The sequence below is a fragment of the Mercurialis annua genome, linkage group LG6, assembly GCF_937616625.2.
Source record: "Mercurialis annua linkage group LG6, ddMerAnnu1.2, whole genome shotgun sequence".
Classification (NCBI taxonomy): Eukaryota; Viridiplantae; Streptophyta; class Magnoliopsida; order Malpighiales; family Euphorbiaceae; genus Mercurialis; species Mercurialis annua.
Window position 1 is genome coordinate 24,516,396 of NC_065575.1, and position 72,089 is coordinate 24,588,484.

Here is a 72,089-nt window from a genome sequence, read left to right on the forward strand (position 1 = left end):
GAAACTGCAAACGATCTCTGTCATTAAAGAACAGTTCAAAATCAAGAAACCAACCCACTGTAGTTGATGGTATTCCATGCCCAACGGCATACGCACGCGCGTAAGCAAAACTCAACAGGTTTTCCCTCAAAACAACTCCAAAACCACCAATTGTATAACTGAACAATCTCCGATGATCACTAAAGCATCGACACTAACTTCTACTAGGCATAAACGATAACGCAACTCTAAGTGAGATCAACTAAGATAAAACAAACTCTATTACACAATACTCAGCTGATATACTCAGGATAATAAATAACGAATCTCGAATCTCAAAACTGACACTGGTTCGCAATATAAGAGATCACAACACACATATGTACTAAATTCTATTTCTATCAATTAGATGCTCCAACTAATAATAACCCAATTATTCAAGTGATAGACACAATTCCTCTATACCGGAGTGGCTTATAAAGCCAGTTCGAAACTCAACTATTTTAAAAAAATCCTCAATATCAAATACAAGATCGAGCACTAAGCTCGACTATAGTTCTTATAATTCCAAACTCTTTTACCTCAAACAAAACAAGGATACTGCAAACATAGCTGATAAAATCTATCGTTCTAAAACGATTTCTTACTTCTGCTTATAACATCTCGACATTAAAATAATCGATAACAAAACCTAATAAACTTCAGATAGTATTTCGGTTCCAAAACAAACATTATAATAACCATCTAGTCCTAACGATTAGTACCAACTCGATAATACCATTAACTTGTGAATCATTAAACACAAAAACTCATATCACAATCCAAAGAAAAGCGAACCTCTCTCATGATAACAAAAATTTATATATCAATGATAAACAATATCCATCAAAATGATTTCTCCAATCACTCAGAAACATAATGCCACGACTACACTGAACATTGACTGCATCTCACTTAAATACACAACCTAAAAATTTTGTCGTTCACACCAAGGGTTTAACCACTGACCCAAACATTAAAATAATATCAGTAATCAATAAAATCGATCAACCAATCATGGTTGTCGAAACCTATTAGTCGCGATTCCCGATTCTCAAATTAACTATCTCATATAACCAAATCGAACTCAAATTCTCAAAATTATTCAATCAATTGACTAATACCTCGTATACAACGAGAGATCACCGCGACTAGTTTACTACGACCGGATTGTTAGTTATGCCCAAAATCAACCTCTGTGGGTATAAAATCTTTTAATACAAAATATTTTATATATAAAATTTATATACAAAATCTTACACCCTGTTTAAAAGACTCTACGTCTTACACCTCCTTTTCATTCAAAATCAAAATACCTCTGCCGTTGAAAAACCCTAGGTTTTGCAAACCCCTAAAATTTTCCAAAACATACACATTCTGGATTTGAAATTTTTCCCGTACTTTTCAATACGTTTGAAAATTTATAAAATAGTTCAACTGTCAAAATTCATATTCTCTTAAAATCAGACTTGTTTAAACATCTTTTTTAAGTTTATACTTTAAAAATTAATTGTGGCAAAATCTTCCGTATTCAAAATACACATTGATGTTTCAAACATCCCAAAATTTTAAGTCGCTTCTAAATTCTCAAACAAAAACACAATTTGAAAAAATCGCTCAAGCGAAAAATTTATTATTTCTTTTGAATCAATTTTTGACAAAATTTTCTCCTTCCTCAGAAAGGTAAAACCAACAATGTAAATCTCTTGTTTATAAACATACCTCTATATCAATACATTAAAATACTTTGGACAATTTCAACTCTGGAAAGGTAAAGTTTCGTTTAAAACAAAAATATAGTGTATATACACACATGAGCATAGCCAATATCCTTAATTCACAAATCCTAAAATCACGAATCGGAAATTATCATGAACTCTTCCTAATCTGACTCTAACCATAAACCGCATTTGGCACAACTACGTCTCGAGCGCAACCTCAAAATCATTCTTACTCATAACCACAAGATTCTGATTCTACCGACCATTAACTCACAACATAAACATCCAAAACCATCATCATCATCACAGAGTGTTTGTCTAGCTACCTTTCGGTAACAGTTTCAAAGTCATTTGAAAATCCACAACTTCATAAATACATTTACCCCAAAGGAACTGGCGAGTTTGTTTCAAAACATCTTTCTCAAAACACTTTATCGATAAAAATCCATTTTACATAATTGTGCGCCAGGGTGATGACATCTCTCATCCCCAAAGAGTTGCATCCAACCGTAATAATTTCTATGCACGTGATGCATGTACTGTTATGCATGTATCAATTATTAATTTATCTTATATTTAATGAACATACTCTGTGTTCAATGCCAACCTATTCGTGACATTCAAAATGCATGTTCATGATATGTCTGGGCACAATTACGAGTTGAAAATATTTCAAATATTTCATCAATTCAATTTTTGAAATCTATTTCTCAATAAAACATTTGCTAGACGTTACACTCTGTGAGATGTGCACTCGATATCCTCAAAATATTTCTCAAAATTCCTTACTTGTAACCTAGCAACATTCGATGCTATAAAACAACTCATCCTAAAATTTCGTTACAACTCTTCCGCATAAATATCAAACTACCCTAAACCCTAGTTGAAACTTATTCCCAAAGAATTAACACATCAAAAAGTTCCTACCAATCTACCGCCAGCTCCCGCATCGCATCATCAGACTTGATGGAAACACCAGTGCATTAATACACCGATCTATCTTCTCGGTTCAGCATTTTCAATATCCGATGTAGGATGATCAGATATCATCAGCCAATCCGAGGGAATGCTTCCCTCGTATTCCTCGATATCAAAACCCAAAGGTTTCGATCCACGAAACAGAAACAGCAAAACTCCGCGCAACCCTAAACCGAACAAAGGAAATAAGGTCTAAAGGAAGGTCTTACTCAAAGGTCAAACTATAAATCGAGGTAAACCAATCATAACCACGTAATTAAGTCATCTCACGTGCTACTCCGCACGAAGAGACAAAACAAAAACAATTAACTGTATTATCCCGTATTTTCATTTGAGTTTCCGTCGCCGTATTGATCGTTTTTGTTGTTCGTTAGCCCCGTGCAAGTGCATGTTTGAGTTTGGAAGCGGGTCCGTGAGTTCGGGGCCCTGTTTCAGGCCCAATCCGGGCCATAGAGTGAAGGCGCAACGGAAGGCGCGACGAGGCCGGCGCGCCTCGCATCGCGCCTTCTGTTTTCCCTTAGGCGTGTTGGAGGGCGCGGTGAGGCTAGCGCGCCTCGCATCGCGCCCTCCCTTTAAAAACGTTTTCTTAGGGCGCGATGGCCCGTCGCGCCTCGCGACGCGCCCGCCATCACGCCCTACCTGTCGGTTTCGGCGGGGGAACTATAAATTGACCCCTTATCTGTTTTAAACGCTCTCATTCATTTTTACAAACCCTAGCCGAACCCTAATCACAAGAATACTCTGAGATTGATCCTTGGTTTCCTTTCCTCTCAATTTTAACGCTTGGTAAGTAATTCTCACACTCCTTTCGTGGTTCATTCATGTTCCTTTCTTTTTAATCGATTCCTTACTTGTTTATCTCTGATTTCCAGCGAATTGGGTAATTGAAAATCACCTCTAATCTGATCTCTTTTGTTCTTTGATTCATTCCATTGTTTCACATCGGGTATGTACCATTCTTGCACCATACTATATTTGTCGCGTTCTAGATTCGTTGGTGTGTTGTTATTATGAATTACCTACTGTTTTCATTATGTTAAATCTGAATTGTATGTTAGGATGACTCTAGTGTGTGTTGCGATTGAGTTATACCCTAGACTTATAATGTAAATTGTTAGGATTGCATGCTAGGTCTTTGGGTTGATCTTGGCATGATTAATTACTGTTTTTGGGTGATGTTATATTGCTGGAAATCCATACTTAGGGTTGTTGTAGGTTAATGGATTCAACTTGATGTTGTTTGGCTTGTTTGATTTATTTAAGGTTGGGTATTGGATTCGTAATGCATGTAATCAATTTGTTTTGACTTGATTGTTGTTCAAAACCTAAGTGGCTGCCCATAAGTGATTCTAAGGTGCTTTGAAAGTGTATAACATGTTTACTATGCTTAAGAATCGTTGGTTTCATCATTTGACAATTACGCGTAAAAATGGCGAAGTTGTGCCACGAAAAGGGTTGACATGAATTGCCTATTTCAGATCTGAATTAATTGATGTAAATGCATAATAGAATTCTTTTAAAACTCAATATTGTGATCTTGACACATTGGTGTCTACTTTGGGTGGTATGGCCATTTGTGGCTAGTTTCGAGATTGATTTATAAATGAATCGTTGTTGTTAAGCTATGATTGAGTTCCATGTTTTCAAATGAGCAATGTTTTGATTTAAAGGTTCCGGATTCATACTTTGGTTTACTTTGGTATCTTTGGGTCGGGATTGACTTGGGTCATCCGACATGTGAGATTAAGCTTGAAGGCTAATTCACTACTTTGGGATTTCACTTGATTTTAAGATCTTCAAGTTATTTAAGCTTCCGGATTATGTTTTCAAAGGGGAACTCAATTATGCTTAACTTGTTGTTATACTTTGGAATTACTTTGGAAATGGGATTGTATATGTATGAATGTTATGTTGTGGCAATTGCTTTGACTTGTACCTTGGTTGTTGTTTGAGATACTAGTCCTATGTGGTGTCTAGTATTCTTAGAGTTAGGGGCTGATGTGATTTTAACTTATACCTTGTTTTAGACCCGTCGACTGCTCGTGCTTCGGAGTCTACGCAGGTTTAGCTGTTTGCCAAGATTATCACGTGGATAAGCAAGCAGTGAGTTTGTAGTGTTATTTACCGCTTTATTAAGTACCGCACATTATTTTAGTATATCAAATGTTTGTGAACTGTTTTAAGGATTATGGATCTGGATTGAAACGAGCTACTCGATAGGCTTGTAGCGAGACTGTGCGCACCGGTAAGTACTTTGGGATTGGCTGACTAATGTCTGGCCTACTTTGGGAATCGATGAGGATTTGTTCCCATCTACTTTGGGTTAAATACTTTGGGATTTCATTTCAATACTGTTTTTCCATAATCAAATATATATTAGTATAAAAGGATTTGTTTTAAGGGTTTTAAACTTAATAAATATAAATAGCATTATGAACTCATCTCAGTATATCTGACCCCCTTGTTTTCCAAATTTTTTTCAGGCTAATGATTTGAGAGAGTTGGTCGATCTCCGATTTCTTGATTCCTTCGGAGGTTCTTTTGTTTAATAAGCTAGTCAACTGTTTTATATTCTTAGACCGCAGTAGAACTAGTATGTCATTATGATTATCTTATACCTTGGTTTGTCGGAGTGGTCAGACTATTTATTATCGTTGTTGGCATGTTATACATTGGATTTGATTTATATAAGGCATGCTTTGAGTCTCGGATTCTAGCCGAGCATTTCAGATATTTAAGTTATTATTTAAGTATTATATAAACTCCTAAACTTAGGTTGGAGTCTCGGTTGCCCCCGAGCAGTGGTTTTCTTGCAGGTTTAATTGTATTTAAGGTTATCCGCGAGGCTTGCTACGGGTTTTGGTACGACCATACCCATACCCTAGCGCCGGTCGCGATCCATGAAATTGGGTCGTGACATTAACTTAGCCCAACCGACGAGTGAGTCAAACAACGTAAATTTTTTTTTCACATGAAACTATCTGAAAATCGTAAACTACGTAAACGTACCATTGAACACAATTAACTCAAACATATTTAAAACAAATCGGGATATGTCACAACATATCCTTGAAATCTCATTACAAATTCACCCTGTAATTATATCATCTTTTAATAGTACGCTTCAAAATTCGTTTTAAAATTTAAAGTCAAATACGAAAAACTTCCAAATTTTGTTGAGCCCCACGGTTAAAAGAAAATCACAATTTGTAAAAATCTCTTCTTATTAATCTGTTGTTTTAAAACGGATACCCAAGTATTTTAAATCATAAAATCCCGAGTCATTACAACTACCAAACTCAACTCCTAAATTTGGATGACCCAAGTCGAACCCAAAACAATCGTTTATAAAACGTATTCAAAATATTTGTAAAACTGGAAAAAAAAATTTAATAAAATTTCCATCTTTTTCAAGTTGAGAGCTCAACTTAACCCAACTACTAAACGGCAATCTAAAATCTCAAGTGAGAAATCTTTAATCTCAAACATCTATTCCGTAAATTTTAAAAAAATTAACATGTTGATATACCTCAACATGGTAAAATAAATTCAACGTTAAAATTCTCAACCAACGAATTATCACATAAGAATATTATTTTGAAATCATCGCTTGTTAACACCAAACCTTACATAATATTTCAAAATATCAGAATTTCTTTTTTCTGGTAACTTAACCAAAAATCAATTTTTTTAAATTGTTTAAACCAACTTCTCTTATGATTCTGTGTCTACACACAAATTAGATAAACATTTATTCTAAATGAAAATTTTAAAATGACATGTGGTCAAAGTAATGTATAACCACCAAAAGACGTTTTAAAATTTAACCCTAAATTTCTTTTATAGAAAACAAGGCAAACGCTCAGCATACGATCACATTTAAAATCAACAATCGAGGCCAAAGCCAAAATGTACTTTATTAACAAGGCAAAAGCAGTTCAACGCATTACCTAAAATAACCGTAACCATTCCATATATTCTAAATTGTATCAGGCATAGTCGCCAAATATATCACACAACACCATACCCAAGTATGAGTTTAGAAAAAATTATCCAACCTATGATTTCCCGAGAAAACGAAAGCAATTATAATCACCCAAGTGAAATAATCTCAACATGATAAAACACAGCAATTAACATCCAAGTGAAATAAATTGTCAATCAAAACATCAGTACCAAATAAGGACTGACAGACATCACCTATAGGATGTAGGCTGAAGGTTTGAAAACAAATGATGACGTTTTAAAAGACAAGACAGGAATCCTAATTCCGCAGTAGTTCCTAAGACACGACATCAACTTATTATGCCAAAAACACATAACAATTAACATGCATAAGGCCTTGGTTTGAAACCAAAGCTCTGATAGCAAATTTGTCATGACCCAATTTCATGAATCGTGACCGGCGCTAGGGTATGGGTATGGTCGTACCAAAACCCGTAGCAAGCCTCGTGGAAATCGAAAAAACATTTAAACCTGCAAAAAACTGCTCGGGGCAACCGAGACTCCAACCTAAGTCGAACAATTATATTATAGTTTTCATAAATAACTTAAATATCTGAAATGTTCAATAGCAAGCCTTAAATATAATTATCAAATAATCTAGAGTGAACATGCCAACAATAAATAATTGAGCAAACCGATGATCTCAAAGTGTAATAACAATTGTGATACATAAACTAGTTCTACTGCGGTCTAAGAGTTTCGAAAACAGTAACTAGTTTAAATAACATAAAAACCTCCGAAGAATAAAAGAATCGGAGTGGACCAGCTTTCAAATCATAAACCTGGAAAATTTGGGAAAACAATGGGGTCAGATATACTGAGATGAGTTCGCAATACTATTTACATTTATTAAGTTTAAAACCCTTAAATCAAAACAGTTTATACTAATATAATATGATTATGGAAAACAGTATTGAAAAGATCCCAGCGTAAGTATGACATAGCATACTGAAAAATAAACCCAGAGTGGACGGGAACAAATCCTCGTCAAATTACCAGCGTAAGCAAGACCATAGTCTGCCGATCCCAGAGTATATACTGGTGCACACATTCTCGATACAAGCCTATCGAGTAGCTCGTTTCAATCCAGATCAAAAATCGCTTAAAACAGTTCAAAAGCATTTATAATACTAAAATAAATTGCGGTACTTAATAAAGCGGTAAATAGCACTACAAACTCACTGCTTGCTAATCCACGTGAATCTTGGCAACCCCTAACTCTAAGAATACTATACACCACATAGACTAACACAATACCGAGTCAAGCATAAACGTAGCCAGAATAGAATGAACAATTAATCACGTAATGACCCGAGTCAAAAAATGAACCACAACGAGTAACACAATACTCAAATAAATAAATAAGCCAAGTCTATTGGGTTTCCGCTTTAAAATCCGTTCCGAAAAGTATCACTTAAATATTAAATAAATAATAACTTAAATCAATTTCCTTAAATATTGCGTTAGCTGAGTTACCAATAACTACCACGCTACCTCACATGTCGGGTGATCCAAGTCTAACCCGACCCAAAATATTTTATCAAAATATAAACCAGAGTTTATAATTCCCAAAATCACTTTGATAAAATAAGTATAATCATACCCAATTATAAACCATAGTTTATAATTATAAAATCAATTTTGATAAAAAAAATAAATCAATATTTAAAACGGAACCCAATATCTTTAACTTCAAGTAACCCGAGTTACAATAAAAAAAATTAATCATTTTCAGTTTATAAAAGTTTAGGGACTAAACTATATTAGCCAATTAGGGACTAAGCTGTACTTTAGCCACATAGGGACTAAACTGTACTTTAGCCACTTAAGGACTAAACTGTACTTTAGCCAATTTGATATTTAAAATCAAATTAATTACTTTTATCTATAATTAAAACAAAATATAAAGTTACTAACCAAAAACTTAGTTAAATAAATTATAAAAACTTTCAGGGGCTAAATTGTAATTTAGCCATTTTGACATTTCAATTAAAACTAAATATAAATACTCGAGTAATTATATTAATATACGTTTATAAACATATTTAGCTTATTCATATTAAATCAAACGAGTTCAAATTGTTATGAAAACAAAAATCAATAGGTAAAACAACTTAAGGATTTCACTTTATTTAGACAAACAATTTTAGTGATTAGAAGCCACTATTAACCATCTCTTACAATTCAAATAGCAATTCAATGTTACAGCAACCCCGCCTATACTATTTGATTGAATGAATCACAATAGCAACAAATAGAATCTCAATTTTCTAACCAAAAACCACAAGCAATCCTCCAAATCATGAGCTTAACATTATAACCTCAAGAATGAAAATCAAACATAACAATCTAAAAGTCTAAGAACAATGGCAGTAACTTGCAAGCCAAAACCGAATACAATATAAAGAACACATAAAACCGTAACGGTGACAATCGAAGCCTAAGCAAAGTTTAAATCTATTAACAACTAATGAATCATGGTTTAATGATCATTTAAGACATATATAACACAATCATGAACAACATAGGAGACGGCAGCATCTTAAAATAAAAACAGAACAATACCACGCGAAATTACGACGAAACGGCGGCGACTATATCGTATTAAATTACGTACCGTTTTGGCAAAAATAGAGATGAGAGTTGAAGAGGCATGTGTTTACAATCTCAGCGACGAAACAGAACTGGATTCGATCAAGAAACGAAGGAGAACGAATCAAATTATGGAAGTGCTGTTTAAAGTTAAAGCTGAAAATAATGAAGTTATGGAAGCTTACCGGACATCGACCTTTGGATGATGATTGCAGCTTCGTTTTTCAGAGAATGAGCAAGGGAATGGGGGCTAGGGTTTGTTTGAAGTGTGGAGAGTAGATTAGGTTTAAGAGTTACGTATTTAAGGGGTCGGGATAGAGAGAAAACAATGTCCGAAATGCCCTCCTCGCAAGGGTCCTGCTGGTCTCGAACGAGACCAGCAAAACTGGTGCATTCTCGTTCGAGAATGCTGATTCTCGAATGAGACTCAGCTTAAAATGCTGAGGTCTCGTTCGAGAATCACAATTCTCAAACGAGAATCCTCCTCTTGGGTCAGGTCTCTTTCGAGACCTGATTCACATGTGGTGGTTCAACCAATATTGTTGAACCACCAAAAATAAAAAGGACCACTCAAATTTCTGAAATTGAACCGAACCAAAAATTAAACTACGAATCGAACCGCCCCTCGAAAAATTTAATTTATTACCAAAATTATATTTAGAGAATTTTAATAATTTTCCGGGATATTACACGTAACGTTTGTAAACGTTTGGCTTAATTTGCTAAAAAGGCGAAACGTTTGGATTTGTTTCGTAACGTTTTAAACGCTTGGATTAGTTTCGTAACGTTTTAAACGTTTGGCTTATATCGCTAAAAATGTGAAACGTCTAGATTTGTTTCGTAACGTTTTAAATGTTTGGATTGGTTTTTTAACATTTGTAAACGTTTGGCTTAAATAGCTATAAGGGTGAAACGTTTGAATTTGTTTCGTAAGGTTTGTTAACGTTTGGCTTAAATCGCTATAAAGGTGAAACATTTGGATTTGTTTTGTTACGTTTTAAACGTTTGGATTGGTTTTGTAAGGTTTTAAACGTTCGACTACATTTGGATTTGTTTTGTAACGTTTGTAAACGTTTGGATTGGTTTCATAACGATTTAAACGTTTGACTTACATCGCTAAAAAGGTGTAACATTTGGATTTGTGTCGTAACGTTTTAAACGTTTGGATTGTTTTATAACGTTGTAAATGTTTGGCTTAAATTTCTAAAAAGATGCAATGTTTGATTTTGTTTCGTAATGTTTGTATATGTTTGGCTTAAATCGCTAAAAATGTGTAACGTTTGGATTTGTTTCCTAACGTTTTAAACGTTTGGATTAGTTTCGAAACATTATAAATTTTCGCTTAAATCGCTAAAATGGTGAAACGATTGGATTTGTTTCGTAATGTTTGTAAATATTTGGCTTAAATCGCTAAAAAGGTGAAACGTTTGGATTTGTTTCGTAACGTTATAAACGTTCAGATTGGTTTTCTAAATTTTTAAACTTTCGGCTTAAATCGGTAAAAATGCAAAACGTTAGGATTTATTTCGTAACGTTTGTAAACGTTTTCTTTAAATTGATAAAAAGATGAAATATTTGGATTGGTTTCGTAAAATTTTAAACGTTTGGCTTAAATCGCGAAAAAGGTGAAACATTTAGTTTGGATTTGTTTCGTAACGTTTGGCTTAAATCGCTAAAAAGGTAAATCGTTTGAATTTGTTTCGTAACGTTTGTAAACGCTTGGCTTAAATCGCTAGAAATGTGAAACGTTTGGATTTATTTCGTAACTTTTCTAAATGTTTGGCTTAAATCACTAAAAAAGGTGAAACGTTTGGTTTTGTTTCGTAACGTTTTAAACGTTTCGTTTGGTTTCTTAACGTTTTAAATAGGGTTGTTTGCAAATTAATTCACCAACTTTGACCCAATTTGCAATTACAACATAAACTTTCAATTTTGGCAATGTTATTCACGAACTTAATTAATTTGGCTAATCGATACACCGACAAATGTCCGGCGGTTTTTTGGTGATCTGGAAGCCGGAGAAGCCATGTCACATGCCACGTATGAAACGCACCGTTTGAAGCAAAACGAACCGTTTTATTTATCTGAGTACAACGGCGTCGTTTCCTTCACCTAAAAATCAAACCTAACTCAAACCCCTTCATTTCCATCGTTGCCTTATTTTCCCTCCTTTCTCTACTCTCTCTGAAATGAACCCTAATCCCTTTTTTCTGTCTGTCAACTCTTCGCCCCCATTTCCCATTTCATATTTCTGCAACTCTTCGACCCGTTTATGAAGAAAGCTCCGTCTAATTTTTGAATTTAAAATCTGAAGAAAGTTCTGTAAAGGTGAGTTCATCTGTTTTATTCATCTTTTGTTCTTGCTGGTACCGAAAGTTTTGTTTATATTTTCTATTTTAGGGTTTACTGTTAGTTTGTTTTCTTTAGGGTTTTCTGCTATGTGGTTTTAGTGTTTAGTTGTTAATTTTTTAGGGTTTTCTGGTATGGGGTTTATTGCTAGGGTTTTCTAGTATGTTGTTTTATTGCTAGGGTTTTCTGGTATGTGGTTTTATTGCTAGGTTGTTAATTTTTCAGGGTTTTATAGTGTGGGGTTTATTGGTACGTTGTTAATTTTAGGGTTTTCGGGTATGGGGTTTATTGCTAGGGTTTTCTTGTATGTGGTTTTACTGTTTAGGTGTTAATTTTTTTAAGGTTTACTATTATTTTAAGTATGTTTGTATTGCTGGTTGCTTGCATTTGGTTTATTGTTACTTTAATTATGTTTGTATTGCATTTGCTTGCATCTGGTTTTCTGGTGCCTGGTTAGTTGCATTTGCTTTAGGAAATGTTTCATTTGTGTTATTCATTTTGTAGGGACTGTTAACATGAACAGTATACTATAATTATGGTGGGCATTTTGCATAGTCTGGTGAGGATATGGATTACATTGGTGGTAGGATAATGCATAATTTTGGATATGATGCTTCAAGGGTAGGGTTTGAAATCATTGAAGAGGATTTGGAGAAATTGGGATGCACCCATCCCTACAAATTGTTTTATCTAGTTCCTGGTATGAAGATATCAACTGGGTTAAGAAAATTACAGAACACTCATCAGCTGATGGAGATGTTACTGTGCATTGGCACAAATGGTTGGCAAGGATTCTTCCAGCTTTTTGTTGAAGGGGAAGAACACAGTTATGAAGATCAACCTACGGAACAAAGACCAAATGAGGGTGATGACAATTTGAGTTTTGAAGATCAACCTACTGAACAACAACCTACTGAACAACAACCAACTGAGCATGATGAGAATCTGAGTTATGTACCTGTAATGAATGCTCCTGAGATGAATGCTCCTGAGATGCAACACGAGGAAAGCGATATAGACTAAGACTACTGCCCAGTAGGTGAAAGTGAGACTGATGATGGACTTGAAGTGTAATACCCCAAAATATTTTAAGATAATTACGTCGTGCCACGTGTCGTGATTTCCGATAAATTAAATTAAGAAGAATTTAATTTAATTATATCGAAAATTTAAGAATAAAATTTAATGGGTCAATTAGCGGGATTAAAGGAACGAATTTTGAAAATTTGGATGTGGTTACATTTTGGGGCTAAATTGTAAATTTTGAAAAGTTTCGGGGCTAAAGTGCAAATTAGCCAATTAAGCCCGAAAATAGAAATTGGAGGATTTTCGATGAAAATCTATATTTTAAGTTAGTATTATTTATTCGGAGATAAATAATACGTATTTGAATTAATAGAAAGATTAATTGAATAGGATTTGGATTAAATTGCAAGCTTTGAAAAGTTTCAAAGACCAAAACGCAATTTAGCCAGGTTATATATAAGATAACCTTCATAATGAAGGAATCAGATCCTTCATTTCCAGAATTCTTCTTTTTTTTTCCTTATCACCGTTGCTTTCGTACGGTTCGTCGCGCGGTTTTCGTTTCTTGTCCGTTTCTGACTTTTTATAACTCCAAACGATCGTATTTCAACGGGTAATCACAGTAAGCTTGACGTTTTACCGTTTCGTTGATTATATTTTAAGTTATATCGATTCAAAGCTTTAGGCCACGAGACGATTTTATCGTTTTATCGAGTTTAAGATTGATATATAGTGTTTTGAGCTTAGAATACGCGTTTTGGTTGAGTTTGGAGCGTTTTTACGTATATAGCAGGTCGGAAACCCCGGAAATCGATTCCGGGGGATCGTGCACGACAGTACACGATCGTGTACTTGTGGTACACGAACGTGTACCATCAATGGTACACGAACGTGTACCATCAAGGTACACGAACGTGTACCTCCCTGCACGAGCGTGCACCCTTCGATTCTCGCACCATCCCGAATCTTCGTACCTCGATTGAATTAATGGAATTTACATATTGAATCGGAAATCGAATAGTAGTTAACCTAATGAGGTTATAAGAAGATTGAATTGGAAGTAATTTACGATCCGTAAACGAGTTTGATATCGTTTAATGGGATATGCGTGAGAAGCACGACGATTAATGAAAGTAAAATGTGTCGAATCTTGAGTCTAGAGTCAATCTTAGAATAGGATTCTGATATGAGTCAAATGTTTTGAAATTGTTTTAGATCCAGCGAGGCAAGAAGGAGCTGGACCAGGAGTTCGGGAAGCTTGACGTTTCTAAAGCCCCGACGTATTTTTGGATAAGCGTTTTCAGTGAGTTTATATGATTTGCTTTTAAAGTATTTATTTAAGCAATTATTTTATATTGCTTATTAATTGAACCGCATGTTTTATATGTGAAACTTTTATACGAATTGCATATGCTTGATTTGAAACCAGTATTGATCCGATGGAACGTGCTACCTATTAGGCGACAATAGGACTGTGTGATCACCAGTTTTTGATATAACTCAGCTGGGAGCTGATGATGAATATGAAACTTACGATTGGGTTATGATTTCGATACGAGAGTGAACTCGGCTACGGTGTAGCCTGGAAGTCCCCGTATCTAGTGGCTGGGCCACCAGCGAGTTGGACTCGCAATTGATATTTATGATTGGGTTGATCGATTGATTATTAGTATGTTTGAGGATTAAGGTTTCAATCGGATCCTGTACTTGGCTGCATATGATTGATTACGATTTTATGTTTTATTTGAATACTTATTAGTAAAATGTATGAACTCACTCAGTATATCCCAATATACTGACCCCTCACAGATTTCCTTTCAGGATAAAGACGCTTTGAAGCAACAGACTTCTATCCTACTCCCAGAAGTCTGTATTTTTGAGTATGTAAAGAAACATTACTTTACTCTTAGAGCTGCAGTAGATAAGTATTTTGTCAGTCAGCTTGTATATAAAGTTTTCTGTAAATATTACTTTAACGTTTTAAAGTTTTAAACGTTTTACGCTTGCTTCGTTATATATATTGTGACTGCCAGAGGATATGTGTGCCTGGCATGTGTGCTTCTGCATGACACGTGTTTACTTATGTCATGCATGACGTTTATGTTTCGCGAAAAATTATTTTTACGTTTTTAGGCTTGCTACGGGTTTCGGAGCAACCACTCCCATTCCCTAGCGCCGGTCTCGGCCCTGAGATTGGGTCGTGACAATGTTGGTATCAGAGCATGGTCCAGTTACCATTGCTTATGTCAGAAGAGTGATTGATTTTTCCTAGGAATCTATTGCAGCACATAGGACTCGAGTCTTGTCTTTGTTACGTATTCATTTGATTTTCAAACTTTCAGCTTTCCCTCTAGGATGTGAGTCTGTCTTACGTGTGTGTTCGTTTGTGATGAGATGCGCGTTCAATACGATATGCATTTGCGATAATATACGATTATGTGGCTAAGTGACGATGTTTGTCTCGGTCATGATGTCTGACCAACGACAAGAAGTAGAGCGAGCTGCCGCTGCAGCACGAAATGTTATAGAAGGGGCGCATGACGTCCATCCAGAAGCTCAAGATGAGTCTTCTGTTCAGGGAGGAGGTGGTGGCCAAGAGGCCCAGGCGCAGGCACCTGGAGTGCAAGCGCAAGCCCAGCAACCTAATGTTGTGGGTTTTGATCTGAATCAGTTCCTTACGGGAATTGCAGCCATGCAAGCTAATCAGGCAGAGGTGTAGAATATGCATCGTGAACAACTACAGCAGCAACAATTGCGTAACGTGGCTTTCACTGATCGAGATATCGTTTTGGCTTATATGCGCCTCAAGCCAACTAAGTTTGACAGTACAGGCGATGCTCTCGATTTCCTCGAAGAAGTAGAACGTAATGCTCGACGCCTGCAAGCTAATGAGAGACAGACCATCATTATGGTGGAAATGTCATTGAAAGGACCTGCGAAAGATTGGTTTCAGCAGCATATTCAGCCAACCATGGATACTATGACCTGGGCTGAATTTGCAAACCACTTTAGGGAATACTTTTTACCATATGCGGTGACGGAGAGTTATCGTAGTCAGTGGTTGACCCTGAGTAGAGGCAATCGATCTGTGCAAGAGTATGTAACGGAGTTTACCAGAGTGAGTAGGTTTGCACCAGACCTGACTACAGACCCTGTTAGAGTGAACTCGAGGTTTGTAGAGGGTCTAGGAGCTGAATTTGTGAGTCTGACGTCTGATATCGGAAGAACCCTAGTGCAACTGATTGATAGTGCTAGGCAAATGGAAGTTTCTCTGATCCGTTTTGGAAGAATTCCTGACCCTTCCAATGTTGCACCTGTGAGAGATAATACATTTCGCAGCGTACAGAGAGCACCTACCCGATCATATGCTGGGAGTTATTCTCGACCTCCATCACGTCAACAGAGAAATAAGAGAGCTCGGTATGGAACTAGAGTTAGTACTTCAGGCACCGGATTTAGTGCCAGATCGATGAGTGACATGGGAGGCGGAGTTCCTTTATGTGTGAACTGTAATAGGAGGCACTACGGCGCGTGTTACACTGCTAATGGAGCATGTTTTAATTGTGGTCAACGGGGCCATTTCGCTAGAGACTGTCCGAGGCAGATGCCCCAAGGCTCAATGACTACTGTAGTACAGCCTTCTTATCAGCAGCAGAGAACCGCGCAGCAGATAGCGTCAGGATATGATCAGACAGGAAGTACCTTTACTGGCCAGAGAGGCCGTGGCTATGGAAATCGTGGAGGAAGAAATGGCGGAGGACGCGGTACTGGCCAGACTTCGCAGGCTGGCGGAAGTCAGGCTAGGGTCTTTGCACTGAATCCGCAGGAGGCTCAGGCTTCCAATGCAGTGGTGCAAGGTACCTTTCCTATCGCTTCTTAAGACGCATTAATTTTATTTGATCCGGGCGCTACGCATTCGTTTGTTTCGCCTAGTTTTGCTAGTAAGTTAGAAGTGCAACCAGCGTATCTTAGGAATCCCTTATCCGTAGCTACTCCCGTTGGAGGAAGTGTGGAAGTTAGTATCGTTTACCCGTCTTGTCCTGTGAAAGTTCAAGGACGGGATTTGTTAGTTGACTTGATTTTACTTGAGGTTTTAGCTTTTGACGTCATACTAGGAATGGATTGGCTAGCTCAGCACTACGCTAATGTGGATTGCCGGAAGAAGACGATGACGTTTAACACGCCTGGAATTGAAGCGGTTTCAATTCAGGGTGATAAGATGGAATCTTCTACGAGTATAATTTCAGCTATTAAAGCTTGTAGTATGTTGAAGAAGGGATGTCAAGGATTCTTAGCAGTAGTACGAGACGTGGAGAAGAAAAGTGTAAATTTAAGTGACGTGCCAGTTGTGTCGGAATATCCAGACGTTTTTCCAGAGGAATTACCTGGATTACCCCCAAATCGCGAGATTGAATTTTGTATCGAATTGGCTCCTGGCACGAAGCCGATATCGATACCTCCTTATCGAATGGCGCCAGCAGAGCTCAAAGAACTTAAGGATCAGTTAGAAGAATTGTTTGATCGTGGTTTTATCAGGCCGAGTGTATCCCCGTGGGGTGCACCAGTGCTGTTAGTGAAAAAGAAGGATGGATCGCTTCGACTATGTATCGATTATCGACAGCTGAATAAGGTGACAATTAAGAATAAGTATCCGTTACCCAGAATCGACGATTTGTTCGATCAGTTACAAGGAGCGAAGTTTTTCTCCAAGATTGATCTGAGATCAGGCTATCATCAATTGAAGATTCGTAACGATGACATACAAAAGACTGCTTTCCGAACTTGATATGGACATTATGAGTTCCTCGTTATGTCATTCGGATTGACGAACGCCCCAGCAGCCTTCATGGATTTGATGAATAGGATATTCAAACCGTACTTGGATCAGTTCGTGATCGTATTTATCGACGATATTTTAATCTATTCGAGTACAGAAGAAAAGCACGCTCAACATTTGCGAATAGTACTACAGACACTAAGAGATCATCAGCTTTACGCCAAATTCTCTAAATGTGAATTTTGGCTAACGGAAGTGGCTTTCTTATGTCATGTGGTTTCACAAAGTGGAATTAAGGTTGACCCAAAGAAGATCAAAGCTGTGATAGAATGGAAGCGGCCTGAATCGGTTACGGAAGTTAGAAGTTTCCTTGGTTTAGCAGGGTACTACAGACGATTTGTACAGGATTTTTCAAAGATCGTTGTACCTTTGACGAAGCTAACTCAAAAGAACGCGAAATTCAACTGGACGAACCAATGTGAACTCAGTTTTCTGAAACTGAAAGAGTGCCTAACGACGGCACCAGTCTTAGCACTACCAGAAGGAACGGAAGGATTCACAGTTTACTGTGACGCGTCAAGAATCGGACTAGGATGTGTTCTTATGCAACACGGTAGAGTAATAGCGTACGCTTCGCGACAGCTCAAGAAGAACGAAACGAACTATCCGACGCATGATCTAGAGTTAGCAGCGGTGATTTTTGCGCTAAAGATTTGGAGACATTATTTATACGGCGCTACGTGTGAGATCTTTACAGATCATAAAAGCTTGAAGTACATTTTTGATCAACGAGAGTTAAACCTCAGACAGCGGAGATGGATGGAGCTACTAAAAGATTACGACTGCACAATACAATACAATCCAGGCAAGGCCAACGTAGTGGCGGATGCATTAAGCAGAAAGTCGGCAGGAAGTCTCGCGCACGTTACAATGACGTGGCGGAGACCATTAATCAACGAGATTCATACGATATTTAGCCAAGGGGTTGAGTTTGAGATCTCATCTCTCGGAAACCTAATGGCTCAGTTAACGATACGATCGACGTTGATAGATCAGATCAAAGAGTTGCAAGCAGACGACCCTCAATTGAAGCATTTAATTGAGGAAGCTCAACAAAGAAAGAGTCAAGATTTCAGTATCGTCAACGGAATCTTGAAATACGGCAATCGAATGTGCGTTCCAGATATGGAAGATCTAAGACAAAAGATCATGGAGGAGACTCATGGAACGATCTATAGCGTTCATCCTGGTTCCACGAAGATGTACCACGACATCAAATCAACGTATTGGTGGAGCGGAATGAAGAAAGACATCGCAGAGTTTATGGCGAAATGCCCGACTTGTCAGCAAGTCAAATTGGAGCATCAGCGACCTTACGGATTTCTTCAGCCGTTACCCATCCCGGAGTGGAAGTGGGAGCAGATCACGATGGATTTCGTAATCGGATTACCCAAGACGCAGAAAGGGTTTGACTCTATTTGGGTAATCGTGGATCGTTTGACGAAGTCAGCACACTTCATACCTATCAAGACGACGTATTCTGCAGCAAAGTTGGCAGAGATCTACATCGATAAAATCGTGAGCCTACACGGAGTTCCCGTGTCAATCGTTTCAGATAGAGGTTCCGTATTTACCTCTCATTTCTGGAAAAGCTTACAAGACGCGTTAGGAACGCGATTAAATTTCAGCACTGCGTTTCACCCTCAGACGGATGGACAGTCTGAGCGAACGATTCAAACGTTAGAAGATATGCCTCGACTTTGCGTATTAGACTTCGGAGGTAGTTGGGATACGTACCTACCTCTAGTCGAGTTTGCCTACAACAACAGCTATCATTCAAGCATCGAGATGGCTCCTTACGAAGCATTATACGGTCGCAAGTGTCGATCCCCTATCTGTTGGGATGAAGTCGGTGAACGAAAGCTTACTGGAGCAGAGATCATCCAGATTACGTCAGAAAAAGTACCGTTGATAAAGCAACGTTTGAATACTGCTTCCAGTCGACAGAAGAGTTACGCGGACCCCAAGAGGAAGGATATCGAATTTCAGCTCGGAGACTACGTGTTTCTCAAAGTATCACCGATGAAGGGAGTAATTCGTTTCGGAAAGAAGGGTAAATTGGCTCCGAGATATGTCGGACCATATCAGATCGTGGAGCGTATAGGCTCAGTTGCCTATAAGCTAGACTTGCCACAGGAGATGTCGCAAGTTCATCCGGTCTTCCATATTTCCATGCTTCGGAAGTATGTACCAGACCCTTCTCGAATAATTCAACCACAAGTGGTGGACGTGAGCGAGGAACTAACTTACGAAGAACGACCAGTGCAGATTGTCGATACGCAGATACGACAATTGCGAACGAAAAGAATTCCAATGGTGAAAGTTCTTTGGAGAAGTCAATCTGTAGAAGAGTGCACGTGGGAGACAGAAGAGGATATGAGGCAGAAATATCCATATCTGTTTACTCAAGGTACGTGGCTAATTTTAAATTCGAGGACGAATTTATTTTAAGGGGGGGTGAATGTAATACCCCAAAATATTTTAAGATAATTACGTCGTGCCACGTGTCGTGATTTCCGATAAATTAAATTAAGGAGAATTTAATTTAATTATATCGAAAATTTAAGAATAAAATTTAATGGGTCAATTAGCGGGATTAAAGGAACTAATTTTGAAAATTTGGATGTGGTTACATTTTGGGGCTAAATTGTAAATTTTGAAAAGTTTAGGGGCTAAAGTGCAAATTAGCCAATTAAGCCCGAAAATAGAAATTGGAGGATTTTCGATGAAAATCTATATTTTAAGTTAGTATTATTTATTCGGAGATAAATAATACGTATTTGAATTAATAGAAAGATTAATTGAATATGATTTGGATTAAATTGCAAGCTTTGAAAAGTTTCAAGGACCAAAACGCAATTTAGCCAGGTTATATATAAGATAAACTTCATAATGAAGGAATCAGATCCTTCATTTCCAGAATTCTTCTTTTTTTTTTCCTTATCACCGTTGCTTTCGTACGGTTCGTCGCGCGGTTTTCGTTTCTCGTCCGTTTCTGACGTTTTATAACTCCAAACGATCGTATTTCGACGGGTAATCACAGTAAGCTTGACGTTTTACCGTTTTGTTGATTATATTTTAAGTTATATCGATTCAAAGTTTTAGGCCACGAAACGATTTTATCGTTTTATCGAGTTTAAGATTGATATATAGTGTTTTGAGCTTAGAATACGCGTTTTGGTCGAGTTTGGAGCGTTTTTACGTATATAGCAGGTCGGAAACCCCGGAAATCGATTCCGGGGGATCGTGCACGATAGTACACGATCGTGTACTTGTGGTACACGAACGTGTACCATCAATGGTACACGAACGTGTACCAAGGTACACGAACGTGTACCAACATGTGGTACACGACCGTGTACCAACATGTGGTACACGACCGTGTACCATCAAGGTACACGAACGTGTACCTCCCTGCACGAGCGTGCACCCTTCGATTCTCGCACCACCCCGAATCTTCGTACCTCGATTGAATTAATGGAATTTACGTATTGAATCAGAAATCGAATAGTAGTTAACCTAATGAGGTTATAAGAAGATTGAATTGGAAGTAATTTACGATCCGTAAACGAGTTTGATATCGTTTAATGGGATATGCGTGAGAAGCACGACGATTAATGAAAGTAAAATGTGTCAAATCTTGAGTCTAGAGTCAATCTTAGAATAGGATTCTGATATGAGTCAAATGTTTTGAAATTGTTTTAGATCCAGCGAGGCAAGAAGGAGCTGGACCAGGAGTTCGGGAAGCTTGACGTTTCTAAAGCCCCGACGTATTTTTGGATAAGCGTTTTCAGTGAGTTTATATGATTTGCTTTTAAAGTATTTATTTAAGCAATTATTTTATATTGCTTATTAATTGAACCGCATGTTTTATATGTGAAACTTTTATACGAATTGCATATGCTTGATTTGAAACCAGTATTGATCCGATGGAACGTGCTACCTATTGGGCGACAATAGGACTGTGTGATCACCAGTTTTTGATATAACTCAGCTGGGAGCTGATGATGAATATGAAACTTACGATTGGGTTATGATTTCGATACGAGAGTGAACTCGGCTACGGTGTAGCCTGGAAGTCCCCGTATCTAGTGGCTGGGCCACCAGCGAGTTGGACTCGCAATTGATATTTATGATTGGGTTGATCGATTGATTATTAGTATGTTTGAGGATTAAGGTTTTTCAATCGGATCCTGTACTTGGCTGCATATGATTGATTACGATTTTATGTTTTATTTGAATACTTATTAGTAAATGTATGAACTCACTCAGTATATCCCAATATACTGACCCCTCACGGATTTCCTTTCAGGATAAAGACGCTTTGAAGCAACAGACTTCTATCCTACTCCCAGAAGTCTGTATTTTTGAGTATGTAAAGAAACATTACTTTACTCTTAGAGCTGCAGTAGATAAGTATTTTGTCAGTCAGCTTGTATATAAAGTTTTCTGTAAATATTACTTTAACGTTTTAAAGTTTTAAACGTTTTACGCTTGCTGCGTTATATATATTGTGACTGCCAGAGGATATGTGTGCCTGGCATGTGTGCTTCTGCATGACACGTGTTTACTTATGTCATGCATGACGTTTATGTTTCGCGAAAAATTATTTTTACGTTTTTAGGCTTGCTACGGGTTTCGGAGCAACCACTCCCATTCCCTAGCGCCGGTCTCGGACCTGAGATTGGGTTGTGACATGAAGATAATGAACTTTCAGATGATGAAGAATACATTCAGGCTAGGAATGACAGAGTGAAGTTCAAAAATTTTAAACCTCAGCCAGAGCCCATGATGAATGCTATAGGTAGGATGCCAAGCTTGGAAAGCAGTTTACCCCAAGATACAAATGAAGCATATGAAGATACAATTGAAGGATACTGCAGTGACTATGATGATTCAGAAGGTGATGTGCACTCTATTACTAGCAGTCATGAGGACTTTGATGTTTTTGATGAGGGAAGAAGTGATTGGAAGAAGAAAAAGAATACCTTTTATGATCCTTTGTGCGATGCTAAAGACTTACAGTTGCGATTGGGTATGCAATTTGAACATGCTCACCAATGTCGAGATGCAATTGTGAGATGGGCTATATTAAATGGCCATAATATCAAAACTGTCAGAAGTTGGAAGTGGCAACTTGAAATGAAATGTGTAGCTGAGTGCCCCTGGAATTTGTATGGGAGCATCATACAGGAAGAGCAGAATTTTGTCATCAAAAGATACAATGGCCAGCATTTGTGCTCTCGAACCATGGAGAATAGACAAGCCACTTGTACTTGGATAGCAAAAGAGTACAAAGACAGATTCAGAAGAGATCCTAACTGGGCACCAAAACATTTGGAGCTAGATTTGCTTGAAAAATTCTGCCTTAAAGTTAGTAAATGGAAATGTTACAGAGCTAAGTGGGGAGCTTTAGACATGTTGAGAGGTTCAGTTTTTGAACATTATGCTTGTTTAAGAAGTTATAAAGCAGAGTTGATGAGGGTTGACAGAGAAGGAAGATTCGACTTTCTGGTTGGCGATAACTTTGCATTCAAAGGATTTTTTATAGGATTCAGTGGAGTAATAAAAGGGTTTCGAGATGGATGTCGACCGGTGATTGGATTTGACGGGTGCTTCTTGAAGACCTTTTTGGGTGGGGCTCTATTGTGTGCTGTTGCAAAAGATGGAAACAATCAAATGTTTCCAATCTGTTGGGCAGTAGTGGAAAGTGAAAATGAGTACTACTGGACATGGTTTTTGCAGATATTATTTGAGGAATTAGGAATTGTGGATGGCGTTGGATGGAGTTTCATGAGCGATCAACAAAAGGTAATTCCTTTATATGCTATTTTACTTTATATAATAGGCTTTGTACTTTACTTTTGGATATTTTGCTTTCATATAATGTTATCATATTTTTGATTCAGGGATTGATCAACGCGATAGCTAATCTGACTCCACATGCCGAGCACAGGAATTGTGCTAGGCATGTGTATTGCAATTGGAAGAAGGAATTCAAGGGACAGACCTTGAAGAACATGTTTTGGAGGGTAGCTAGGAGCACATACGAAGCAGCTGCAAAAATTAATTTGGATGCAATGATGGAAGAAAACGGGGCTGCTCATGCAGACATCATTCGCCGGGATCTAAAAAAATTTTGTAAGTTATACATGAGCACCCGTCCTAAAAGTGACATGATTGACAATAATGTCTGCGAGACGTTCAATGGATATATTGTGAAAGCTAGGGCAATGCATATCATTGAGATGCTAGAGGAGATTAGGTGTGCATTGATGCGAAGATTTCACACTAAGTTGACTGCAATGAGTGGGGTTACAGATTCAATTTGCCCTAGGATTAGACAGCGGCTTGAGGTTATTAGGTATACCAGCAGATTGTGTACTAGTACGCCTTCAAAGGGAGATAAGTTTCAGGTTGCAATTGGTGAGGACCAATTTATAGTGGACTTGAATAATGGGTCATGTACTTGTAATCTTTGGCAACTGAGTGGAATTCCTTGCATCCATGCTTGCTCAAGAATTCATTGGCTGAAAAAGGATCCGGCTGATTATGTCGACGAATATTTCTCAGTGCAGAGATATATTGAGGCATACAAGTATGGGATTGAGCCAATTAATGGGAAAAAAATGTGGCATGTGGCTGAGGGAAACTCTATATTACCCCCTGAGTATAAGAAGATGCCAGGGAGGCCGAAACAGAAGCGAAAAGAGGAGCCGATGAAGAAGCTAGTCATCAAAATAAACTTTTAAAGTGTGGGGTGAAAATGAGATGTACAATTTGTGGTTCGGTTGGTCACAACAAAAGAAGTTGCAAGGAGAAAAATAATCCGGCCTTTCAAAAACGTGGTACCAATGTAAGTTTGTTGATTGTGCACTCATTTCCTCATTAATTCATTTCCTAATTTTTATTGATTGTGCACTCATTTGCTTGATGTGTTGTATGTGTAACTGGAATTGCTAGGCAAAAAGAGGGAGGCCTAGGAATGTACCTGTCACTGTTGGCGAAGCTGGAGGCGCTAGTTCGAACACAACGGTATGTATCTTAACGTGTTAGGCATTGGGTTTATTCGTCTTTAATTACATGAATTATTTGCTGGTATAGGTGCCACCTCGACGAGGGAGGCCTAGGAAGGTTCCTGGAAATGATGGTGTACGTGAATCAAGCTCGAACACAACGGTATAAAAATCAGTCCACTGTGTTCAAATACACAATTTATATGATGATTTTGAGTAGTATTATATTGTAATTGGCTTTTTATTTGTTATACCAGGTACCGCCCCGACGAGGGAGGCCTAGAAAGGCACGTGCAACACCTGATGTCCCTGGCCCTAGTTCGGTTACAGCAAATGACAAACGAGCAAAACAAAAAGAACTGCGACTGGTTAGACAAGGATTCGGTTGTCGAAGTTTTGACGGCGAGGGAAGGAACATATACATGAGAGTAAGTAAATCATCAAACCTGATTATATTAGCTTGAATTTTTGATATCCATTATTAAGTTCATTACTTTGGTTTTTGTAGGACCCCGGTACAAACCGTTCTAAGTTTATTCATGGCAATAAAGCTATTGCTAAAGCTGCACGCGAAACACGCCAGACTTCTGCATCCTGTACCACAGATGTCCCAGGTTATGCAAGACCAACAGCCTCCAGTATTGGCTCTGCAGTTGGTGGTCGCGGTGGTCGATCAGGTGGTCGAGGAGGAAGGGCAGGTGGCCGAGGAGGCACGGCAGGTGGCCGAGGAGGTGGTCGAGGTGGTGGTCGAGGTGTTGTGCCTTTGCAAGAGAGTGTTGCAAATGGATGAAGCAACGACTGCAACTTTGTCTTTTTGAAATGTAACTAATTAGTGAATTATACACTATAACTTAGCAGTTACATATGTTGGTTAGTTTTTGAAATGTAGCTGATTAGGGTATGGTTACGTGCTTTACAAAAGCATGTATCAGTTACATATTTTGGTAAGTTTTGAAATGTGCAGATTAGGGAATGGTCTGAACATGTTATTTTGGAGGGTTAGGAAATGTGCAGATTAGGGAATGGTCTGAAATGTTCAGATTAGGAAATGTGCAGATTAGGGAAGCATGTATCCAGTATATATTTTGGCTAGTTTGTAATTAGCAGTGAAATCTAGGATTATGGCCTGAACATGTTATTTTGTTTACAAACTTTGGTATATGGTAATATGAAACTATTTGAACATTTATATTGATTACAGGCTATTTGTTGTAGTATTAGGCAATTCAGTAAGTGTTTGTGTGATTACAGGCTGATTGCAATCTTTGACAATTCAGGAAGATACATAAACTGCTTGTTTAAAAAACAGCTTTTGTAAACTTGTGCGAGTCAGACATAAAATTAACATACCATTACAAGTCTGATACATAATCTGCTTATTGAAAAATAAACTTAAACATAAACATAAACTAACATAACATTCAAAGATAAACATAAACTATCAGTTACATAACATACCATTACAAGTCTGACTCATAAACTACTTGTTCAAAATAAACATAACATAACATATAATAACATTCAAATCCACATTACACAACAAAACATACTAAATGACCAACATCGCTACGAAAAATCACAAACAGAGCCAACATTATGGCAAGCAACCCACAGACTTGTCTCATACGTTTCAATTTCGCCTTCAGCTTCTTCCTATCCATAACCAGTTTGGCATTAACTTCAGTTAAATTATCAACCTTCTTATCAATCATTGCATTCATTTCTACAAGCTCAGCTATTTATCTTTGATAACCCTCTCTCGCCATCTCAAAATCCTTCAACTGAATAGACATGGTGCTTACAAAATCCTTAGCTGCACCTGCTTCGGCTTTACTAACCAAATCCCTCTCAGCTTGCTTCTTGCTTGAAAGCTCCTCTTCCAAGCTCTGTTTTTTGTCCATTAACTTCACAAGGAGACTCCTCAGGTGATTTGGAGTTTCTGCATCAACCCACTCCATGTAGGAGCAATCATCAAACTGAAAAAAGAGAATAAATTTTCAACAAAGTCTACCAAACTGAAAAAAATAAACTATATCAAAATTACAAATCAAATAGCAATGAACAAATAGACCAACCCTTAGAGCATACCAGACATTCACATTTTAGGGTTAACAAAAAGCTTTTAAGGGTTTCCAATCAAAATGACCAGAAATTCACATTTTAGGGTTGCCAAAGCGCATTTCAGGGTTTCAAATCAAAATGACAAGCCAAATCGCAACTACTATCTCAAACATCTCAAACATTCAAAGGTTTAATAGCTAAAGGTTCTCCAAGAAACTTACCCATCTGTAAGGACATCTCCAAAATCGTCTTCCTGGATCCTTATCTGTATAAGAAACATAACACGCAGCTGTCCCAGAATGATTACATAGTTTCTGCGCCACTGAGCTTGAAGAAGATGCGTATGAATAAGTTTCATTTGTGCCCGTCGCTCCAGGTAATTTGAACTTCCTCGGTGTACCAAACAACCTTGTACGTTCATCAGCCATTAAAGAGGGGAGTGAAGAGAAATGATAAACAAACAGTCGAGTTGCAGAGAATGGAAACAAAGAAATTAGGGGTTGGGGTTCATCAGAGGAAAGGGAGGCACGAACAAAATAGAGTTCAACAATTAGGGTTGATTTGAGTTAGGTTTGATTTTTAGGTGAAGGAAACGACGTCGTTGTATTCGGATAAACAAAACGGTTCATTTTGCTTCAAACGGTGCGTTTTGCTTCAAACGGTGCGTTTCATACGTGGCATGTGACATGGCTTCTCCGGCTTCCAGATCACCAAAAAAACCACCGGACATTTGTCGGTGTATCGATTAGCCAAATTAATTAAGTTCGTGAATGACATTGCCAAAATTGAAAGTTTATGTTGTAATTGCAAATTGGGTCAAAGTTGGTGAATTAATTTGCAAATAACCCTTTTAAATATTTGGCTTAAATTGATAAAAAGGGGAAACGTTTGGATTTGTTTCTTAACGTTTGTAAACGTTTGGCTTATATCGCTAAAAAGGTGAAACTCTTGGATTTGTTTGGTATCGTTTGTAAACGTTTGGCTTAAATCATTAAAAAGGGGAGACGTTTGGATTTGTTTCGTAATGTTTGTAAACGTTTGGACCTTTTTAGCGATTTAAGCCAAACATTTAAAACGTTACGAAACCAATCCAAACGTTTTGATTTGTTTAGTAAACGATTGGCTTAAATCGCTAAAAAGATGAAATTTTTGGATTTATTTCGTAACATTTGTAAACGTTTGGATTAAATTGCTAAAAAGGTGAAACGTTTGGTTTTTTTCGTAGAGTTTGTAAACGTTTGGCGTAAATCGCTAAAAATGCGAAATGTTTGGATTTGTTTTGTTTGTAAACCATTGGTTTCGATCGCTAAAAAGGTGAAACGTTTGGATTTATTTCGTAACATATATAAAGGTTTGCCTCAAATCGCTAAAAAAGTGAAATTTGGCTTTGTTTCGTGAAGTTTGAAACGTTTGGATTGGTTTAGAGATTTAAGCCAAACGTTTAAAACATTATAAAACCAATCCAAAACGTTTGGATGTTCTTCGTAACGTTTATAGACGTTTGGCTTAAATCGCTAAAAAGGGGAAACACTTGGATTTATTTCATAACGTTTGTAAACGGTTGGCTCAAATTGCTAAAAAGATGAAACGCTTGGATTTGTATTGTAATGTTTGTAAACGTTAGGCTTTAATTGCTAAAATGGTGAAACGCTTGGTTTTATTTCATAAAGTTTGTAAATATTTGGCTTAAATTGCGAAAAAGGTGAAACGTTTGGTTTTGTTTCGTAACGTTTGTAAACGTTTGGCTTAAATCGCTAAAAATGTGAAAGGTTTGGATTTGTTCGTAACGTTTGTAAACTTTTGGCTTAAATCTCTAAAAAGGTGAAACGTTTGGATTTTCTTCGTAACGTTTGTAAACGTTTGGCTTAAATGGATAAAAAGGTGAATCGTTTGAATTTGTTTCGTAACGTTTCAAACGTTTGGTTTTGTTTCGTAAGATATGTAAACGTTTGGCTTAATTCTCTAAAATGGGGAAACGTTTAGATTTGTTTCCTAACGTTTGTAAACGGTCGGCTTAAATCACTAAAAATGTGAAACGTTTGGTTTTGTTTCGTAACGTTTGTAAATGTTTGGCTTAAATCCCTAATAAGGTGAAACGTTTGGTTTTGTTTCATAACGTTTGTAAACGTTTGGCTTATATCGCTAAAAAGGGGAAACGTTTTGTTTTGTTTCGTAAAGTTTGTAAACGTTTGGCTTATACCGCTAAAAAGGTGAAACATTTGGATTTGTTTCTTAAAGTGTGTAAACGTTTGGCTTAAATCGCTAATAAGTTGAAACGTATGGTTTTGTTTTGTAACATTTGTAAACGTTTGGCTGAAATTGCTAAAAATGGGAAACGTTTGTTTTTGTTACGTAACGTTTGTAAACGTGTGGTTTAAATTGCCAAAAAAGTGAAACGTTTGGATTTGTTTCGTAACATTTTAAACGTTTGGTTTTGTTTCGTAACGTTTGTAAACGTTTAGCTTAAATCGCTAAAATGGAGAAACGTTTGGATTTATTTCGAAACATTTTAAACGTTTGGTTTTGTTTCGTAACGTTTGTAAACGTTCGGCTTAAATTGCTAAAAGGTGAAACGTTTGTTTCATAACTTTTGTAAACGTTTGGATTAATTCGCTTAAAAGGCGAAACGTTTTGTTTTGTTTCGTAACATTTGTAAACGTTTGGCTTAAATCGCTAAAAAGATGAAACGCTTGGATTTGTTTCGTAACATTTGTAAACATTTGGCTTAAATTGCTAAAAAGGTTAAACGCTTGGATTTGTTTCTTAACCTTTGCAAACGTTTGGCTTAAATTGCTAAAAGGGTGAAACGCTTGGTTTTGTTTCGTAACGTTTGTAAACGTTTGGCTTAAATTGCTAAAAAGGTGAAACGCTTAGTATTGTTTCGTACCGTTTGCAAACGTTTGGCTTAAATTGTTAAAAATGTGAAACGTTTGGATATTTTTCGTAACGTTTTAAAGTTTGGTTTTGTTTCATTAAGTTTATTAACGTTTGGCTTAAATCGCTAAAAAGGTGAAACGTTTGGATTTGTTTTGTAACGTTTTAAACGTTTTGGTTAAATTGCTAAAATGGGGAAACGTTTGGATTTGTTTCGTAACGTTTGTAATCGTTTGGCTTAAATCGCTAAAAAGGTGAAACATTTGGATTTGTTTCTTAACGTTTGTAAACGTTTGGCTTAAATTGCTAAAAAGGTGAAACGTTTGAATTTGTTTCGTAGCGTCTGTAAACTTTTTGTTTTGTTTCGTAACATTTGTAAACATTTGGCTTAAATTGCTAAAAAGGTGAAACATTTGGATTTGTTTCGTAACGGTTGTAAATGTTTGGCTTAAATCGTTAAAAAGGGAAAACGTTTGGATTTGTTTAGTAACATTTGTAAACGTTTCGCTTAAATCGCTAAAAAGGTGATTTGTTTCGTAATTGTGTTTCATAACGTTTGTAAACATTTGGCTTAAATTGCTAAAATGGTGAAGCGTTTGGATTTGTTTAGTAACGTTTGTAAACGTTTGGCGTAAATCGCTACAAATGTGAAACTTTTGGATTTGTTTCGTAATATTTGTAAACATTTTGCTTAAATGGATAAAAAGGTGAATCATTTGAATTTGTTTCGTAACGTTTGTAAACGTTTAGCTTAAATGGCTAAAAAGGTGAAACGCTTGGATTTTTTTCGTAACGTTTGTAAACGTTTGGCTTAAATCGCCAAAAAGGTGAAAAGTTTGATTAGTTTTGTAACGTTACGTTTGTAAACGTTTGGCTTAAATCGCTAAAAAGGTGAAACGTTTAGTTTTGTTTCCTAACGTTTTAAACGTTTGGATTTGTTTTGTAACGTTTGCATACGTTTGGCTTAAATTGCTAAAAAGGTGAAACGTTTGGATTTGTTTCATAACATTTGTAAATGTTTGTCTTAAATCGCTAAAATGGGGAAACATTTGGATTTGTTTCGTAACGTTTGTAAACGTTTGGCTGAAATCGCTAAAAAGGCGAAACGTTTGATTTTGTTTCGTAACGTTTGTAAACGTTCGGCTTAAGTCGCTTAAAAGGTGAAACGTTTGTAGTTGTTTCATAACGTTTGGATTTGTTTCGTAACGTTTGTAAACGCTTGGCTTAAATCGCTAAAATAGTGAAACGTTTGGATTTCTTTCGTAACGTTTGTAAACGTTATATAAACATTTGGCTTAAATCGCTAAAAAGGTGAAACATTTGGATTTGTTTTGTAATGTTTGTAAACGTTTGGATTAAATCGCTTTAAAGGTGAAATGTTTGGATTTGTATCGTAACGCTTGTATACGTTTGGTTTAAATTGCTAAAAAAGTGAAGCGCTTGGATTTGTTTTGTAACGTTCACTAAAAAGGTTAAAGGTTTGGTTTTGTTTCGTAACGTTTGTAAACGTTAGGATTAAATTGCTAAAAAGGTGAAACGTTTGGTTCTGTTTCGTAACGTTTACAAATGTTACCAAACAAATCCAAACGTTTCTCATTTTTAGCGATTTAAGCCAAACATTTATAAACTTTACGAAACCAATCCAAACATTTAAAACATTACGAAACAAATCCAAACGTTTTTACTTTCTAACGATTTAGGCCAAACGTTTATAAACGTTACAAAAAATAACCAAACGTTTCACATTTTAAGCGATTGAAGCCAAACGTTTACAAACGTTACGAAAACAAATCCAAACGTTTGGCTTAAATTGCTAAAAAGGTGAAACGCTTGGATTTGTTTCGTAACGTTTTAAACATATGGTTTTGTTTCGTAACGTTTATAAATGTTTGGCTTAAATGCCTAAAAAGGGGAAATGTTTGGATTTGTTTCGTAACGTCTGTAAACGTTTGGCTTAAATTGCTAAAAAGGGGAAATGTTTGGATTTGTTTCGTAACGTCTGTAAACGTTTGGTTAAATCGCTAAAAAGGTGAAACGTTTGGATTTGTTTCGTAACGTTTTTAAACGTTTTTAAATAACTAGTTTCGTAACGTTTGAAAACGTTTTACTTAAATTACTAAAAAGGTGAAATATTTGGTTTTGTTTAAGCTAATATGGGGAAACGTTTGGATTTGTTTTGTAACGTTATAAACGCTAGAATTTGTTTCGTAACGTTTGTAAACGTTTGGCTTTGTTTCGAAACGTTTGGATTTGTTTTGTAACGTTTCCAAACGTTTGGCTAATTGTTAAAAAACGTTTCGATTTACGAAACAAATCCAAGCATTTCACTTTTTAGCGATTCAAGCCAAACGTTTACAAACGTTACGAAACAAATCCAAATGTTTCACTTTTTTTATCAATTAAAGCCAAACGTTTACAAACGCTACGAAATAAATCCAAACATTTCCCCTCTTTAGTATTTAAGTTAAACGTTTAAAAACGTTACGAAACAAATCCAAACGTTTGTAAATATTTGGATTTGTTTCGTAACGTTCGCTAAAAAGGTGAAACGTTTGGTTTTGGTTCGTAACGTTTGTAAACGTTTGGCTTAAATTGCTAAAAAGGTGAAACACTTGGATTTGTTTCATAACATTTGTAAACGTTTGGCTTAAATAGTTAAAAAGATGAAGTATTTAGATTTGTTTCGTAACGTTTGTAAATGTTTGGCTTAAATAGCTAAAAAGGGGAAACAATTGGATTTGTATCTAACGTTTTAAACGTTTGGTTTTGTTTCGTAACGTTTGTAAAAGTTTGGCATAAATCGCAAAAATGGGAAACGTTTGGATTTGTTTTGTAAAGTTTTAAACATTTTGTTTTGTTTCATAACCTTTGTAAACGTTTGGCTTAAATTCCTAAAAAAGGTGAAATTTTCGGTTTTGTTTCGTAATGTTTGTAAACGTTCAGCTTAAATCGCCAAAATGGGGAAACGTTTGAATTTATTTCGAAACGTTTGTATACGTTTGGCTTATCGCTAAAAAGGTGAAAAGTTTGGTTTTGTTTCGTAACGTTTGTAAACGTTTGGTTTAAATTTCTAAAAAGTGAAACGCTTGGATTTATTTCGTAACATTTGTAAGCATTTGGCTTAAACCGTTAAAAAGGTGAAACGTTTGGTTTTGTTTTGTATCGTTTAAAACATTTTGCTTAAATCGCTAAAAAGGTGAAACGTTTAGATTTGGTTCGTAACGTTTGTTAACATTTGCCTTAAATCGCTAAAAAGGGGAAATGTTTGGATTTTTTTCGTAACGTTTGTAAACGTTTGGCTTAATCGCTAAAAATGTGAAACATTTGGATTTGTTTCATAGCATTTTAAACGTTTGGTTTAAATCGCTAAAAAGGTGAAACGCTTGGATTTGTTTACAAACGTTACAAAACAAAACTAAACATTTCACCTTTTTAGCGATTTAAGCCAAACGTTTGGATTTGTTTTGTAACGTTTTAAAAGGTAAAATGCTTGGATTTGTTTCGTAACGTTTGTAAACGTTTGGTTTTGTTTCGTGACGTTTGTAAACGTTTGGTTTTGTTTCGTAGCGTTTGTTAACAAAACGGCTTTGTTTCGTAACGTTTATAAACTTTCGGCTTAAATCGCTAAAAATGTGAAGCGTTTGGATTTGTTTAGTCTTTTTTGCGATTCAAGCCAAACGTTTACAAAGGTTATGAAACAAAACCAAACGTTTCCCCTTTTTAGCGATTTAAGTCGAACGTTTACAAACGAAACGAAATAATACCAAATGTTTAACCATTTTAAAATGTTTGGCTTAATTCGCTAAAAAGATGAAACGCTTGGATTTTTTTCATAACGTTTGGTTTTATATTGTTTAAAAATCGCTAAAAAGGTGAAACGTTTGGATTTATTTCGTAATGTTTGTAAACGTTTGGTTTTTTTTCGTAAATTTGTTAACGTTTGGCTTAAATCGCTAAAAAGGGGAACCGTTTAGATTTGTTCTGTAATGTTTGTAAACGTTTGACTTAAATTGCTAAAAAGGTGAAACACTTAAATCGTTAAAAAGGGGAAACGTTTGGATTTGTTTCGTAACGTTTGTAAACGTTTGGTTTCAATCGCTAAAAAAGGTGGAACGTTTAGATTTGTTTACAAATGTTTGATTTTTTTTCGTAATGTTTGTATCGTAACGTTGGTGAACTTTAAGAAACAAATCTATATGTTTCCCCATTTTGTTTTGTAATGTTTGTAAACGTTTGGCTTCAATCGTTAAAAAGGCGAAACGTTTGGTTTTGTTTCGTAACGTTTGTAAACGTTTGAATTTGTTTTGCTAAAAATGTGAAATGTGATTTAAACGTTTGTTCTTGTTTTCTAACGTTTGTAAACGTTCGGCTTAAATTGCTAAAAAGATGAAATATTTGAATTTGTTTCGTAACGCTTGGATTTGTTTCGTTACGTTTGTAAACGTTTGGCTTAAATCGCTAAAATGGGGCAAAGTTTTGATTTGTTTCGTAACATTTGTAAACATTTGGCTTAAATCGCTAAAGAGGTGAAACGTTCGGTTTTGTTTCGTACCGTTTGTAATAGTTTAGCTTAAATCGGTAAAATGGTGAAACGTTTGGATTTGTTTCGTAACGTTTTAAAAGTTTAATTTTGTTTCGTAACATTTGTAAACGTTTAGCTTAAATTGCTAAAAAGGTGACACGTTTGGATTTGTTTCTTAACGTTTGTAACCGTTTGGATTAAATCGTTGAAATGTTTTAAACGTTTGGATTTGTTTCGTAAATTTTTTTTGTAAACGTTTGGTTTAAATCGCTAAAAAGGGGAAACGTTTGGATTTGTTTCGTAACCTTTTAAACGCTTAGTTTTATTTCGTAACATTTGTAAACGTTTGGTTTAAATCGCTTAAATGGGGAAATGTTTGGTTTTCTTTATAACCTTTGTAAACGTTTGGTTTAAATCGCTAAAAAGGTGAAACGTGTGCCTTTGTTTCTTAATCCAAACATTTGGATTTGTTTTGTAACTTTGTAAACGTTTGGCTTCAATCGCTAAAAGGTGAAACGTTTGGATTTGTTTCGTAACGTTTGTAAACGTTTGGATTATATTGCTAAAACGGTGAAACATTTGGATTTGTTTCATAACCTTTGTAAACGTTTTGCTTAAATCGCTAAAATGGGGAAACATTTGGTTTTTTTTCGTACCGTTTGCAAACGTTACGAATCTAAACGTTTCACCTTTTTCACAATATAAGCCAAACATTTACAAACGTTACTAAACAAATAAAAACGTTTCTCCTATTTAGCGGTTTAAGCCGAACGTTAACAAATGTTTCGAAACAAATCCTAATATTCCACCTTTTTAGCAATTTAAGCCAAAACGTTTACAAACGTAATGAAACAAATCCAAACGTTTCCCCTTTTTAGCGATTTAAGCCAAACGTTTACAAACGTTACAAATCAAATCAAACGTTTAAAACGTTAGGAAACAAATCCAAACATTTCAAGTTTTTAGCGATTTAAGGCAAACGTTTACAAACGTTACGAAACAAATCCAAACTTTCCCCTTTTTAGCTATTTAAGCCAAACGCTTACACACGTTACAAAACAAATCAAAACGTTTCCCCATTTTAGCGATTTAAGCCAAACGTTACGTTACGAAAGAAAAGTAAGAGTTTCACCTTTTTAGCAAACGTTACGAAACAAATCCAAGCGTTTCACCTTTTTAGCGATTTAAGCCAAGCGTTTAAAAACGTTACGAAACAAAACCAATCGTTTCTCCATTTTAGCGATTTAAGCCAAACGATTAAAACGCTACAAATAAATCCAAGCACTTCACCTTTTTAGCAATTTAAACCAAACGTTTACAAACGTTACGAAATAAATCCAAACGTTTCCCCTTTTTAGCGATTTAAGCCAAACATTTACAAAAGTTATGAAACAAATCCAAACGTTTCAACTTTTTCACGATTTAAGCCAAACGTTTACAAACGTTACGAAACAAATCCAGGCGTTTCACCTTTTTAGCAATTTAAGCCAAACGTTTGCAAACGTTTCAAAACAAATCCAAATGTTTCCCCATTTTAGCGATTTAAGCCAAACGTTTACTAACGATACGAAACAAATCCAAACGTTTCAACTTTTTAGCGGTTTAAGCCAAACGTTTACAAACGTTACGAAACAAATCCAAACGTTTCCCCTTTTTAGCGATTTAAGCCAAACGTTTACAAAGGTTATGAAACAAAACCAAGCGTTTCTCCTTTTTAGTGATTTAAGCCAAACATTTACTAACGCTACGAAACAAATCCAAATGTTTCCCCTTTTTAGCCAAACGTTAACAAACGCTACGAAACAAAACCAAACGTTTCACCTATTTAGCGATTTAAGCCAAACGTTTACAAACGTTACGAAACAAATCCAAGCGTTTCATCTTTTTAACAATTTAAGCCAAACATTTACAAACATAATGATACAAATCCAAACGTTTTCCAATTTTAGCTATTTAAGCCAAACATTTACAACTGTTACGAAACAAATCCAAACTTTCAACTTTTTAGCGATTTTAGCCAAACGTTTACAAACGTTACGAAACAAATCCAAACTTTTACCTTTTTAGCGAATTAATCCAAACGTTTACAATGGTTATGAAACAAAACCAAGTGTTTCACCTTTTTAGCATTTTAAGCCAAACGTTTACAAACGTTACAAAACAAATCCAAGCGTTTCATCTTTTTAGCGATTTAAGGCAAACGTTTACAAAGGTTATGGAACAAAACAAAACATTTCCCCTTTTTAGCGATTTAAGCCAAACGTTTATAAACTTTATGAAACAAAACGAAACGCTTCAACTTTTTAGCGATTTAAGCCAAATGTTTGAAAACGTTACGAAACAAATCCAAACGTTTCACCGTTTTAGCGATTTAAGCCAAACGTTTACAAACGTCACGAAACAAATCCTAACGTTTCCCCATTTTAGCGATTTATTCCAAACGATTACAAATGTTACGAAACAAATCCAAAAGTTTTACCTTTTTAGCGATTTAAGCCAAACGTTTACAAACTTTACGAACAAATCCAAACATTTCACCTTTTTTGCGATTTAAGCCAAACGTTTACAAATTTTACGAAACAAATCCAAACGTTTCACCTTTTTAGCGATTTAAGCCAAACGTTTATAAACCATACGAAACAAAACCAAACATTTAAAAAGTTACAAAACAAATCCCAACGTTTCACCTTTTTAGCGATTTAAGTCAAACATTTAAAACGTTACGAAATAAATCCAAACGTTTCGCCTTTTTAGCAATTTAAGCCAATCGTTTACAAACGTTACGAAAAAATTCAGACGTTTCACCTTTATAGCGATTTAAACCAAACATATACAAACGTTTTACAACAAATCAAAACGTTTAAAACGTTACAAAACAAATCCAAACATTTCGCCTTTTTAGCAATTTAAGCAAAATGTTTACAAACATTACGAAACAAATCCAAACGTTTCATATTTTTAGCGATTTAAGCCAAACATTTACAAATGTTAAAAAACAAATCCAAATGTTTCCCCATTTTAGCGATTTAAGCAAAACTTTTAAAACTTTACGAAAGAAAACCAAGCGTTTCACCTTTTTAGCGATTTAAACCAAACGTTTACAAACGCAACGAAACAAATCCAAGCGTTTCACCTATTTAAAAATTTAAGCCAAACGCTTACAAACTTTACGAAACAAATCCAAACGTTTAACCTTTTTAGCTATTTAAGCCAAACATTTACAAAGGTTATGAAACAAATCCAAACGTTTCATCTTTTTAGCGATTTAAGCCAAACGTCTACAAAAGTTACGAAACAAATCCAAGCATTTCACCTTTTTAGCAATTTAAGCTAAACGTTTACAAATATTACGAAACAAATGCAAACGTTATCCCATTTTAGCAATTTAAGCCAAATGTTTACAAATGTTACGAAACAAATCACAACGTTTCAACTTTTTAGCTATATAAGCCAAAAGTTTACAAATGTTACGAAACAATTCCAAACGTTTCACCTTTTTAGCGATTTAATCCAAACGTTTACAAATGTTATGAAATAAAACCAAGCGTTTCACCTTTTAGCAATTTAAGCCAAACGTTTACAAACGTTATGAAGCAAATTCAAATGTTTCACCTTTTTAGCGATTTAAGCCAAACATTTAAGACGTTACGAAACAAATCCAAACGATTCTCCTTTTTACCGATTTAAGCCAAACGTTTACAAACATTACGAAACAAATCCAAACGATTCACCTTTTTAGCTATTTAAGCCAAACATTTACAAACGTTACGAAACAAAACCAAATGTTTTCAAACGTTACGAAACAAATCCAAACGTTTCACCTTTTTAGCAATTTAAGGTAATGTTTACAAACGTTACGAAACAAAACAAAATGTTTCCCCATGTTATCCATTTAAGCCTAACGTTTAAAACATTACGAAGCAAATCCAAACGTTTCACCTTTTTAGCGATTTAAGCCAAACGTTTACAAACGTTACGAAACAAATCCAAACGTTTCACTTTTTTAGCAATTTAAGCCAAACGTTTAAAACGTTACGAAACAAATCCAAACGTTTCCACATTTTAGCGATTTAAGCCAAATGTTACAAACGTGACGAAACATTTATAAGCATTACGAAACAAATCCAAACATTTAAACGTTACGAAACAAAACCAAACGTTTCACATTTTTAACAATTTAAGCCAAACGTTTACAAACGTTACGAAACAAATCCAAGCGTTTCACCTTGTTAGAAACGTTTAAAACGTTACGAAACAAATCCAATCGTTTCACCTTTTTAGCAATGTTTCGTAATGTTTTTAGCGATTTGTTTTGTTACGTTTGTAAACGTTTGGCTTTATTACTAAAAAGGTGAAACCTTTTGTTTTGTTTCGTAACGTTTTAAACGTTTAGCTTAAATCGCTAAAAAGGTGAAATGCTTGGATTTATTTCTTAACATTTGTAAACGTTTGGCTTAAATTACTAAAAATGCGAAACGTTTTCTTTTGTTTCGCAACGTTTGTAAACGTTTGGCTTAAAATCGCTAAAAAGGTGAGACGTTTAGATTATTTTTGTAACGTTTTAAACGTTTGCTTTTGTTTCGTAACGTTTGTAAACGTTTGGCTTCAATCGCTAAAAAGGTGAAACGTTTGGATTTATTTCGTAACGTTTGAAAATGTTTGGCTTCAATGGCTAAAAAGGTGAAAATTTGGATTTGTTTCGTAACCTTTTTAGCGATTTAGGCCAAACGTTTACAATCATTACGAAACAAATCCAAACGTTTCGCCTTTTTAGCGATTTAAGCCAAATGTTTACAAATGTTACGAAACAAATCCAAACGTTTCACCTTTTTAGTGATTTAAGCTAAACGTGTATAAATGTTACGAAACAAATCTAAATGTATCACCTTTTTAGCAATTTAAACAAAACGTCTACAAACGTTACAAAACAATTCCAAACGTTTCACCTTTTAAGCGATTTAAGCTAAACGTTTATAAACGTTACGAAACAAAACCAAACGTTTCACCTTTTTAGCGATTTAAGCCAAACGTTTATAAACGTTATGAAACAAATCCAAACGTTTCACCTTTTTAGCGATTTAAGCCAAACGTTTACAAACATTACGAAACAAATCCAAATGTTTCGCCTTATAAGCAATTGAAGTCAAATGTTTACAAACGTTACGGACAAAACCAAATATTTGGATTTTTTAGCGATTTGTTTCGTAACGTTTGTTAACGTTTGGCTTAAATCGCTAAAAAGGTGAAACGTTTGGTTTTGTAAACGTTTGAATTAAATCGCTAAAAAGGTGAAACATTTGGATTTGTTTCGTAACGTTTGTAAACGTTTCGCTTAAATCACTAAAAAGGGGAAACGCTTGGATTTGTTTTATAATGTTTGTAAACGTTTGGCTTAAATCGCTAAAAATGTGGCATATTTGGATTTGTTTCGTAATGTTTGTAAACATTTGACTTAAATCACTAAAAAGGTGAAACGTTTGGTTTGTTTCGTAACGTTCGTAAACGTTTGGTTTAAATGGCTAAAAAGGTGAAACATTTGAATTTATTTTGTATCATTTGTAAACGTTTGGCTTAAATCGCAAAAAAGGTGAAATGTTTGGTTTTGTTTTGTAACGTTTGTGCACGTTTGGCTTAAATAGCTAAAAATGTGAAATGTTTGGATTCGTTTCCTAACGTTTCTAAACGTTTGGCTTAAATTACTAAAAAAAGCCAAAAGTTTGGATCTGATTTGTATTGTTTTAAACGTTTGGCTTAAATCGGTAAAAAGGTGAAACGTTTGGATTTGCTTTTAACGTTTGTTTTGTAACATTTTAAACGTTTGGTTTTGTTTCGTAACAATTGTAAACACTTGGATTTGTTTCGTAACATTTGTAAACGTTTGGCTTAAATCGCTTAAAAGGTGAAACGTTTGCATTTGTTTTGTAACGTTTGTAAACGTTTGGTTTAAATTACTAAAAGGGTGAAACGTTTGGATTTGTGTCGCAATGTTTGTAAACCTTCGCTTGGATTTATTTCGTAAACGTTTGGCTTAAATATTTTGCTTAAACAGCTTAAATGGGGAAACGTTTGGATTTGTTTCGTAACATTTGTAAACGTTTGGCATAAATCGCTAATATAGTGAAACATTTGGATTTGTTTCGTAATGTTTGTAAACGTTTGGCTTAAATCGCTAAAAAGGTGAAACGTTTGGATTTGTTTCGTAACGTTTGTCAACGTTCGGCTTAAATCGCTTAATAGGTGAAACGTGTGGCTTTGTTTAATAACGTTTGTAAACGATTGGCTTAAATAGCTAATAATGTGAAACGTTTTGATTTATTTCGTAAGGTTTTAAACATTTGGATTTGTTTTCACACGTTTGTAAACGTTTGGCTTAAATTATTAATAAGGTGACACTTTTGTTTTTGTTCTGTAACGATTGTAAACGTTCGGCTTGATTTGTTAAAAAGGTGAAACGTTTGGTTTTGTCTCGTAACGTTTAAAACATTTCGCTTAAATCGCTAAAAAGGTGAAACGCTTGGATTTGTTTTGTAACGTTTGTAAACGTTTGGCTTAAATCGCTTAAAAGGCGAACCGTTTGGATTTGTTTCGATCCGTTTGTAAACGTTTAGCCTAAATCGCTGAAAATGTGAAACGTTTTGATTTGTTTCGTAACGTTTTAAACGTTTGTTTTAAATCGGTAAAAAGGTGAAACGCTTGGATTTGTTTCGTAACGTTTGTCTTAAATTGCTAAAAAGGTCAAACTTTTGATTAGTTTCGTAACATTTGTAAACGTGTGGCTTAAATCGCTAAAAAGGCGAAACGCTTGGATTTGTTTCCTAACGTTTATAAACGTTTGGCTTAAATCACTAAAATGGGGAAACGTTTGTAAACGTTTTGCTTAAATCGCTAAAATGGGGAAACGTTTGGATTTGATTCCTAACGTTTGTAAATGTTTGGCTTAAATCGCTAAAAAGGGGAAACGTCTGGATTTGTTTCTTATTATTTGTAAACGTTTGGCTTAAATCGCTAAAATGGAGAACTGTTTTGATTTGTTTCGTAACATTTGTAAGCATTTGGATTAAATCGCTAAAAATGTTAAACGTTTGGCTTAACTCGCTATAAATGTGAAACGTTTGGATTTTTTTGTAACGTTTTAAACGTTTGGTTTTGTTTTGAAACATTTGTAAACGAAACGTTTAAAACGTTACGGAAGAAAATGGTTACAAACGTTTGGTTTGGTTCATAATGTTTGTAAACGTTTGGCTTAAATCGCTAAAAAGGTGAAATATTTGGTTTTGTTTGTAACGTTTGTAAACGTTTGGCTTAAATCTCTAAAAAGGTAAAATGTTTAGATTTATTTCCTAACGTTTTAAAACATTTGGCTTAAATCGTTAAAAAGGGAAACGCTTTGATTTGTTTCTCAACGTTTGTAAACGTTCGTCTTAAATAGCTAAAAATTTGAAACGTTTGTTTCTGTTCCGTAACGTTTGTAAACGTTTAGCTTAAATCGCCAAAAAGGTAAAACGTTTGTATTTGTTTCGTAATGTTTGTAAACGTTTGACTTAAATCCCTAAAACGGTGAAACGTTTGGATTTGTTTCGTAACGTTTGTAACCATTTGGATTAAATCTCTAAAAATGTTAAACGTTTGGCTTAACTCGCTATAAATGTGAAACATTTGGATTTTTTTGTAACGTTTTAAACGTTTGGTTTTGTTTTGTAACATTTGTAAACGAAACGTTTAAAACGTTACGGAAGAAAATGGTTACAAACGTTTGGTTTGGTTTCATAATGTTTGTAAACGTTTGGCTTAAATCGCTAAAAAGGTGAAATATTTGGTTTTGTTTGTAACGTTTGTAAACGTTTGGCTTAAATCTCTAAAAGGGTAAAATGTTTGGATTTGTTTCGTAACGCTTTATAACATTTGTCTTAAATCGTTAAAAAGGGAAACGCTTTGATTTGTTTCTTAACGTTTGTAAACGTTCGGCTTAAATAGCTAAAAATTTGAAACGTTTGTTTCTGTTCCGTAACGTTTGTAAACGTTTAGCTTAAATCGCCAAAAAGGTAAAACGTTTGGATTTGTTTCGTAATGTTTGTAAACGTTCGACTTAAATCCCTAAAACGGTGAAACGTTTGGATTTTTTCGTAACGTTTGTAAACGTTTGGCTTAAATTTCTTTAAAGGTGAAACGCTTGGATTTGTTTCGTAACGTTTGTAAACGTTTGGTTTAAATCGCTAAAAAGGTGAAACTTTTGGATTTGTTTCGTAACGTTTGTAAATATTTGGCTTAAATCGCTTAGACGGTGAACCGTTTAGATTTGTTTCGAAACGTTTGTAAACGTTTGGCTTAAATTGCTAAAAAGGCGAAACGTTTGGTTTTGTTTCGCAATATTTGTAAATGTTTGGCTTAAATCGCTAAAAAGGTTAAACCGTTTTATTTGTTTCGTAACGTTTGTAAATGTTTGGTTTAAATCGCAAAAAAGGGGAAATGTTTGGTTTTATTTTGTAATGTTTGTAAACGTTTAGCTTAAATCGCTAAAAAGGTGAAACGTTTGGATATGTTTCATAACGTTTGTAAACGTTTGGCTTAAATTGCTAAAAAGGTTAAATGTTTGGATTTGTTTCGTAACGTTTGAAAATGTTTGGCTTAAATCGCTAAAAAGGTGAAACATTTGGATTTGTTAAACGTTTGGCTTAAATTGCTAAAAACGTTTGGTTTTGTTTCGTAACGTTTGTAAACGTTTGGCTTAAATCGCTAAAAAGGCGAAACGTTTGGATTTGTTTTGTAGAGTTTGTAAACGTTTGGCTTACATCGCTAAAAAGGTGAAACGTTTGGATTTGTTTCGTAATATTTGTATACGTTTGGCTTAAATCGCTAAAATGGGGAACCGTTTTGATTTGTTTCGTAACGTTTGTAAGCATTTGGATTAAATCGCTAAAAATGTTAAACGTTTGGCTTAACTCGCTATAAATGTGAAACGTTTGGATTTTTTTGTAACGTTTTAAACGTTTGGTTTTGTTTTGTAACATTTGTAAACGAAACGCTTAAAACGTTACGGAAGAAAATGGTTACAAACGTTTGGTTTGGTTTCATAATGTTTGTAAACGTATGGCTTAAATCGCTAAAAAGGTGAAATATTTGGTTTTGTTTGTAACGTTTGTAAACGTTTGGCTTAAATCTCTAAAAAGGTAAAATGTTTGGATTTGTTTCGTAACGTTTTAAAACATTTGGCTTAAATCGTTAAAAAGGGAAACGCTTTGATTTGTTTCTTAACGTTTGTAAACGTTCGGCTTAAATAGCTAAAAATTTGAAACGTTTGTTTCTGTTCCGTAACGTTTGTAAACGTTTAGCTTAAATCGCCAAAAAGGTAAAACGTTTGGATTTGTTTCGTAATGTTTGTAAACGTTTGACTTAAATCCCTAAAACGGTGAAACGTTTGGATTTTTTCGTAACGTTTGTAAACGTTTGGCTTAAATTTCTTTAAAGGTGAAACGCTTGGATTTGTTTCGTAACGTTTGTAAACGTTTGGTTTAAATCGCTAAAAAGGTGAAACTTTTGGATTTGTTTCGTAACGTTTGTAAATATTTGGCTTAAATCGCTTAGACGGTGAACCGTTTGGATTTGTTTTGAAACGTTTGTAAACGTTTGGCTTAAATCGCTAAAAAGGCGAAACGTTTGGTTTTGTTTCGTAATATTTGTAAATGTTTGGCTTAAATCGCTAAAAAGGTTAAACTGTTTTATTTGTTTCGTAACGTTTGTAAATGTTTGGTTTAAATCGCAAAAAAGGGGAAATGTTTGGTTTTATTTTGTAACGTTTGTAAACGTTTAGCTTAAATCGCTAAAAAGGTGAAACGTTTGGATATGTTTCGTAACGTTTGTAAACGTTTGGCTTAAATTGCTAAAAAGGTTTAAATGTTTGGATTTGTTTCGTAACGTTTGAAAATGTTTGGCTTAAATCGCTAAAAAGGTGAAACATTTGGATTTGTTAAACGTTTGGCTTAAATTGCTAAAAACTTTTGGTTTTGTTTCGTAACGTTTGTAAACGTTTGGCTTAAATCGCTAAAAAGGCGAAACGTTTGGATTTGTTTTGTAGCGTTTGTAAACGTTTGGCTTACATCGCTAAACAGGTGAAACGTTTGGATTTGTTTCGTAATATTTGTAAACATTTGGCTTAAATAACTAAAAAGGTGAAACGTTTGGATTTTTTTTGTAACGTTTGTAAACGTTTGGCTTAAATCGCTAAAAAGGAGAAACGTTTGGATTAATTTCGTAACGTTTGTAAACGTTTGGCTTTAATTGCTAAAAATGTGAAACACTTGGATTTGTTTCATAGCGTTTTAAACGTTTGGTTTAAATTGCTAAAAAGGTGAAACGTTTGGTTTTGTTTCGTAACGTTTGTAAACGTTTGGCTTAAATCGCTAAAAGGATGAAATGCTTAGAATTGTTTCATAATGTTTGTAAACGTTTGACTTAAATCGCTAAAAAGGCGAAACGTTTGTTTTTGTTTCATAATGTTTGAAACGTTTGGCTTAAATCGCTAAAATGGGGAAACGTTTGGATTTGTTTTGTAACGTTTGTAAATGTTTGGCTTGACTCGCTAAAAATGTAAAACGTTTAGATATTTTTCGTAATGTTTGTAAACGTTTGGCTCATATAACGAAAGGATACATTTAAACTTATTAAGTCGTCCATCATAGGACGACTTGAGTTTGGAAATGGATGAATCAGTAAAGAGTTGACGGATTAGCAAAAGCCTAAGATAAGCGTTTGAATGAAAAATACGAAGGTGAAACGTTTGGATTTGTTTCATAAAGTTTTAAACGTTTGGTTTTGTTTCTTAACATTTATAAACGTTTTGATTTGTTTTGTAACGTTTGTAAACGTTCGGCTTAAATCGCTAAAAGGGTGAAACACTTTTATTTTTTTCGTAACGTTTCCCAATTTTTAACAATTTAAGCCGAAGGTTTACAAACGTCACAAAACAAAACCAAACGTTTTCACCTTTTTAGCAATTTAAGCAAAACATTTGGATTAAATCGCTAAAAAGGTGAAACGTTCGGATTTGTTTCATAACGTTTGTTAACGTTTGGCTAAAATAGCTAAAAGATAAAACGTTTAGATGTGATTTGAAAACATTTGTAACCGTTTCGATTAAATCGCTAAAAATGTGAAACGTTTGGTTTTGTTTCGTAACGTTTTTAAACGCTTGGCTTTGTTTCGTAACGTTTGTAAACGTTTCGCTTAAATCGCTAAAAATCTGAAACGTTTGGATTTGTTTTGTAACGTTTTAAACGTTTGGATTTGTTTCGTATTGTTTGTAAATGTTTGACTTATATTGCTAAAAAGGTAAAACGTTAAAATTGCTAAAAAGGTGAAACTTTTGGATTTGTTTCGTAACATTTGTAAACGGCTAGCTTAAATCGCTAAAAAGGGGAAACGTTTGGATGTGTTTTGTAATGTTTGTAAACGTTTGGCTTAAATTGCTAATTAGGTGAAACGTTTGGTTTTGTTTCGTTATATTTGTAAACGTTCGGATTAAATTGCTAAAAAGGTGAAATGTTTGGATTTGTTTCGTAATGTTTGTAAACATTTGGCTTAAATCGCTAAAAATGTGAAACGTTTGGATTTGTTTCATAACGTTTTAAAACATTTGGACTAAACTTCTAAAAAGGTGAAATAAATGCAAACGTTTCACCTCTCTAGCTATTTAAGCCAAACGTTTACAAACTATACAAAACTAATCCAAACGCTTCACCTTTTTAGAAATTTAAACCAAATGTTTGGATTTATTTCGTAACGTTTAGCGATATGTTTCATAATGTTTCACATTTAACCTTTTAAGCGATTTAAGCCAAACGTTTCACCTTTTTAGCTATTTAAGCCAAACGTTTACAAACGATACAAAACCAATCCAAACGTTTCCCCTTTTTAGCAATTTAAAACAAATGTTTGGATTTGTTTCGTAACGTTTAGTGATTTGTTTCGTAATGTTTCACATTTAACCGTTTTAGCGATTTAAGCCAAACGTTTACAAACGTTATGAAACAAATACAAACGTTTCACCTTTTAAGCGATTTCAGCCAAACATTTACAAATGTTACGAAACGTTTGGCTTATATTTCCAAAAAGGTGAAACGTTTTAAACGCTTGGCTTAATTCTATATACGATTTAAGCTTATTTAGGGATTTGTTTCGTACAGTATATTAATGTTTGGCTTAAATTGCTAAAATGGGGAAACGTTTGGATTTGTTTTGTAACATTTGTAAACGCTTGGCTTAAATTGCTAAAAATTGGAAAACACTTGGATTTGTTTCGTAATATTTATAAACGTTCGGCTTATATCTCTAAAAATGCGAAACGTTTGGATTTGTTTCGTAATGTTTATAAACGTTCGACTTGAATCGCTAAATCGCTAAAGAGGTGAAACGTTTGGATTTGTTTCGTAACATTTGTAAGAATTTTGTTTTGTTTCTTAACGTTTTAAACGTTTGGTTTTGTTTGTAAACTATTACAAGCGTGACGTTTACAAACATTTCACCTTTTTAGCGATTTAAGCCAAACGTTTACAAACGTTTGTGAAACAAATCCAAGCGTTTCATTATTTTAGCAATCTAAGCCAAACGTTTACAAACGTTACAAAACAATCCAAACGTTTCCCCTTTTTATCTATTTAAGCCAAACGTTTACAAATGTTACGAAACAAATCCAAACGTTGCATATTTTTAGCGATATAAGCCAAACGTTTACAAACGTTACGAAACAAATCCAAACGTTTCCCCATTTTAGCGATTTAAGCCAAACTTTTAAAACGTTACGCAAAAAATCCTAACATTTCACCTTTTTATCAATTTTAGCCAAATGTTTACAAACGTTTGGTTTTGTTTCGAATCGTTTGTAAAGGTTTGGCTTAAATCGCTAATAATGTGAAACATTTGGATTTATTTCGTAGCATTTACAAATGTTACGATACATAACCAAATATTTACAAACGATACGAAACAAATCCAAACTTTTCCCCTTTTTAGCAATTTAAGCCAAATGTTTACAAACGTTACGAAACAAATCCAAGCGTTTCACCTTCTTAGCCATTTAAGCTAAACGTTTACAAACGATACGAAACAAATCCAAACGTTTCCCCTTTCTAGCGATTTAAGCCAAACGTTTACAAACGATACGAAAGAAATCCAAATGTTTCACCTTTTAAGCGATTTAAGCGAAACGTTTAACCTTTTTAGCAATTTAAGCCAAACGTTTAGAAACGTTACGCAACAAATCCAAACGTTTCCCCTTTTTAGTGATTTAAGCCAAATGTTTACAAACGTTTCACCTTTTTAGCGTTTTAAGCCAACCGCTTACAAATATTACGAAACAAATCCAAACGTTTCCCCATTTTAGCGATTTAAGCCAAACGTTTACAAACGTTACTAAAAAAGCAAAACGTTGCACCTTTTTAGCGATTGAAGCCAAACGTTTAGAAACGTTATGAAACAAATCCAAGCGTTTCACCTTTTTTTGCAATTTAAACCAAACGTTTATAAATGTTACGAATCATATCCAAACGTTTCCATTTTTCGGCGATTTGACCCAAACGTTTACAAATGTTTCGAAACAAATCCAAATATTTCCCCATTTTAGCGATTTAAGCCAAACGTTTCCAGATACGAAACAAAACCAAACGTTTCCCCATTTTAGAGAATTAAGCCGAACGTTTACAAACGTTACAAAACAAATCCAAGAGTTTCATCTTTTTAGCGATTTAAGGCGAACGTTTACAAACGTTACGAAACAAATCCAAACATTTCACCTTTTTAGCGATTTAAGCCAAACGTTTACAAAGGTTATGGAACAAAACAAAAAGTTTCCGCTTTTTAGCAATTTAAGCCAAATGCTTACAAACTTTACGAAACAAAACCAAACGTTCCACCTTTTTAGCGATTTAAGCCAAACGTTTGCAAACGTTACGAAACAAATCCAAACGTTTCACCTTTTTAGCGATTTAAGCCAAACGTTTAGAAAAGTTACAAACAAATCCAAACGTTTCCTCATTTTAGCGAGGTAATCCCAACCTTTACAAACGTTACAAAACAAATCCAACGTTTTATCTTTTAAGTGATTTAAGCCAAACGTTTACAAACTTTACGAAACAAATCCAAACCTTTCCCTTTTTTTGCGATTTAAGCCAAACGTTTACAAACGTTATGAAACAAATCCAAACGTTTCCCCTTTTTAGCGATTTAAGCCAAACGTTTATAAACGTTACGAAACAAAACCAAACCTTTAAAACGTTACAAAACATATCCAAACGATTCACCTTTTTAGCGATTTAAGTCAAATGTTTAAAAATGTTATGAAACAAATCCAAACGTTTCACCTTTTTATCAAATTAAGCCAAACATTTACAAATGTTACGAAACAAATCCAATCGTTTCACCGTTTTAATGATTTAAGCCAAACGTTTACAAACGATACAAAATAAATTCAAACGTTTCACCTTTTTAGCAAACAAAACCAAACGTTTAAAACGTTACAAAATAAATCCAAACGTTTCACATTTTTACCTATTTAAGCAACATGTTTTATACGTTACCAAACAAAACCAAACGTTTAAAACGTTACGAAACAAATCCAAATGTTTCACATTTTTAGCGATTTAAGCAAAACGTTTACAAACTTTTCACCTTTCTAGAATTTTAAGCCAAACGTTTACAAACGTTAAACCTTTTTACGGATTTAAACCAAACGTTTACAAACGTTACGAAACAAATCCAAGCATTTCCCCTTTTTAGCGATTTAAGCCAAACGATTACAAAAGTTATGAAACAAATCCAAACGTTTCCCCATTTTAGCAATTCAAGCCAAACATTTACAAAAATTACGAAACAAATCTAAACGTTTCACCTTTTTCGCAATTTAAGCCAAACGTTTACAAACGTTACGACACAAATCCAAACGTTTCACCTTTTTAGCGATTTAAGCCAAACGTTTACAAACGTTACGAAACAAATCCAAACGTTTCTCCTTTTTAGCAATTTAAGCCAAACGTTTACGAATGTTACGAAACAAATCCAAACATTTTACCTTTTTAGCGATTTAAGCCAAACATTTACACACGTTACAAAACAAATCAAAACGTTTCCCCATTTTAGCAATTTAAGCCAAACGTTTACAAACATTACGAAACAAAACCAAATGTTTCACCTTTTTAGCGATATAAGCCAAACGTTTACAAAGTTACGACACAAATCCAAACGTTTCACCTTTTTAGCGATTTAAGCCAAACGTTTTCAAACGTTACGAAACAAATCCAAGAGTTTCACCTTTTTAGCGATTTAAGCCATATGTTTACAAACGTTACGAAACAAATCCAAATGTTTCACCTTTTTAGCGATATAAGGTGAACGTTTACAAATGTAACTAAATAATTCCAAACGTTTCACCTTTTTAGCAATTTAAGCCGAACGTTTACAAACATTACGAAACAAATCCAAGCGTTTCACCTTTTTAGCAATTTAAGCCAAAGGTTTACAAACGCTGATCTAAAGGCAGCAAGTGACTCCAGGTCTTCTGCAGTGAAATCACTCTTGGGTAATTCAATGGTTTCAGCTCATTACGAAACAAATTCCAACGTTTCCCCTTTTTAGCGAATTAAGCCAAACGTTTACAAACGTTACGAAACAATCCTAAACGTTACACCTTTTTAACGATTTAAGCCAAACGTTACAAAACAAATCCAAATGTTTCACCTTTTTAGCGATTTAAACCAAACGTTTATAACGTTACAAAACAAATCCAAACGTTCCCCCTTTTTAGAAACTTAAACCAAACGTTTACAAAAATTACGAAATAAATCCAAGCTTTTCACCTTTTTAGCAATATAAGCTAAACGTTTATAAACGTTACGAAACAAATCCAAACGTCTCACCTTTCTAGCGATTTAAGCCAAACGTTTACAAACTATACGAAACAAATCCAAATGTTTCACCTTTTAAGCGATTTAAGCCAAACGTTTAACCTTTTTAGCAATTTAAGCCAATCGTTTACAAAGGTTACGCAACAAATCCAAATGTTTCCCGGTTTTAGCGATTTAAGCCAAACGTTTACAAATGTTACGAAACAAATTCAAACATTTCATCTTTTTAGCGATTTAAGGTAAACGTTTACGAACATTACGAAACAACTCCAAATTTTTCCCTATTTAAGCGATTTAAGCTAAACGTTTACAAACGTTACGAAAAAACCCAAACGTTAAGAAACGTTACGAAACAAATCTAAGTATTTCACGTTTTTAGCAATTTAAGCTTAACGTTTATAAAAATTACGAAACAAATCCAAACGTTTCTCCTTTTCAGCGATTTGAGCCAAACGTTTACAAATGTTACGAAACAAATCCAAACGTTTCTCCATTTTTGCAATTTCAACCAAACATTTACAGACGTTATAAAACAAACCCAAACGTTTCCCAATTTTAACGAATTAAGCCGAACGTTTACAAACGTTACAAAACAAATCCAAGCGTTTCATCTTTTTAGCGATTTAAGGCAAACGTTTACAAAGGTTATGGAACAAAACAAAACGTTTCCCCTTTTTAGCGATATAAGCCAAACGTTTATAAACTTTACGAAACAAAACCAAACGCTTCACCTTTTTAGCGATTTAAGCCAAATGTTTGAAAACGTTACGAAACTAATCCAAACGTTTCACCTTTTTAGCGATTTAAGCCAAACGTTTACAAACGTCACGAAAAAAATCCTAACATTTCCCCATTTTAGCGATTTATTCCAAACGTTTACAAACGTTACGAAACAAATCCAAACGTTTTACCTTTTTAGCGATTTAAGCCAAACGTTTACAAACTTTACGAAACCAATCCAAACGTTTCACCTTTTTTGCGATTTAAGCCAAACGTTTACAAACGTTACGAAACAAAAACGTTTCACCTTTTTAGCGATTTAAGCCAAACATTTATGAACCATACAAAACAAAACCAAACATTTAAAAAGTTACAAAACAAATCCCAACGTTTCACCTTTTTAGCGATTTAAGTCAAATGTTTATAAAACGTTACGAAATAAATCCAAACGTTTCACCTTTTTAGCAATTTAAGCCAATCGTTTACAAACGTTACGAAACAAATCCAATCGTTTCACCTTTTTAGCGATTTAAGCCAAACGTTTACAGACGTTACGAAACAAATTCAACAGTTTCACCTTTTTAGCGAACAAAACCAAACGTTTAAAGCGTTACAAAACAAATCGAAATGTTTCCCATTTTAAGCTATTAAAGCCAAATGTTTTAAACGTTACGAAACAAAACCAAACGTATTAAACGTTACGAAACAAAACCAAACGTTTTAAACGTTACAAACAAAACCAAACGTTTCACCTCTTTAGAGATTTAAGCCAAACATTTACAAACAATACGAAACAAATCTAAACGTTTCCCCTTTTTATCGATTTAAGCCAAACGTTTACAAACGTTACAAAACAAATCCAAAAGTTGCACCTTTTTAGCGATTTAAACCAAACATTTACAAATATTACGAAACAAATCCAAGCGTTTCACCTTTTTAGCAATTTAAGCCAAACGTTTACAAACGTTACGAAACAAATCCAAACGTTTCACCTTTTTAACAATTTAAGCCAAACGTTTACAAACGTTATAAAACAAATCCAAACGTTTCCCCTTTTTAGCGATTTAAGCGAAACGTTTACAAATGTTACGAAACAAATCCAAACATTTCACCTTTTAAGCAATAGAAGCCAAACGTTTACAAATGTTACGAAACAAATCAAAACGTTTCCCCATTTTAGCGATTTAAGCCAAACGTGTAAAAAAATTACGAAATAAATCCAAACATTTCCCCTTTTTAGCGATTTAAGCCAAACGTTTACAAACGTTACGAAACAAATCCAAATGTTTACCCTTTTTAGCGATTTATGCCAAACGTTTACAAACGTTATGAAACAAATCCAAGCGTTTCATCTTTTTAGCAATTTAAGCCAAACGTTTTCAAACGTTACGAAACAAATCTAAATGTTTTACCTTTTTTGCAATTTAAGCCAAACGTTTACAAACGTTACGAAACAAATCCAAACCTTTCACCTTTTTAGCGATTTAAGCTGAACGTTTACAAACGTTACGAAACAATTCCAAAGGTTTCACCTTTTTAGCGATTTAAGCCGAACGTTTACTAACATTACGAAACAAATCCAAGCGTTTCACCTTTTTAGCAATTTAAGCCAAACGTTGACAAACGTTGCTCTAAAGGCAGCCAGTGACTCGAGGTTTTCTGCATTGAAATCACTCTCGGGTAATTCAATGGTTTCATCTCATTACGAAACAGATCCAAACGTTTCACCTTTTTAGCGAGTTAAGCCAAACGTTTATAACATTACGGAACAAATCCAAACGTTTCACCTTTTTAGAAACTTAAGCCAAACGTTTACAAACATTACGAAACAAATCCAAGCGATTCACCTTTTTAGCAATATAAGCTAAACGTTTACAAACGTTACGAAACAAATCCAAACGTTTGTAATACCCCAAAATATTTAATTAGCTAATTGGACCACGTGTCCAGTTTTGATTCGCCAGAGTGGCGATATCAGAAGAATTTCTGAAAAGATAAAGTAAATAAGTTTCAAGTAGGTCGGTTTTGGGAAATTAATTATGAGAAATTTAATGTTATATTTCAATTCTAAAGTTAGAATTGGAATTAAAAGGAAACATGTCAAGAAAAATCCAAAAAGTACAGGGACTAAAGTAGTAATTTAGCCACTTTGTATCGAAAATGGAAATATTGGATTTTGACGGGAAAGTGTTAATATCGAGCTTCATATTATTTATCGGACATGAATAATACGTAACAGTAATATTTTAGAGTTAATCGATTTAGCTATGGACTAAATCGTACAAAAGAAAAGTTTGAAAGATAAATTGTAACAAACAAAAAGAACAAGGATTAAAGCGGCACATTAGCCAAATTATATAAGAAATGAAGATATAAATTAGGGAGCAGAAGAAGGATCGAGAGAGTGAAGGAAATAACGCCGATCGATTACGTTTCGCCGTTCGACGTCCGATTCAAGTGATTTTCGCGGAGATTTCTTCAGAATCGAATCTCCTATTAATCCTACGCTTCGTTTCAAGGTAATATTCCGAGAATTTGAGTTAAAATTCGAATATATAGCCGTTTTAGTTTATAATTAGGAATTTAATGATTTTGGATCGTTTTTCACGTTTTCGGAAAAACTAAAATACGGGTTTTGGCGGAAATGAGGTGTATTACATGTTTGGCGAGTGGTAGCACGACGGGACGCCTAGAAACAACGTTTCCGGGGGCTGTGTGCGAATCGCACGCGGTGTGCGATCGCACGCGGTGTGCGATCGCACACCCGTGGTGTGCGAACGCCCACCACTCTTTGCGGGCGCACATTAAGTCCCCAGGGACCAAAATGGACTTTTTTTCCAAGGGACTAAAATGGACTTTTAACCCTAATTAAACGGGATTCATTATTTTTGAATATTAGACCCTAAAATGGACTTCTAACCCTGATAATTCGAAAAAAAATAAAGTTTTAGCTCGAAGTTTTACGTGAGCAGCGATAATGAAAAACGCTAAGGATACTATACGTTTCTCGAATGCGAGAACCAGGGTTGATATATCGTGAATACGATAAAGGAATATCGAAATCACGAATAACATTTAAAATAAAATATAACCCTAGAATTTAAAGTAATATACGTATAAGAACACAAGATTAATATCTAACTATTAAACGCCGATTATTATGAATCAGACGTGTCAGCGAGCGGAGAGGTCAGTAGACGTGGGATAGCGAGAGTGTATCATTTCATCGACCACGTCATTGATTGGTTTGCGGTCACTGTGAGTTGCAATTTACTTTCGTATATTATATATAAAAAGTTATTTTATATAGATATGTATACTGTTTTTACGCATCGCATGTTATATGATTTGATTAAATGTTATATGTTTCTATCAAGTATATACGAGAACTAGTATGCGATTCAAAGAAACTAGCTACCTATTGGGTGTCAATAGGCTGTGTGATCACCAGTATTGAGTCAGTCTAGTGTGTTTACATTTGAGAAATGATTTGATATGTATGGCATGATGTGATTTTAAAATTCAAGATTGGGTAGATGATTTCGATACGAGTGAGCACTCGGTTATGGTGTAACCTGGAGTCCCCGTATCTAGTGGGTTGGACCCACCAGTGAGTTGGACTCACAACTTGAGATTTATGATTGTGTTGAACGATATATGATTATTTAAGAGAGGTGTCGCATGCTAGGATATTAGTTTCGTACGGATCAAATACTTGTTTATATGTTTTATATTATCGTTTTCTTGAGATGCGATGCTATGTTTTTATATTAATACCGTTAGTAAATGCAAACTCACTCAGTATTTCCCCAAATACTGACCCTTCACCTTTGATGTCGTTCAGGTACTTAGTTTGTGGACTTAGATAGAAGCCAGTTTTGAAGTCCAGAAGTCAGCTGTGTATGTATAGTATCTGATTTCTGTGAATGCTGCAGTAGTGGTCCAGTGTCGATAGAGTCGTAGCCTAGACAGTAGTATATTTTGATTATGCATATTACTTGCTGTCCTGTTTATATGTTTTTATAGGCTACGTGTTTTATATGTTGTGCACGACACCGGATGTCGGTGATATGTTGGATACACTAACTAATGGATATAGTACCGCGAGGCCAGTTCGTATAGGTTACAGTAATTAGAGCCCGCGAGGTTTTTGAACAGTTAGTGTAAATGTTTGTGTATACATGTTATGTATACTTGCTTCTGTTGCTTTATGTTATTTTTTTATTATTTGCAAAAAATTAATAGTGATTTAAGGATTGCTACAGGTTCCGGAGCTACCACTCCCGTTCCCTAGCGCCGGTTGTGGCTTAATAATTTGGGTCCTGACAATGTTGGTATCAGAGCAGTTGTTCTAGTTACCACTGCGAGTTTGTTTCAGTGCTTGTTTTAAAGCAGTTGGTCTAGTTACCACTGCCAATTTTTTCTGAATGTCTGTTTGATTCGAGATACTCTGTCAAGTAAGTAAATCTAGGAAGTACTGCAGCAGAGAGTCGAACCGTAGTTGTCTGTATTTGTGTGATATATGCATTGGTAGTATGGTTTATAACGCGCGCGAACTAAGATAGTTAAGCTAATAAGTGATTAGTATCAGTGTACACGAACGACTGAGATAACTAAGTGATTATTACTTGCGCTGGGATTGTTAAATGGCTATCTGCTTGTGAACTACGTGCGACTGGATTAAATGCTAAATATTTACAGCATTTTATAAATTGATATTGGAATTGTGTGAGGGAATGGGCTCAGATGGTCGCTTATGTTTGAAATTGTTTCTTTTCAGCATGTCTGGGCAAAACGGAGCTGAGTCACATGCTGAGGAAGAACGGGAGGAAGCGCCTCCTATATTTCCAAATGGGTTTCACAATGAAATAGGCGAACCATCTGGGGTCCATCGGAACGGATTCCCCGCAGATAATAGGAGATCGCCAGAAATTTATCAGAATGGATATATGTCTGTATCAGAGGTTGGTAGTTCTTCTGGCAATAGAGGTAGATTACACTCGCCAGAAATAGAGTATAGTGAAGAAAATGAAGAAGATCCTGAAGAAGATCTGGAGGAGGATCCAGAAGAGGATATAGAAGAAGAGGCAGAAGAAGAAGATCCTCAGGAGGAAGAATATGACGAAGAGGAACTGTTCGAAGAGTCAGACGTTGAACAATACAAAAGTGAGCATTTCTGGTCGAGAGTGCAGAGATATCGTGACTTGAGAGAAGATGCAGATATAACAAATGGTCATGCACAAATAGCTCTAGACCAAGTCAGGAGACAGATGCGCTCCTTTTCTAGAGGAATGCTGACAGTAGGAATATATTCTACTGATTTTCTATGAATGGTTGAGGGAGTCCCTGATCTGAATGAAGGTAATAGAACCATCAACCGTAGGTATATCAGAGGCTTAGGACCTGAGTTCGAGGAGCTATATGAACACGTAGGTGAACATTTTGGCACACTCACTACGATGGCTCGTAGGATCGAGACTGAACATGAGTGGGCGGGCAATCCAGTACGACCCTTTTATTTTAGACGTGAGTACCATCCAGACTACGTAAACACCTCCTCCCGAGTTAGGACTAACCCCTACTTTGTGCAAAGAGGCGGAAGCAACTCTGGTAGAACAGTTAGGGGTCGACACACCGGCATAGTCATCAGGGAACCTAGCGTTCCGCATCATGCACCTCCAGGTACAAGCGATTTTTATGCTTTGAGTATTGTGTTCATGTGTTGCATTACTGAGTATATATGTTTGTTGCATTGCATAGTAGAACATTGGTATTAGGATACGCCTATAGGATAATACCTCAGAAAATGAGAACCTATAGGAAGCGATGTTATTAGACACGCGACCAATAAAATAATATATAACTATAATTTACAAAAGCAATAATATAATGAACACCACGTAATATATATTATCGCAACGTAATTCCTATATTACGTTCTAAAAGTTGCGAAGAAAGAGATGGGTTACCAACAGGAAATCGATGTGAAACATCGGTACCTGCATTTATATATAGTATCATACAGTGTGTTGAAGAAGTAGATGTGGTGATTACAATAATAGAAAACTTTGAATTGAATTGAGGTATTCGAGATATGGAGAAAGAAGTGATGTGACAGAAGAATAGTCGGTAAAACAACAGAAAGTGACAGTAATACAAAAATTTGAAATGCACCCAATAACAATAAAGAAAGTCGTTAATAGTCGCAGAGTGTATAGTCTAGAGTAAACTTACGTTTTATAAAAAGTATGAAGAATTTTTAAGATTTTTCAAAGTACGATTGAGCTCTGACATCGCATATTACATCGCATAATCATGATAGGAATGCATAAGAAAATGATTTTCAAAATGTAGATCATGCATCATATTTTATAATAATGCAGAAAAATGCGACTTTGATCAACTCTTTGGTGATGAGAGGTGTCATCACTCTGAGCTACAATTGTACTAATGATTTCAAACGATTTATGAAAAGTGATTTAAAAGAGCTAGCCAGCCAAAGAATGTTTTGAAATCTTTTTGTTCAGAAAGTAAACTCAGATGTAAAACTCTGTGACGAATAATAAAAGATTCTTAATAAATAAGAATAAGACTTGTAAAAGAAACCCCAATAAAAAAATAAATAATTAAATACAATAAAGCTAGTAAAGCTAAAGAAGAATATGAATAAAGAGTTGTCGCCGGAGTGTATACGCAGTTAAGCTGCGACGCGCTGGCAATATTTAAGGATATAGTAATTATCCTTATGATAGAATAAAGGATGAAATGACAGAGAGTCATGATAGACGAAAGAAACATAACAAATACGAAAGGATGAAGAGTATAATGATTATTCTTATGTCAAGACAAGTAATATAGCAATCGAGGGACATATTGGAGGAGAGAGATTAAGAGTATGAAGAACAAGAAGATGATACTATGAATGATGAACATGAAGCGATATTTAAAGGATATATAACCTTATCAATATCAGTGCTTGAAGATACAGAAGTAAGAAGAGAAGGGATACGGACGATGAAGAAGATAATCCAGTAAGATGTGAAAGTTCGAAGTTGGATAGATCAAGAGAGATAATGATGCTAATTGACTGATATTAAGTGAAGTTGCTAATATCAGTATTAAGAATTATAAATTGCGTTAACAGAAAAGGAGAAAAGTTAAGTTATGGAACTCTAGTATAAGGAGAAAAGCACACGTATAGGCATACGTGTCAGTAAATATAAGAATTGTGGATAATATGAAAGAAAGTATAATGAGGAAACTCATATACCCTCAAGATTTAGTAAGATGAATAAAGAAGTGGAGAGTTCTAGAAATACGTCAGAGTAGTACAGCAATAATGGAGCTATTATAAATAAAGGAAGGACGTAATGAATACAGTAAGTAAAGGGCAAGATGATACTTCATTGCTATTGGACAAATATGAGTGAATTGTATCCAAGAGGCCATGATGTCATAAGGACGAGAGATGATGCTAGTACAGAGAAATCAAGTTATTTAAAAGAACAATTAGAATCATGACATAAGTGCTAAGGAAACACTTCGAGAAGAAGATGAAAGACAAAATAAGGACAAACTAAGAAATGATCATAACCAGTATTAAGATGATACCTTGAAGAATGAGAATAAAATTATGAAGCTATTCGAAAGTAAGAGGAAGAAGTATAAGACGAGAGAGGAAGTTGATTATACAGTAAGAAGAAATTAACGATAAAGGAAGTAAATAAGTTATTAAGGATCCACTGAATCCATTAAGGATTAAAGGTAAAAATAAAGTTAAGTGAAGATTAGTCACTAAGAAGGATTCTTAAGAAATTTAAATATTAAGGAACATATGAGATTCTTATGAGGTCATCATGAATAGAGAACTGTGACTTAAAGGAAAAATATGGTTGACTAAAAAGTCAACAAAAGATTCGAGGCGAACCTCAAAGGAGCAACTAGAAGGAAGTGAAGAGAATAAGAATACGAGTAGTACTAGCAAACAAAGGCAATTGTTTAAGCCATACGACTAAAAGTAACGTGAAATGAAACGTTTAAGACAATGGTAAGGGATGAAGAATCACGACCGACAGAACGACGTGAAGCTCACGATAGATTAAAGGAGCAAAGGAAAGAGAAATGGAAGATAGTGAAAATGTATTAGTTTAGCTACGTTAAGAGAAAGTGAAAGTATTTAACATAGTGCAAGTTGAGAAAGATTAGTTAATGAGGAATGAAGTGTCAGACAATGATAGAAAGGAGTGAGAAATGACAAGAACCAATTAAGAAAGGAAAGTGATAATTACAAACGATAGTAAAGATCATAACTACAGGTTATGATTACGAGAGAAAATATTCATAGGAATACGCATAAAGTAAGTACGTCATTAAGATGAAATTGGCACGTCGTGACCATTCACGTATAAAGGAGACGAGTAGAAACCCTATGGCTACTAAGAATGAAATGATAAAACAAGAAAACATTAGATTATGATTAGTGACAACTAGGTGGCAATGATGTATGGACTATTACATCAAGAATACGTCCAAGGACCATTCTATCTCGGAAAAGATAACAGATGAGACGAAGATACCAGTAAGAGAATTCTCAACGACGTAACAGCAAGCAACTATCAAGAGTTGAATAGACAATCGATTAGCAACAAGTATGAAGTTATAGCTATGCATGGAAAACTAAGAGTTAAGTAAAAGGAAAAGCTGCGATCAAAACGTATTAATGGACGTCAAGGAAACTGTAAGGATAAGTTAAGATTCCAACAAGTTTTATGGAAATTCGAGGATGAATTTTTATAAGGGGGGAAGAATGTAATACCCCAAAATATTTAATTAGCTAATTGGACCACGTGTCCAGTTTTGATTCGCCAGAGTCGCGATATCAGAAGAATTTCTAAAAAGATAAAGTAAATAAGTTTCAAGTAGGTCGGTTTTGGGAAATTAATTATGAGAAAATTAATGTTATATTTCAATTCTAAAGTTAGAATTGGAATTAAAAGGAAAAATGTCAAGAAAAGTCCAAAATAAAGTACAGGGACTAAAGTAGTAATTTAGCAACTTTGTATCGAAAATGGAAATATTGGATTTTGACGGGAAAGTGTTAATATCGAGCTTCGTATTATTTATCGGACATGAATAATACGTAACAGTAATAATTTAAGAGTTTATCGATTTAGCTATGGACTAAATCGTACAAGAGAAAAGTTTGAAAGATAAATTGTAACAAACAAAAAGAACATGGATTAAAGTGTCACTTTAGCCGAATTATATAAGAAATGAAGATATGAATTAGGGAGCAGAAGAAGGATCGAGAGAGTGAAGGAAATAACGCCGATCGATTACGTTTCGCCGCCGTTTCGCCGTTCGACGACCGATTCAAGTGATTTTCGCGGCGATCTCTTCAGAATCTAATCTCCTATCGATCCTAAGCTTCGTTTCAAGGTAATATTCCGAGAATTTGAATTAAAATTCGAATATATAGCCGTTTTAGTTTATAATTAGGAATTTCATGATTTTGGATCGTTTTTCACGTTTTCGGAAAAACTAAAATACAGGTTTTTTCGGAAATGAGGTGTATTACATGTTTGGCTAGTGGTAGCACGCCGGGACGCCCGTAAACAACGTTTCCGGGGGCTGTGTGCGAATAGCACGCGGTGTGAGATCGCACAGTAAGTCCCCAGGGACCAAAATGGACTATTTGCCCAAGGGACTAAAATGGACTTTTTACCCTAATTAAACGGGATTCAGTATTTTTGAATATTAGACCCTAAAAACGATTAAGGACCCCGATAATTCGAAAAAAAATAAAGTTTTAGCTCGACGTTTTACGCGAGCAGCGATAATGAAAAATGCTAAGGATATTATATGTTTCTCGAATGCGAGAACCAGGGTTCGATATATCGTGAATACGATAAAGGAATATCGAAATCACGAATAACATTTAAAATAAAATATAACCCTAGAATTTAAAGTAATATACATATAAGAACACAAGATTAATATCTAACTATTAAACGTTGATTATTATGAATCAGACGTGTAAGCGAGCGGAGAGGTCACTAGACGTGGGATAGCGAGAGTGTATCATTTCATCGACCACGTCATTGATTGGTTTGCGGTCACTGTGAGTTGCAATTTACTTTCGTGTATTATATATATAAAGTTATTTTATATAGATATGCATACTGTTTTTACACATCGCATGTTATATGATTTGACTATATGTTATATGTTTCTATCAAGTATATACGAGAACTAGTATGCGATCCTAAGAAACTACCTAACTATTGTTTGTCAATAGGCTGTGTGATCACCAGTATTGAGTCAGTCTAGTGTGTTTGCATTTGAGAAATGATTTGATATGTATGGCATGATGTGATTATGAAATTCAAGATTGGGTATATGATTTCGATACGAGTGAGCACTCGGTTACGTTGTAACCTGGAGTCCCCGTATCTAGTGGGTTGGACCCACCAGTGAGTTGGACTCACAACTTGAGATTTATGATTGGGTTGAACGATATATGATTATTCAAGAGAGGTGTCACATGCTAGGATATTAGTTTCGTACGGATCAAATACTTGTTTATATGTTTTATATTATCGTTTTCTTGAGATGCGATGTTATGTTTTTATATTAATACCCTTAGTAAATGCAAACTCACTCAGTATTTCCCCAAATACTGGCCCCTCACCTTTGATGTTTTTCAGGTGCTTAGTTTGTGGACTTAGCTAGAAGCCAGTTTTGAAGTCCAGAAGTCAGCTGTGTATGTATAGTATCTGACTTCTGTGAATGTTGCAGTAATGGTCCAATGTCGACAGAGTCGTAGCCTAGACAGCAGTACATTTTGATTGTACATATTACTTGTTGTCCTGTTTATATGTTTTTGTAGGCTACGTGTTTTATATGTTGTGCACGGCACCAGATGCCGGTGATATGTTGGATACACTAACTGATGTATATAGTACCGCGAGGCCAGTTCGTACAAGGTACGGTAACTAGAGCCCGCGAGGTTTTTGAACAGTTAGTGTAAATGTTTGTGTATACATGTTATGTATACTTGCTTCTGTTGCTTTATGTTATTTGTTTATTATTTGCGAAAAATTAATAGTGATTTAAGGCTTGCTACGGGTTCCAGAGCTACCACTCCCGTTCCCTAGCGCCGGTTGCGGCTCAATAATTTGGGTCGTGACAATGTTCGTATCAGAGCAGTTGGTCCAGTTACCAAACGTTACGAAAAAAGCCAAACATTTCAATTTTTTAGCGATCTAAGCCAAGCATTAAGAAACATTACGAAACAAATCCAAGCGTTTCACCTTTTTAGAAATTTAAGCTAAACGTTTATAAACTTTACGAAACAAATCCAAACGTTTCTCCTTTTCAGCGATTTGAGCAAAACGTTTACAAATGTTACGAAACAAATCCAAACGTTTCTCCATTTTAGCAATTTAAGCCAAACATTTACAAACGTTATGAAGCAAAACAAAATGTTTCCCCATTTTTGCGAATTAAGCTGAACGTTTACAAACATTACAAAACAAATCCAAGCGTTTCATCTTTTTAGCGATTTAAGGCAAACGTTTACAAAGTTTATAGAACAAAACAAAACGTTTCTCCTTTTTAGCGATTTAAGCCAAACTTTTACAAACTTTATGAAACAAAACCAAACGTTTCACCTTTTTAGCGATTTAAGCCAAACGTTTGCTAACGTTACGAAACAAATTCAAACGTATCACCTTTTTAGCAATTTAAGCCAAACGTTTACAAACGTTACAAAACAAATCCAAATGTTTCCCCATTTTAGTGATTTATTCCAAACGTTTACAAACGTTACGAAACAAATCCAAACGTTTTATCTTTTTAGCGATTTAAGCCAAACATTTACAAACTTTACGAAACAAATCCAAACGTTTCGCCTTTTTTGCGATTTAAGCCAAACGTTTACAAACATTACGAAACAAATTCAACAGTTTCACTATTTTAGCGAACGAAACCAAACGTTTAAACCGTTACAAAACAAATCCAAATGTTTCCCATTTTTAACTATTAAAGCCAAATGTATTAAACGTTACGAAACAAAACCAAACGTTTAAAACGTTACGAAACAAATCCAAATGTTTAACATTTTTAGCGATTTAAGCCTAACGTTTACAAACGTTACGAAACAAATCGAAATGTTTCACCTTTTTATCGATTTAAGCCAAACGTTTAAAAACGTTACAAAACATATCAAAAAGTTGCACCTTTTTAGTGATTTAAACCAAACGTTTACAAACATTACGAAACAAATCCAAATGTTTCACCTTTTAAGCGATTTAAGCCAAACGTTTACAAACGTTACGAAACAAATTCAAACGTTTCCCCTTTTTAGCGATTTAAGCCAAACGTACACAAACATTACGAAACAAATTCAAATATTTCCCCTTTTTAGCAATGTAAGCCAAACGTTTACAAACGTTACGAAATCAATCCAAACGTTTCACCTTTTTAGCGATTTATGCCAAACGTTTACAAATGTTACGAAACAAATTCAAGCATTTCATGTTTTTAGCAATTTAAGCCAAACGTTTCACCTTATTTGTAATTTAAGCCAAACCTTTACAAACGTTACAAAACAAATCGAAAAGTTTCACCTTTTTAGCTATTTAAGCCGAAAGTTTACAAACGTTACGAAATAATTCCAAAGGTTTCACCTTTTTAGCGATTTAAGCCGAACGTTCACAAACTTTACGAAACTAATCCAAGCGTTTCACCTTTTTAGCAATTTAAGCCAAACGTTTACAAACGTTATGAAACAAATCAAACTGTTTCACCTTTATAGCGATTTAAGTCAAACATTCACAAATGTTGCGAAACAAATCCAAATGTTTCACCTTTTTAGCGATTTAAACCAAACGTTTAAAACGTCTCGAAACAAATTCAAACGTTTCCCCTTTTTAGCGATTTAAGCCAAACGTTTACAAACGTTACAGAACAAAAACAAACGTTTCACATTTTTAGCGATTTAAGCATAACATTTACAAACGTTATAAAACAAAACCAAACGTTTAAAACGTTACAAAACAAATCCAAACGTTTCCCCTTTCTAGCAATTTTAGCCAAATGTTTACAAACATTACGAAACAAATCCAAGCGTTTCACCTTTTTAGCAATTTAAGCCAAACATTTATAAATGTTACAAAACAAATACAACCGATTTAAGCCAACAATTTACAAAAGTTACGAAACAAATCCAAACGTTTCACATTTTTAGCGATTGAAGCCAAACGTTTACAAAACAAAACCAAACGTTTTCCTTTTTAGCGATTTAAGCCAAACTTTTACAAACGTTATGAAATAAATCCAAACGTTGTACCTTTTTAGCAATTTAAACCAAACGATCACAAACATTACGAAAAAAAACCAAGTGTTTCACCTTTTTTTGCAGCTTAGGCCAAACGTTTACAAACGTTACGAAACAAATCCAAATATTTCACATTTTTAGCTATTTAAGCCAAATGTTTACAAACATTACGAAACAAAATCAAACGTTTCACCTTTTTAGCGATTTAAGCCAAACGTTTACAAACATAACGAAACAAATCCAAACGTTTCCCCATTTTAGCGATTTAAACCAAACGTTTACAAACGTTATAAAACAAATCCAAAAGTTTCACGTTTTTAGCGATTTAAGCCAAACGTTTACAAATGTTACGAAACAAATCCAAACGTTTCCCCTTTTTAGCGATTTAAGCCAAACGATTACAAAAATTACGAAACAAATCCAAGTGTTTCACCTTTTTAGCAATTTAAGCCAAACGTATACGAACGCTTCGAAAAAATCCAAATGTTTAAACTTTTTAGCGATTTAAGCCAAACGTTACAAAAAAATCTAAACATTACACCTTTTTAGCAATTTAAGCCAAACGTTTGCAAACGTTTCGAAACAAATCCAAACGTTTCCCCATTTTAGCGATTTAAGCCAAACGTTTACTAATGATACGAAACAAAGCCAAACGTTTACTAACGATACGAAACAAATCCAAGCGTTTCAACTTTTAGCAATTTAAGCCAAACGTTTACAAACGTTACGAAACAAATCCAAACGTTTCACCTTTTTAGCGATTCAAGCCAAACGTTTACAAAGGTTATGAAACAAAACCAAGCGTTTCTCCTTTTTAGCGATTTAAGCCAAACGTTTACTAACGTTACGAAACAAATCCAAACGTTTCCCCTTTTTAGCCAAACGTTTACAAACATTAGGAAACAAAACCAAATGTTTCACCTATTTAACGATTTAAGCCAAACGTTTATAAACGTTACGAAACAAATCCAAGCGTTTCATCTTTTTAACAATTTAAGCCAAACATTTACAAACATTATGATACAAATCCAAACGTTACGAAACAAATCCAAACTTTCAACTTTTTAGCGATTTTAGCCAAACGTTTACAAATGTTACAAAACAAATCCAAACTTTCAACTTTTTAGCGATTTAATCCAAACGTTTACAAAGGTTATGAAACAAAACCAAGCGTTTCACCTTTTTAGCAATTTAAGCCAAACGTTTACAAACGTTACAAAACAAATCCAAGCGTTTCATCTTTTTAGCGATTTAAGGCAAACATTTACAAAGGTTATGGAACAAAACAAAATGTTTCCCCTTTTTAGCGATTTAAGGCAAACGTTTATAAACTTTACGAAACAAAACAAAACGCTTCACCTTTTTAGCGATTTAAGCCAAATGTTTGAAAACGTTACGAAACAAATCCAAACGTTTCACCTTTTTAGCGATTTGAGCCAAACGTTTACAAACGTCACGAAACAAATCCTAACATTTCCCCATTTTAGCGATTTATTCTAAACGTTTACAAACGTTATGAAACAAATCCAAACGTTTTACCTTTTTAGCGATTTAAGCCAAATGTTTACAAACTTCACGAAACAAATCCAAACGTTTCACCTTTTTTGCGATTTAAGCCAAACGTTTACAAACGTTACGAAACAAATCCAAACGTTTCACCTTTTTAGCGATTTAAGCCAAATGTTTATAAACCATACGAAAAAAACCAAACATTCAAAAAGTTACAAAACAAATCCCAACGTTTCACCTTTTTAGCGATTTAAGTCAAACATTTAAAAATGTTACGAAATAAATCCAAACGTTTCACCTTTTTATCAATTTAAGCCAATCGTTTACAAACGTTACGAAAAAATTCAAACGTTTCACCTTTTTAGCGATTTAAACCAATCATTAAAAACGTTACGAAACAAATCCAAACATTTCGCCTTTTTAGCAATTTATGCAAAATGTTTACAAACATTACGAAACAAATCCAAACGTTTCATATTTTTAGCAATTTAAGCCAAACGTTTACAAACGTTAAAAAACAAATCCAAACGTTTCCCCATTTTAGCGATTTAAGCCAAACTTTTAAAACGTTACGAAGGAAAACCAAGCGTTTCATCTTTTTAGCGATTTAAACCAAACGTTAACAAACGTTACGAAATAAATCCAAGCGTTTCACCTATTTAACAATTTAAGCCAAACGTTTACAAACTTTACGAAACAAATCCAAACGTTTAGCCTTTTTAGCGATTTAAGCCAAACATTTACAAAGGTTATGAAACAAACCCAAACGTTTCATCTTTTTATCGATTTAAGCCAAACGTCTACAAACGTTACGAAACAAATCCAAGCGTTTCACCTTTTTAGCAATTTAAGCTAAACATTTACAAATATTACGAAACAAATGCAAATGTTATCCCATTTTAGCAATTTATGCCAAATGTTTACAAACGTTATGAAACAAATCACAACGTTTCAACTTTTTAGCTATTTAAGCCAAACGTTTACAAAAGTTACGAAACAAATCCAAACGTTTCACCTTTTTAGCGATTTAATCCAAACGATTACAAAGGTTATGAAATAAAATCAAGCGTTTCACCTTTTAGAAATTTAAGCCAAACGTTTACAAACGTTAAGAAACAAATTCAACCGTTTCACCTTTTTAGCGATTTAAGCCAAACGTTTAAAACGTTACGAAATAAATTCAACCGATTCTCCTTTTTAGCGATTTAAGCCAAACGTTTACAAACATTACAAAACAAAACCAAATGTTTTCAAACGTTACGAAACAAATCCAAACGTTTCACCTTTTTAGCAATTTAAGGAAACGTTTACAAACGTTATGAAACAAAACAAAATGTTTCCCCATGTTATCCATTTAAGCCAAACGTCTAAAACAAGCAAAAACCAAATGTTTCCCCTTTTTAGCGATTTAAGCCAAACGTTTACAAACGTTACGAAAGAAATCCAAACGTTTCACCTTTGTAGCAATTTAAGCCAAACGTTTAAAACATTACGAAACAAATCCAAACGTTTCCCCATTTTAGCGATTTAAGCCAAGTGTTACAAACGTTACGAAACATTTATAAGCGTTACGAAACAAATCCAAAAGTTTAAACGTTATGAAACAAAACCAAACGTTTCACATTTTTAGCAATTTAAGCCAAACGTTTACAAACGTTACGAAACAAATCCAAGCGTTTCACCTTGTTAGTGATTTAAGCCAAACGTTTCAAATGTTACGAAACAAATCCAATCGTTTCACCCTCTTAGCGATGTTTCGTAATGTTTTTAGCGATTTGTTTTGTTACCTTTGTAAACGTTTGGCTTTATTGCTAAAAAGGTGAAACCGTTTATTTTGTTTCGTAACGTTTTAAACGTTTGGCTTAAATCGCTAAAAAGGTGAAATGCTTGGATTTGGTTCTTAACATTTGTAAACGTTTGGCTTAAATTACTAAAAAGGTGAAACGTTTTCTTTTGTTTCGTGACGTTTGTAAACGTTTGGCTTAAAATCGCTATAATGGTGAGACGTTTAGATTATTTTTATAACGTTTTAAACGTCTGCTTTTGTTTCGTAACGTTTGTAAACGTTTGGCTTCAATCGCTAAAAACGTGAAACATTTGGATCTGTTTCGTAATGTTTGAAAATGTTTGGCTTCAATCGCTAAAAAAGGTGAAACATTTGGATTTGTTTCGTAACCTTTTTAGCGAGTTAGGCCAAACGTTTACAAACATTACGAAACAAATCCAAACGTTTCTCCTTTTTAGCGATTTAAGCCAAATGTTTACAAATGTTACGAAACAAATCCAAACGTTTCACCTTTTTAGTGATTTAAGCTAAACGTTTATAAATGTTACGAAACAAATCCAAATGTATCACCTTTTTAGCAATTTAAACCAAACGTCTACAAACGTTACAAAACAATTCCAAACGTTTCACCTTTTAAGCGATTTAAGCTAAACGTTTATAAACGTTACGAAACAAATCCAAATGTTTCACCTTTTTAGCGATTTAAGCCAAACGTTTATAAATGTTATGAATCAAATCCAAACGTTTCCCCTTTTTAGCGATTTAAGCCAAACGTTTACAAAAATTACAAAACAAATCCAAATGTTTCGCCTTTTAAGCAATTGAAGCCAAATGTTTACAAACGTTACAAACAAAACCAAATAGTTGGATTTTTTTGCGATTTGTTTCGTAACATTTGTTAACGTTTGGCTTAAATCACTAAAAAGGCGAAACGTTTGGTTTTGTAAACGTTTGGATTAAATCGCTAAAATGGTAAAACATTTGGATTTGTTTCGTAACGTTTGTAAACGTTTGGCTTAAATCACTAAAAAGGGGAAACACTTGGATTTGTTTTATAATGTTTGTAAATGTTTGGCTTAAATCGCTTAAAAGGTGGCATATTTGGATTTGTTTCGTAACGTTTGTAAACGTCTGTCTTAAATCGCTAAAAAGGTGAAACGTTTGGTTTTGTTTCGTAATGTTTGTAAACGTTTGGCTTAAATGGCTAAAAAGGTGAAACGTTTGGATTTGTTTTTTATCATTTGTAAACGTTTGGCTTAAATCGCTAAAAAGATGAAACGTTTGGTTTTGTTTTATAACGTTTGTGCATGTTTGGCTTAAATCGCTAAAAATGTGAAATGTTTGGATTCGTTTCCTAATGTTTCTAAACGTTTGGCTTAAATTACTAAAAAAGCCAAAACTTTGGATCTGATTTGTAATGTTTTAAACGTTTGGCTTAAATCGCTAAAAAGGTGAAACGTTTGGATTTGTTTTTAGCGTTTGTTTTGTAATGTTTTAAACGTTTGGTTTTGTTTCGTAACAATCGTAAACACTTGGATTTGTTTCGTAACATTTGTAAACGTTTGGCTTATATCGCTAAAAAGGTGAAACGTTTGGATTTGTTTTGTAACTTTTATAAACGTTTGGTTTAAATTACTAAAAGGGTGAAACGTTTGGATTTGTTTCGCAATGTTTGTAAACCTTTGGATTAAATTGCTAAAAAGGTGAAACGCTTGGATTTATTTCGTAAACGTTTGGCTTAAATATTTTGCTTAAATAGCTTAAATGGGGAAACGTTTGGATTTGTTTCGTAACATTTGTAAACGTTTGGTATAAATCGCTAATATAGTGAAACATTTGGATTTGTTTCGTAATGTTTGTAAACGTTTGTCTTAAATCGCTAAAAAGGTGAAACGTTTGGATTTGTTTCGTAACATTTGTAAACGTTCGGCTTAAATCGCTTAATAGGTAAAACGTTTGGCTTTGTTTCATAACGTTTGTAAACGATTGGCTTAAATGGCTAATAACGTGAAACGTTTGGATTTATTTCGTAAGGTTTTAAACTTTTGTTTTTGTTCTGTAACGATTGTAAACGTTCGGCTTGATTTGTTAAAAAGGTGAAACGTTTGGTTTTGTTTCGTAACGTTTAAAACGTTTCGCTTAAATCGCTAAAAAGGTGACGCTTGGATTTGTTTTGTAACGTTTGTAAACGTTTGGCTTAAATCGCTTAAAAGGCGAAACATTTGGATTTGTTTCGAATCGTTTGTAAACGTTTAGCTTAAATCGCTAAAAATGTGAAACGTTTTGATTTGTTTCGTAACGTTTTAAACGTTTGTTTTAAATCGGTAAAAAGGTGAAACGCTTGGATTTGTTTCGTAACGTTTGTCTTAAATTGCTAAAAAGGTCAAACGTTTGATTAGTTTTGTAACATTTGTAAATGTTTGGCTTAAATCGCTAAAAAGGTGAAACGTTTGGTTTTGTTTCGTAACATTTGTAAACGTTTGGCTTAAATTGCTAAAAATGTGAAACGCTTGGATTTGTTTCCTAACGTTTGTAAACGTTTTGCTTAAATCACTAAAATGGGGAAACATTTGTAAACGTTTGGCTTAAATCGCTAAAATGGGGAATCGTTTGGATTTGATTCCTAACATTTGTAAATGTTTGGCTTAAAATCGCTAAAAAGGGAAAACGTTTGGATTTTTTTCTTAATGTTTGTAAACGTTTGGCTTAAATCGCTAAAATGGGGAACCGTTTTGATTTGTTTCGTAACTTAAATCGCTAAAAATGTTAAACGTTTGGTTTTTTTCCGTAACGTTTGTACACGTTTGGCTTAACTCGCTATAAATGGGAAATGTTTGGTTTTTTTTTGTAATGTTTTAAACGTTTGGTTTTGTTTTGTAACATTTGTAAACCAAACGTTTAAAACGTTACGGAACAAAATGGTTACAAACGTTTGGTTTGGTTTCGTAATATTTGTAAACGTTTGGCTTAAATCGCTAAAGGTGAAATGTTTGGTTTTGTTTCGTAACATTTGTAAACGTTTGGCTTAAATCTCTAAAAAGGTGAAATGTTTGGATTCGTTTCGTAACGTTTTAAAACGTTTGGCTTAAATCGTTAAAAAGGGAAACGCTTTGATTTGTTTCGTAACGTTCGTCTTAAATAGCTAAAAATTTGAAACGTTTGTTTCTGTTGCGTAACGTTTGTAAACGTTTAGCTTAAATCGCCAAAAAGGTGAAACGTTTGGATTTGTTTCTCAATGTTTGTAAATGTTTGACTTAAATCCCTAAAACGGTGAAACGTTTGGATTTTTTCGTAACGTTTGTAAACGTTTGGCCTAAATTTCTTTAAAGGTGAAACGCTTGGATTTGTTTCGTAACGTTTGTAAACATTTGGTTTAAATCGCTAAAAATGTGAAACTTTTGGATTTGTTTCATAACGTTTGTAAATATTTGGCTTAAATCGCTTAAATGGTGAACCGTTTGGATTTGTTTCGAAACGTTTATAAACGTTTGGCTTAAATCGCTAAAAAGGCGAAACGTTTGGTTTTTTTTTCGTAATATTTGTAAACGTTTGGCTTAAATCGCTAAAAGGGTGAAACGTTTGGATTTGTTTCGTAACGTTTGAAAATGTTTGGCTTAAATCGCTAAAAAGGGGAAACGTTTGGATTTGTTTTGTAACGTTTGTAACCGTTTCGCTTAAATCGCTAAAAAGGTGAAACCGTTTTATTTGTTTCGTAAGGTATGTAAATGTTTGGTTTAAATCGCAAAAAAGGGGAAATGTTTGGTTTTATTTTGAAACGTTTGTAAATGTTTAGCTTAATTCGCTAAAAAGGTGAAACGTTTGGATATGTTTCGTAACATTTGTAAACGTTTGGCTTAAATCGCTAAAAAGGTTAAATGTTTGGATTTGTTTCGTAACGTTTGAAAATGTTTGGCTTAAATCGCTAAAAAGGTGAAACATTTGGATTTGTTAAACGTTTGGCTTAAATTGCTAAAAATGCGAAACGTTTGGTTTTGTTTCGTAACGTTTGTAAAACGTTTGGCTTAAATCGCTAAAAAGGTGAAACGTTTCGATTTGTTTTGTAGCGTTTGTAAACATTTGGCTTACATCGCTAAAAAGGTGAAACGTTTGGATTTGTTTCGTAATGTTTGTAAACGTTTGGCTTAAATCGCTGAAAAGGTGAAACGTTTGGATGTGTTTCGTAACGTTTGTAAACGTTTGGCTTAAATCGCTAAAAAGGAGAAAAGTTTGGATTTATTTCGTAATATTTGTAAACGTTTGGCTTAAATTGCTAAAAATGTGAAACGCTTGAATTTGTTTCATAGCGTTTTAAACGTTTGGTTTAAATCGCTAAAAAAGGTGAAACATTTGGTTTTGTTTTGTAATGTTTGTAAATGTTTGGCTTAAATCTCTAAAAGGGTGAAATGCTTGGAATTGTTTTATAACGTTTGTAAACGTTTGACTTAAATCGCTAAAAAGGCGAAACGTTTGGTTTTGTTTCGTAATGTTTGAAACGTTTGGCTTAAATCGCTAAAATGGGGAAACGTTTAGATTTGTTTTGTAACGTTTGCAAATTTTGGCTTGACTCGCTAAAAATGTGAAACGTTTAGATATTTTTCGTAATGTTTGTAAACGTTTGGCTCATACAACGAAAGGATACAGTTGAACTTATTCAGTCGTCGATCATAGGACGACTTGAGTATGGAAATGGATGAATCAATAAAGAGTTGACAGATTAGCAAAAGCCTAAGATAAGCGTTTAAATGCGAAGGTGAAACATTTGGATTTGTTTCATAAAGTTTTAAACGTTTGGTTTTGTTTCGTAACATTTATAAACGTTTCGATTTGTTTTGTAATGTTTGTAAAC

The 72,089-nt window shown here is 34.6% G+C and overlaps 2 protein-coding genes across 2 annotated transcripts; both read left to right on the plus strand.

Annotated features, from left to right (window-relative positions):
- The first annotated feature begins 12,720 nt into the window (after positions 1-12,720).
- On the plus strand, positions 12,721-24,278 carry LOC126687699 (uncharacterized). Its single transcript, XM_050382256.1, has 3 exons — positions 12,721-12,733; positions 22,244-23,337; positions 23,436-24,278. The coding sequence occupies exons 1-3, from the start codon at positions 12,721-12,723 to the stop codon at positions 24,276-24,278; spliced, it is 1,950 nt and encodes a 649-aa protein (XP_050238213.1).
- Positions 24,279-24,292: 14 nt separating this feature from the next.
- On the plus strand, positions 24,293-25,332 carry LOC126687700 (uncharacterized). Its single transcript, XM_050382257.1, has 5 exons — positions 24,293-24,382; positions 24,490-24,561; positions 24,631-24,705; positions 24,800-24,970; positions 25,051-25,332. The coding sequence occupies exons 1-5, from the start codon at positions 24,293-24,295 to the stop codon at positions 25,330-25,332; spliced, it is 690 nt and encodes a 229-aa protein (XP_050238214.1).
- Positions 25,333-72,089: the final 46,757 nt, after the last annotated feature.

Excerpts from the sequence above, each read along its gene's own strand:
- LOC126687699 (XM_050382256.1), top strand. Across the intron at positions 23,338-23,435 it reads TCATGAGCGATCAACAAAAG|GGATTGATCAACGCGATAGC; the intron begins GTAATTCCTTTA and ends TTTTTGATTCAG.
- LOC126687700 (XM_050382257.1), top strand. The coding sequence starts at position 24,293 with ATGAGATGTACAATTTGTGGTTCGGTTGGTCACAACAAAAGAAGTTGC. Across the intron at positions 24,562-24,630 it reads GCGCTAGTTCGAACACAACG|GTGCCACCTCGACGAGGGAG; the intron begins GTATGTATCTTA and ends TTGCTGGTATAG. Across the intron at positions 24,706-24,799 it reads AATCAAGCTCGAACACAACG|GTACCGCCCCGACGAGGGAG; the intron begins GTATAAAAATCA and ends TTGTTATACCAG.